The sequence below is a fragment of the Octopus sinensis genome, unplaced genomic scaffold (assembly GCF_006345805.1).
Source record: "Octopus sinensis unplaced genomic scaffold, ASM634580v1 Contig09705, whole genome shotgun sequence".
Lineage (NCBI taxonomy): Eukaryota > Metazoa > Mollusca > Cephalopoda > Octopoda > Octopodidae > Octopus > Octopus sinensis.
In genome coordinates, this window is record NW_021831867.1 from 47 (window position 1) to 63,146 (window position 63,100).

A 63,100-nucleotide genomic window follows, 5' to 3' on the forward strand; every position below is an offset into this window, starting at 1 on the left:
CAATGTTCATATTGTCTATAGTGAACAAAAGGAATCGAAATAACAATAAACAATATTAAAGTATAATTACAAAGATTATTAGAGATTTTATATGTAATCGGTGATTTTTTGAGAATGATTAGTTTGAAATTTCTTAAAATTTTTTGTATTTCGTATACTTTTCTCTTTGTTCATAATCATTCTCAAGAAACATAAATTCAAGCGCCTTCGCATATTCACTAGCTCATATAGTGTCGGAACATAAATTTTTTCATCTTCCTCTTCAACTTGGTCTTGCTGTTTTAGTTTTCTCGCAAAGTTTTGTATAAAGTTTTCGTCGTCATTTGATCATTTTCATGAATCAAAAAATTTTCATCATCTATTTCTTCTATTTCTGTCAGGTTCTGTATTAACGCATTTTCAAATGCTTTCTTGAAACAATTGTAATTGTTAATTACCGACACTTCTAACCAAGCTTGATTTATGAATATCAAGCAATTCAATAGAGTGAATTTCTTCAACTTTTCCGTAACTTTTTCGTGATCTACATTGTCATCATTAGTATAAAATTCAATCAAGTGTGCACATAGGAGTTGTCTATACCTGTCTTTGAATGATTTTATTATTCCTTGATCAAGGGGTTGTAACTTCGATGTTGTATTTGGAGGGAAAAAGAGTTCGATGTTACTGAACTCTAAATCACGTGAGTGTACAGTTGCATATCAAGTAGAATTAGAATTTTTCTTTTTGCAAAATCATTTTTTGTTCAATTCTATGAGCCATTCTGAGAAATAACCATATGTCTTTCATGCTTTTTTATTTGATTTGTATTCCACTTGTAAATTATTAATTAAATTTCTTCTTCTTTTAAAGCAGCGTGGATTTTTGGCTTTTCCAATAACAAATGGATCAAGTTTTTCTCCCATCATACTAACGCAAAACATAACAGTTACTCTTTCTTTTATCGGTTATTAGACAGATTTTTGTATCGTAGTCGAACTACAAAAAACTCGTGCATTAAACTCGTGCATTAGTGCAAGTTGTAGGAAACCAGTCCGAGGGCTGGAAGTGGCTGGAAAAGTGGAAGAACGGCCAAGAAAAGTGTCAGTCCCAGAAAAGTAGGATCGTAAGCCCAGGGAAGGAAGAGAGTGCCAGTAATGTATTCTCCCAATGTGAGAGATAAAACAAAGAGAGAACTGAGCCAAGATTGAAAACTAATCTCCCAAGTGACATCCCTCCACTGCCCCCGCAGACATAAAGGGAGGAGAAGACGAACATGACCAACAAAAAGGCAGAAAAACTATCACAGCCGTGGTCGAGGAGTTCCCCCATGGCACTGCTGATCCCCAACTTCCTGGCCTGCATTCCGTCAGTTCCGTCGAGGGTGTGTGAGAGAAATGTGCAGAAAGAAGTGACAAGCCACGCCTAGCCAGGAATGGGAAGGAAGACGACAAGTAGGTTGAACCACAAAAATTATGGTCGTATTGGTCAATGGCAAAATAGACTATGATGAGGACAGACAAATGAGGAGGGTTAGGACATTCGGGGATAGCCAGACCGGGCAGTAGGACTCGGCAATCCAACGCCAGAATGGCTTGGTTATGTATTTAGACACAGGACTGTTGTCTACAGCATTGTATTTGTATGCTTTTATTCTCTCCGCTTCGTTGCTATCAAGATACGATGTAAAAAAACGACATTTATACAACAACCACGGCACACTTTGAATATTAAAAGTTTATTTAAAAATTGAGAAAATACCGACAGTGGGATTCGAACCCACGAGGACATTGTCCAATGCATCTAAGTGCACCGCCTTAACCGCTCGGCCATATCGGTGTTTTTATAGTTTTATTACTTTTAAACTAATACATATTACGTTATTTGTATTTATTATTATAGCACTTTCACGAAAGCCATAATGTTTATAGCCCCGCATGTGCAACACTCAATGTAACGATATTTAAGGTTAGTTTTTTCCATTTTCCTCTGTCGTATGCGAGTGATCTTAATTCCTCCAGGTCGTCCCCCGTCTTTAGGTTTTTCCTCACTCGATTTAGGTCTTTGTTTAAGGCAGTTGGAAGTGTCGATCTAGGTCGTCCGCGGAAGGGTATGTCGCATCTGTCGAAGTAGTCTTCCATCGCTTTGTTAGCTGGTGCGTCCGGGTTCATTCTTAGTACATGCCCGAATAGCCTCCACCGGGCATCTACCACATCCCCGCTGATGCAGGAGCACATACACTTGTAGATACCATTGGTTGATATTCGACGTGGCCACTCCATTCCGAGTAAGCTTCTTAGTTGCCTTCTATGGAATGAGTCCAGTTTCAGTAGATCGTTGAAGGAACATCCCCATGTCCCAGCGTTGTACAGCAGGATCGGTTTCACAAACGCGTTGTAGAGCCTGCATCTGATGCCAACTCCAAGTCCTTTGGCTCTTAGCCATCCTTTCTTCAGTTTCGCCAATGCCGAATTCGCCAGTGTTTTCCTCCTTAGTACATCTTCAGCGTCTCCCAGTAGGGATCCAAGCTTATTAGTGTGTCTCCATCTTTCATGGGTAGTATCATCTTCTCTTTGGATTTCCGTAATCTCAGTTTTGTTCACATTTACGCTGAGGACCCATTCCCAAGCTCCCAAGCTCCATAGGTGTTGGAGTGCGGTCACGTCCCGTGATACGAAATCCACATCATCGGCATAGGATGTTTCTTTCTATGTCTCCCGTATAGCATTTACGGAGGTCGCGGAGTGCAGATTCAAGGTAGATGGTGAATAGTAGGGGGGAGAGAGAGTCACCCTGGAGTGTCCCAGTCGTTGTTTTGAAACTGCGGGAAGTTGCTCCTTCTGTCCTCACGAATAGTCTTGTGTTCGCAAGTAGTAGTCTGATTATTCTAACCGATGATTCATCCAGTATTTGCTCAAGCACATTCATCAGTTTCTGTATGTTATTGAGTCAAAGGCTCTGGAGAGATCTATTCCCAGCACGGTCGTTGTGCTCTTGAATCTTTGGTGCGTTGCGCAGCGCCATCTGTGGCTCCATACAATGTCTGCCGTAGACCTCCCATCTCGGAACCCACTTTGACTCGGTGATAGTATTGATCCGCCACACCCTTTATCCGCCTTAGTGCGACGTCTGCCAGCACCTTGCGTATCGAATTCAGGAGTATTATCGGGAGGAGATTTTCTACGGGTCCTTTTGGTTTGTTGGATTTGTATGGGTATTAGTAATCCATTCCAAGTCCCAGATCGGTATTAGTTTCGAAAATTTCATTTAGGGTTTTTGCAATTGTGTCGCTGAGTTTTTTTGGCCCATATTTTAGGAGCTCGGGGCTTATGTTGTCCGGCCCAGCACTCTTGTTGTTCCTCAGTTTATTTATCGCTAGTTCCACTCTTCCGCTGTGATTGGGATTTTTAACGCTTTTGCATCTCCCTGGAAACAGGGAAAGTCCGTGTTTTCTATTCAGCAAGGTTTCGAAGTTTCGTGCGATCAGCTCTGCTTTTTCTTTTGGATTACCCACGAATTTTCCATCTTTGTCTTTAATGTGGAGGATGTTTTGTCCTTTCTTAGTAGTCCGCAGTAGTCGTAGGGCCGCATACATCCTTGAGTTGTCTTTTAGGCATTCCACATCTTTTAGTAGGGATGTAATGATTTCTCGTGAGTATTTTCGGTTCATCTTTTGGATTTTGCACTTTAGTTCCCTTGTTGGATGTTAAGCTCCTTTTTCTTAATCTCGTCTGCCGTGTTTGCGGCTTTTAGCCGTACCTCTCTGCGATGCTTTGCCATGTCTGGCACGTTCGGGTGGTGATCCAGTTTTAGGGCACAATGATTTCGGACTCCAAGGCATATACTGGCCGCCTTGGAGATTGCCCGCTTTGTTTGGTCCCACCGGGTTCGTAATGAAGTTCTGGTGTGGTTTTCTCCATAAGAGTCTCAATTGCTTGTGATAATTGTCTTTACAAGTGGGCTCCAGCCACAATTCTCTGCTGGAAGTGTATTTTGGCCTTTGTCTCGCCTTCTTCGCGTTTGTATATTTAGCTTCGTAATTTTTAATAGGTTTTTATCTCTTTTTTATTAGTACTTTTTAATTTATCTCAAATCAATTTTCTTTCTCTTTCTAGATTGCCAATCTCTTAATAAGCATACTTATCCATCTCATAGGCCTGGCCTCTTTTGTTGTCGTTCTCATCTATCAAAGATTCTTCCGTTGCTCTATTTGTAAGCCGAGCCTTTCGGCGTTGCTCCGGCGGCATCATTCCAGCTTATGTCCCCATCCATACTCTCTAATGTTTTCCTGACAACCATCGACTGAATGTAAGCTCGTTTGGGTCCCTGAGACTGATTTAGTCGCAGTGATGTTTCTAGAATTTACTCACAACATTTTAATGTTAGTAGAAATGGTGCTATAGTTACGCTGTGGATTACTCACAGTTCACAGATAGTAATCCATAAACCCTGCTTCCATACTATTGTAAAAAGGCAAGGCATTAAACAAATATGGGACACATAAATGCACTCAGTGGTTGCATGAGGTATAAAAAGGAAAAGCCTTGTCTGTCGATGTGGGTCACCTTCTCGCGGTGGCAGATAATAGTTCTATACTACGATAAGACTCACAACTACTCCCCTATCGAAGCCGTTGCTCCCAAAGGCCTCTTTGCTTATCAAACTCGCCCTTCTCCTTTCCGGAAACATTGAACCAAATCCTGTCCCCAGCAAGAAGACCCTATTACGTATCTTGCAGATCAACATCAATGGGATTGCTCCGAAGACTGCTGAACTTTATTCCTTTCCTGGAGAAGCACGACATTCCTTTGTGCAAGAAACGAAGCTCTCGACCAAAAATCACTTTCCTGGATACTCATACGTCCGGCTGTGTACTCCAATTCTGGCCCCTGTTACTTCTTTGAAGGTCATTTACGACCTAAATACTTTCCTCAAGGAATTATACAAAATTTCTCGCAAAGTTACAGCCACGAAGTAAACGCCCTTATAAAGACTCGTAACAAACTGAAACGGGAAAATGGATAGAACTGATGAATCTAAACAAACAAATCACTGCTGCCATACATCGCCCTCGAAATTATCGGTTATTTTCTTCCGACAATCAAACCTTCACCCGAAGTTATCTCTCTTTGGTTCTGACCTCCCACTATGCAAAAACCTACTATCCTCGGACTTACTTTTGATCCAACTATGTCCTTCACATGTCTCTAACATTTCTGTCAAGGCAAACAGACGCAAAAACAAAGCAATAAGTGGTCACATTACAATAAGTTATGCGAGTCCAAGCTGGGCGCCCTGCTTATCCATAAACTCGACAATGGCACTTCAATCAGTACAAAACAAGGCACAATATGTGGGTGTCTAAAATCAACCCCAATTGATAACCTCCACTGTGAAACAAACCTTTTGAAGATCATCTAATATGAGAGGAGTGCCATGCGCACAATATTTTATAAGCGTGATTGTGTTTATTCTCAGCCACTGACTGAACAGAGTAGATTTTTAAACTCATTGATTTCTTAATTACATTCTCCCTGCATGTACACATCTGCCTTGGTGAGTAGTCATTATTATTTGTAGATGATCAATGAACAGTTGGTGTATATGTAGCCATCATCTTGGTCATCCATCATAACTTTGGGTACTTTCACTGAGTGGATTCATTACAAATGCAAAGATTTGGAGTGACAAGAAATCACCCTGAGTATGTTTCTTTCCATTTTGATTTTCCAATCACGTTCTGGTTGGGGATTGGCTTAATTTCCAATTTGCGACAAGGTCGGAGTGAGGGAGGCCGAGTTTGCAAGAAAGTCGTGATCAACCGAATGGAACGCTTTATCACATCAATCCAGATAAAAAACAAATTATTTCCGCTTTATTTGTGAATGGACTGATTAATTATTGCTCGTTCGACACCCTGGCACATTATCGGGTGATTATTGGCAAACACATAACGACACTCATGACTCGATTCAGGAAGGAAACATGACTTTGTTGTTTTGGATGATTAGGAGGAATAAAGTATAATTAAATGTAAAAAATAGAATAGAGTAGAAAAGTAAAAAATAAATAGTCGATTAGTTTTAGTGGTGTGGATAAGATGGGCGACGAGAAAAGGTAGTAGATGAATGATAGAACTAGTAAACTTAATTAATTAGAAAATTATTTGTTGGTGGGTTAGCCTCAGAGACAAATAATGGTAATGGGTGTTAGAAATAGAAGAATCGATGAAGGCGTACTTTGGTCGGTTCGGTGAAGTGGAGGAGTGCATAGTGATGACGAACGTGGAGACAGGGCAGTCGCGTGGATTTGGATTTGTGACATTCGAGTCTGCTTTGTCAGTGCAGAAAGTGATGGGTACATTGACGCACGTGGTGGATGGGAGGCAAGTGGACCCGAAGATGTGCAATCCGCGAGGGAAAGTAATAAGTTGGTGGAGTAGTGAAGGGTGGAGGAGATGGGTCGGACGGGAAGATCTTCATAGGGGGACTGCCTGCGAACTGCACAGAGGAGACGATAAAGGCCTTTTTTTCGTACTACGGAAATGTGAGTGGTTGAATGACATGTGAGGTGACGGACACTATTTTGATGATGGACCAGAACAGAGAACGCCACCGAGGGTTCGGATTCGTCACGTTCGATTCACAAGAGCCCGTCAACCGTCTGTGCATGGAGAGATACGTCGTCATTAGTGGCAAGAGAGTTGGCCCATCTTGTCAACGTAGGTCGAGTGCAAACTGGCTCAGCCACTCACTGGTCGTCGCACCACCCCTCGCTGGCCACGCCCATATCACATGCCTCTCTACCACTTTGGAGGGCTCACTGACTGGACTATGCAGGACTACTGGGACCAACAGTACCACTACGCACAACAGCAGTGGGCTGCACAACAAATGGGCTACCCTCCTCCCGACCAACCTAACTAGTCCATTCTTTATTTGGCTTCTTGTTTGTTTTATTGTGGCCACCCTGTTCTAGTTGTCATGATAACCATCCTACTTTACAATGTTCACTAATACTTTCCAAAGCGGCATGTTGTCCATTTTGTACAGCATTGGCAGTAAGCCACTCCAAATATGGGACAAACAGGCACATCTCCTCTATCACCACCACAGGTCAAGAACGGACACATCAAGAGAATCACCGACAACGACATCCAGTCACTCGTCCTCGAGATTGCCGGCACTAATGTCAGGTCCGCTCATTCCCCCCACTCCTTAGCACCACCTACATCACCTCACCACTATGGACGTCACTCTCGGCATCAAACTCCCCTTTCTTGTCATGATCATCAAAAACCTCAAAAAGTACTTCACCTTCGAAGTCCAAGTCCTCGACGACAAAAACGTCAAACGACGATTCCGTGCCAGCAACTACCAAAGCACCACCCGAGTTAAGCCCTTCATCTGCACCATGCCCATGCGACTCGACGACGGGTGGAACCAAATACAGTTCAACCTGTCGGACTTCACCAGACGTGCCTACGGGACTAATTACATCGAGACTTTGAGGGTCCAGGTCACTCCCTCTCCCCATTTTAGATCCATGCAAACTGCCGCATTCGACGAGTCTTTTTCTCCGAGAGGCTCTACTCCGAGGACGAACTCCCCGCAGAGTTCAAGTTGTATCTCCCCGTCCAGAACAAGGCTCGTTCTTAACACACTAATTCACTATTAACGCTAATATGTTCGGGTTATGATTGCTCATATCCTTTCCTTCAGACAAGTCCTGTTACATTAACTGAACTGCCATTATTCTATCCAGCATATTCGGGAGATCAATCAGTCCAAGATTTTGAATTTGACTGATTTTGTATCAAAAGTTCAAATGATAAATGGTAGTTTATAGAACGAATGCATTGTAGAGGCACAAACGAAGCGCAATCGTTACCGGCCTGTTAGCCACCCAATCCGTTTTTAGCCTGTTCAACGCGGCCGTCGATAGTACTTTCCTTCGGGTAATGTCCTCACTATCTCCGAGGAGTGTGCCCAGTTTTCTGGAATGTCTCCATTCATCATCTAGTCTTGAACTCATGCGTGCGACTTCCGTGATTTCCGTTTTGGTTGTGTTCACAGTGAGGAACCATTTTCCAAGCTCTGCTGGGGCAACATCAAGTAACCGCCTCAAGGCTGCTGTGTCGTGTGATACAAAATCCACATCGTCAGCGTATACAATTTCGGTGATTTGTCCGTTATAAAAGAGCCTGAGATCACGCCTCCAGGTATATCACGAACAGCAAAGGGGAAAGGGAGTCTCCCTGAGGGGTACCCACTGTCGTCGAAAAATTCCTGGATGACGTACTCCCAATTTGTACTTTTAATTCCGTGTTCGACAATAGGACTTCTATCATCCTGACGCAATCCCCGTCGAGGAATCCCCGCAAAACACTAATAAGTTTTCCTCGGCGAATTGTGTCGAAGGCTCTCGACATGTCGATCCCTAGAATTGTAGTCGCACTCTCGAATCTTTGGCAAGTAGCGCAACGCCATCTGTGTCCCCAGACCACATCAGCAGTAGATCTACCCGTCCTGAACCCACTGTGGTTCAAAGACAGGAATTCGTTCGCAGGCTCTTGTATACGGTCTAGAACCACGAGAGCAAGGACCTTTCTCAGCGTATTGAGTAGAATGACTGGTCGCAGGTTATCCACAGAGCCCATCTTCTTATTTGGTTTTTGAATCGGGACCAGAATTCCTTTGCCCAAAGGAAGAAGATCATTAGTTGTAAACATTTTGTTTAGTACTTTGGCCATGATTTCCATCAGTGTTTTAGGACCTTATTTCAGTAACTCAGCACTTATACCATCCGGTCCCGGAGAGCGATTACTTTTCAGTCTATTCGTTGCTTTCATAACTTCTTCCACCGTGATTTCATTTATCAGGTTTGCCGGATTACTAATGATTAGGTCCACCTTTTCCCCGTCAACATTAAAAAGTCGCTCAAAATGAGTAGCAATAAGTTCTGCTTGTTCCGCAGCACCAAAATCATATTTCCGTTGTTGTCCTCGATCTTTAGTTTAATCTTTTGCTTCCTCCTCTTAAGCAACCTCATTGCTAAGAACATCTGTGCACAATCCTTTAGATTCTCCACTTCTTTTAGCCTGGCATCCAAAACGTTTGCAATGTGTTCGCTGTTTAACTTTTTGATCATTTTCTGTATCCTGGTGCGTTCCGATTGTAAGAAAGTTTTCTGACCATATCCGTTGTGTTCTCTAGCGAGAGTCGGAGAGCCTTCTGTTTTGCAGCCATTGCAGGGACATCGGGATGGCATTGGTCTTTACAGCGTACATTGTACATTGTTCTATACAACTCCTCCTGTTGGGGGATCTCTGCTTCCGAAATTAAAAACCTTAACTCCTTCCACCGAAGACAACTGCGTATATTATGTGGGGTACAATGGCCGACCCGGATCAACAACGGGGCACTTTACCGTAAATGCTCAGCGCAACCTGTGATTCTGGATGTGATGGAAGCCCGATGGAGACTGTTCGGACATGTCCTACGGATGGACCAGACGTCACCCGCAAATTTGGCTATGGAAGAATATTTTGCCGCTAGTGGAAAGAAATTTTGGGGACGCCCGCGCATTGCTCTACCGGAGGTGCTGGATGCTGACCTCAAATCAATCAACCGCAAGCTTAAAAATGGGATGATCTGGACGCAATGAGAAACTTAGCATGCAACAGGGGAGGTTGGACAAGGTATCAAGAAAATCGTTTCGTGGAAATATAACTATTATGTTTAAACTGGCGAATCAAACTAAACTGGCGAGTAGGTAGACATCTCTGACTTAAAGGCGCTTCACTTTTCAGTAACTAATGTGCATGTCGAATGGTATCAAAAAAACTTTTACTGATACCATTAATCCCATCTCGCTACATATCCTTGTTGAATTCTGAATGTAACTCATTTTTGACAATGTAAACTAAATATTTATTGATTATTATAAAGAAGGAATCTGAATGTGACTGGTTTCTAAAATTTTGGATTGCCAAGGCAATAAATTTGAAAGATGCCTTCATCTCTCGTGAATTCGTGTGCGAATCGATTAGCGTTTGCAATGTCAGAGTCTTATCAAAAGAAAATTCCTAGATTTTAACTCAAACACATTTTTAATGTAGAGAAAAAAACAGTAAAATTCAGTAAGGGAAATATCATGGTATGGTGTGCCATATGGATTCAGTAATTTGGTTGGGAAAAGAAAAGATGGATGGAGCTTTGTATGTTAACATACAAACGAATAATCTTATCTCATTTCTGAACAAAATCGAAATTAATTCCCAACAAGACAATGATCCGAAACATACTTCGGCAATACAAGGCGCTTTTTTCAAATAAATAATATCTAATAAATAATATCGAATTACTAGTCTAATTCATGCTTGTTCAGTTTTTATTTTTCTGACTGATCGACTGGTTGGCCACCCCTGGTTCACCGCCACTTTTTTGCACTGTTTTTTGATTTAGGGAAACTATAAAAAGTAATTAAATTTGAAGATCACCAACCCAAAACGATTTGCTAGATAAATGTTCCCTTAATCCAATTGTTGACCAGTTCGAGATTGATAGAAAACTCGAGGTTGATCTAACATATGAATCAATTTATTTTGCGAAATACATGAATAGATAAAAGGGAATAAAATTGGATATTCATTATATAAATCACATGTGTTTATGCATGTGGAATTGTTTTTGTTTCGAGAATCACACTTAAAATTTGTCTATATCACTAATACATTGTTATAGTAGTTCTTCGCCATGTAGAAAGGCATGTATGTATCTCTTCAATTGAACTAACTGATTATTTTAAAATTAAACAGTGTCTGGCAGAAGTATTTCGACGATGTAGTCCGTGGAACAGTTGTCTGCATATAAAAGCCACTTATTCTCGAACATTCTCCACCCTGTCAAGTAGCCCCAGGTGATTTCAAGGGGAGTCACCAGGTGTTTTCAGAGTAACTATGATGAATACAGCAAGACAATACTTTCAGTACTCATTTCAATACTGTTGAATATTCCATTTACTTCGATGACTTTTGTGGAGATTATCCCCTGACTTTGGTCTGGGTCGGGTCGAAAATAAGGAAATACGAGTCTAAAAATGTGCTTTGATAAATATGATTCTACTTTTAACCGCAGATATAAGATCATCAAGTGTTGCCCCAACTTTCCTCATTCTCCGGAAGAGCAGGATTTCTTCAAGCTTTATAAACCCGAAGTCGTCAGAAAGAAGTGCAAGATAGCCGTCAGCCATCATATTTGTGCTAATTTATGATCAAAGTTTAGTTACTCTGAGAGATAATATTCAAGTTGGTATTGAATTAAATAGGACCGGTCTTTGTTTGCAAGAAAGCGGAGTTTATGTTCATAATGAATATTGTATGGCTCCATTCTCGACAATTTCAAATGCATAGTTTGCGTTAATCTAGATTATATATCCCGTATTGAATACGTGAAATTTGCATGGTAGTAAGTCAAATTAAGTGTGCTTTAGTTCTGGATACTACTTTTATTCCCTAATCATTATAATTAGTGTTTTCTCATGCTCAGTTATTGGGGAGAAACTTACTTTTTTGAGAGTGGTATTCTTCAATCTATTTAATTTTGAATTATTCCAAATAATCGAATATGGATTACTTGTTATGTTTAATTGTATATATTAAATGTTGTGTAATTTAGATTTGAAAGTGTATTAATAATCATTTACATCTCTCAATTTAAATTATATTTATTGTTTTATTCAAATTATTTACATTGTCTGAGAATACAGTGGATACAATCCAAACAAATCAATTCTAGATAAGTACCACTCAATTGTCTACTTAATCTATTAAATTTCTTCCCCCAAAATGTATATTATTTAATTCTACTGAGACATGACACAAATGACAGCGACCGAGATATTCACAAATAAGGCATGTGATTTTTGTTGACATTAAATATCAGGGTGTTTGTTTTAGTGACAGATTTTAAGTATTGTGTTTATTTGAATGCCGGTATAAAACCGCATTGACACATACAATGGTTCGTTTAAACTCATTTGTAAATCAGCAGCTGAAAAAAGGTCAGAAAAGTTATTTTTTCTACGATGATTTGTAATTGAGATTTATTTCAGCTAAGTATGCTTTTTCAATATTCCTGTTCTTTTATAAAATTGAATTACCAGTTTCAAATGTTGGCTATAATCCTTTGGGAAAAATCGAAATACAATGTAAAAAATTCACATTCTCAAATGAATGCTGCCTATAAGCCATAAAATGCGTTTTCCTCTCAGGATAATTCCCTGAGTATAGTTTTCGCATAGTCATTTCACGCAAACAAACAATTTTTCTAGTTATTTGGTCAACTTGTAATTTCATCAATTTCTTTTCCATAAGAAAATTGTTCAATACCTTATGAAAGGTAAAATTAAAAATTATTAAATAAAGGGTAAATAAATATTAGGAAATTAAAATCGGAATCTGTTTACGGCTGGGCATAGAGATTTGGCAGCCCGATCATTGCAGATGTAGACAACTCATCGACAGGATCCCGCTTAACGCCGCTGAATTCCCCTCAATGTTAGAACCGGTAGGACTTGACCGTGGGGACGGAAAACGCCCTAATGGGTCGACTTTATTCCCGTTCAGGGAGAGAATGGCATTCGTGTGGAATGTTACCAGACTCATTTTCCTCATCACCGTTGATGGACTCCGCTTCTCGTTCTGGATCTGCATCTGCCCTTGCCGAATTTAGAAAAACTGCAAAATATGGCTGTTTGATTGCTGCTTCATCTCTCTGACTTTCGAGACCAGTGGGATAATTGGACCCCAAGCTTCAAACTCCTCTCAGAGATTGGTTTAATCATCTCGAGGAGGAGTCACAACAGTGGTGAAACGAGCTGGTTTTTCAGCGGACATCGTTCTCGATATTACGTTGAAATTGTCTGTCCATCGCTCGGCGACCCATCTAATTTGGTTAACTTCTTAATTTCTCCCCTGATATAGATTTTAATAAATTTGCTTCTTTTGCTTATTAAATTTAACATTGTAATTTCTGTTCTGATTATTTTGTACTTCAGCTGTTTTTTTGCCAGTTTCATCACTTAAAAAATGTGAAAGGATACATGTTTGTCAAATTTTCGGTTGAGTACTTTTATTTGTATGTCATTATTGTTTTAATCCAGAAGTTGTTTTTATTGTTATAAATTATAAAGTATACAATTCATAGTCGAATAATCACTGGCTAGATTAGATATGTCGACTACGACCTCAGTTGTTTGCCTGAATGTCAGTCCTTAGAAATGTTGTATAGGATTTGTGTACGAGGGGAAAAATCAAAATTAATATCGAAAGTACAGATAAAAAACATTAGTGAACAATTAAAAGCCAATAATATTTGGAAAAAAAAATAATGCCCGTGATAGCTCAGTGGTAGAGCGGAGGACTGTAGATCCTTAGGTCCCCGGTTCGAATCCGGGTCGCGGGAATTTTATTTTACATCATCGATATAATTAAATTTACATTTTTGTTTGTTCTTTTTATTTAACCCAAGAATGTGTTAAAAGATTAATCAATGAAAAGGCATACGGCCTGACGGATCGCCAAACTGTTCCCCTGGATAACGGCGATCAAGAACCGTTGGAAAAGCCAGTCCACCTTCCGAGGATCGTGAGTGCGCATTGAGATTTTGACCTTGAGCTTGAGAGAAATTTTTCCGTCTTTGGATCAAGAGCACCCGACGTCTCCACCGCTATCGACAACACGAAAAACTCATCCGAAATGCAGAATATTTGGTTAGCTTTAAATCTTCAACCTGCTTAGCAGCAGATTTAGCCTCTAGAGCACACAAAGTTAAATGTGAAGCAGAAAAAGTGTCCCAGCAAGTTGCATCCCATACGAAGACTTTTCCGCCCTCAAAAGGAAAAGGGTCATCCCAACAGAACGTTCCCGTCACCGCGGTCAAGACCCGGTGGTTCGAGGACCAAAGGAAATCCCGCCGAATCAAGGGCCCTCCGTATGATGTCATTCAAAGCAGAGTGTTTTGGAAACCATCCGGCACTCCTCCTGCACGATAAAGGATGCAAACCGAAAGGCTCAACAGGGCAGCCACAACGATACACGTGCGGGACACATTGCCTTAGCTCGAGGCGCAGAGAGATTCCAATTTTTACCGATTCATCGTCGAGGAGAGCGTTTGGGAATGCTCGAGCAGCAGATTGAAAGTTTGCTTGCATCCTATTCGATCCCAGTTTCGTTGAGACATTTGATCTTCCGGAAAGTCAAGACCTTGTTTCCTCCAGACTTTGCTGAAATGAACCACATTTGTGTCCAAGGAAAATCAGAAAAGGAGCGTAGAATTTCCATGACAAGTGTGTGAATCACCAGCAGTTAAAAAAACATAAACTCTCAGCCACGGCGGCGAATCACGTACAAGTATTGCAATGGATGTTGGGGCAATCAATAAGCGACTGAATGAAGGAAGTAGCCACCACGAGACATCAGTGGAACTTGTCAAACACACGAAAGCTGTATCCTGGCCTATGAATCTGGCAGAAGAGGCGGATCGACAGCAAAGAAGAGATAATGAAGTGGGATGTGTTCAGCTTGTGAAATATTGAGTGAATATAAGAATGGGGGCCAACGGATATATTGTCCAGGATGAGTTTGGCAATGAAAATGGAGTGTTTGTTGTGGAGTACTCCTTTGGTGTCGCCACGGACTGTTCCGCCATTTCTATTGTCTTGTGAGCAGTGTTCCCTCTAAGCTGCACGCGTGCGCGGCCGCGCAGCAGTTTGCACCTTGCTGCGCAGCGAAATTTTTTTCTGCGCAGTAGAAAGTATAATATTAAAAATTGCTATTTTTTTTAATTTTTTTATGAATTTATATATTCTTATTTTCATTTCAAAACGAAAACGTGTCTATAATATTGATATGAGACTTAAGAAAAATTCTCCTTCTTTTAAGCAGGTTGAAGATGAAATGATCCGATTGCAAAATATTGCTTAAAACAACTTCAAAATCCTCTTATTCATGTTGCTTTAACTGTCTTAAATGAAATTTTGGCTGAATTAGCAGATTTGTGCACAGTTTTCCAAGAAGCGTATATCGACCATAGAAGCTGTACAGTTTGCCAGAGCAAAAATTTCGAAGCTGAAATCTCAATATTGGATGGAATGAAATTTACTGGAGTGACAGTGTGAAGATGTGTTATCAACAACTGGTTATGGAGATACAAATACAGATGAAATCCTATGCTTTATCGAGCATGTTTATCTGCATTTACAAGAAAGATTTCCAGCTGACGAATTAAGAGAATGGTAGCATTTGACACTCAAGCAATTCAAAATCAGACAACTTTGAATTTGGAAAAGAGGAGAGATAATTAAATTAGCGAAAAAATATGAAAATTACTCTCTTCAGAAGTCCCACTCATAAAACTGCAGTCGGAATATACAGATCTCAAGTTTATTTTAAAAGAAAAAAATGCACTCTGGTGCTTTGAAAACATTTGAAGATGTAATTTATAGCGGAGAAAAAATTTTCAGCCACTGCAACATTTGTGGATATTTGTGGCACATTTCAAGCGTCGAGTGCTGATGCTGAACGTGGATTTAGTTTGATGAACTGTATCAAAACTAAACTACGTAATAGACTTGAGATTGACCATTTGGAGATGATCATGCAAATTAAGTTCTATTTAACAAGTGGGAATACAGTGGATCTTGATCGAGTATACAAATTTTGGATACAAAATAAAAACAGAAGAATATCCAATTGACTAGACCTATTTTTTAACCATTGTTTTTTAATTGTAAAATTTTCCCCCCCCAAAATTTTTTGCATACGTCACTTATAACGCTGCACAATGCAATGTGCCCAGCGCGCATAGCTACCACTCGCTTAGAGGGAACACTGCTTGTGAGGCATCTCCTTCACTTCACAGTGAAAAACCGCCAAGTTGAAGAAAGGCCCTAGTCGGTTGAGGTTGTCGGGCTGCAGAGAGAACAGAGACAATTAATGTGCTTACGAATAGGCCTCTAAGATTTGTATCACCTCCTCTACACATGTAAAATGGGAGATTTTCTTGGTGGGGTCGACTATTTCCGTCTTGTAGCAGAGATGGTCGTCGACTGTTTTGTAGTACAGTCCGACCTCGATTTGGAACAGACCTTGGGCTGGAATACCTCAGTTTTTGGAACAACCTCAGTTTTTGGAACACTTTGTAGGATCTCTGCCTAGATTCTAGGTTCCAAATCGAGGTTTTCATTTAAAATGACTTTTGGTTAACGGTGGTCTTTGGAATAAATTTTGATTTGATTTATTCTAGGCCAGGGGTGTCAAACTCATTTCGCTTTGAGGGCCGCATTTATAATATTTCTCATTAAGGGAAGATTAGTTCTGATATTTATTATGATGAATAACCAAAATAAGAGAAACTAAAATTTAGTTTTAGTTAATAATTTAGTTACTAAATTATTCAATTATCGCTTTTTAATTTTGGTGAGAGTTGCTTCCAGAGGATTGACAACTTTTTAAGTTTTTAAACTTTCCAGGAAGATATGAAAAGAAAGCAGGTATTCTAACCTCCAAATATTTAGCTTTAAATATAGAATCTGAGTGGATTAGTTCCATTTGTAAACTTTCATCTGCATTAGAAACATTAAAAGAGAATGGTGATGCGAATAGTAAAAATTGTTGTTCAAAAGACGAAAAATCATTAAATCTTTCTTGAAATTCCTTTAACAACGATTCCATTTTTAATATCTTTGAGCACAAATATTGCTGATGAATAATACAATAAAAATGAGCAAATGATGACCCGGGATAGACCTCATCAAGCGAGTCCCCTCTTGGTCTTCCAGGCTTCAGTATCGGCCTTATTAAGGCCTGTTTCCATAAAGCCGGAATTACGTTGTTGTTAATAGAATGGTTGAAGATTGCTGTTAGAAATCTGACACCTTCGACGCCGAATCTTCCACCTCCTTTACCGAGAGGAGGAGCGGTTCAGCCCGTTTTTTTAGGCTTCTGTTGGAGGGGAGTGAGTCGGATTTCCTGTGATCTTTATGTGCATTTTTCGCATAGAAATTCATGAGGTTGTTCACGTCTTTTTTATCAAAATCTTCGAAAGGTTCGGGAGCGTCCCCCCTGACCACGTGCCGAATGCCTTTCCACACTTCACCCGTTGAACGATTGCGGTTCACGGTAGAAAGAATTCGATTCCATTTCAAATAGGTGTGTCTGAGTTCATTGGACTTCAGTTCCTTGTTTAAGTGTCAGAAGACATCGGTTTGACCTTTTGAGGCGATTTCTCTCCTTGGCCAGACCGGATATCCTTCGACTACAAGCAGCGAGAGGTGGACGTTTAGGAATAGCCATTGCTCTTGCTTCCAGAATGATCTTCGAGAAGAAGCCAATGGCTTTGCCGAGAAAGCTAAAGTTGCAAAGATTGCAATTTTTTAGTCTCGTGTTCAATCTTCGTGTTACATATAAAACAATGTATTTTTCCATCAACCATTGTGCAAAAATAGAGAAGTTCCCATTTATCTTGAAACACCCTCCGTTCATCTTTCAAGGAGCGTTTCTATTTTATTCCAGAAGAAGCACGTGACATTAACAAACACGATTTAAAAATACAATTAAAAATTTTAATTAAATGTAAAAAAATAAAAAATAATTTTTTGCATTTTATAGCCATTAAATCAGACCTACTTATGTTTGGTAAAGTACGCTGAGGGCCGCATGTTTGACACCCCTGGTATAGAACAAGTTGTAGACGAATTGTTGGAAAATACGGAAAGCAGCGATAATGAAGAAATTTTTTACAGTGGTATGCAAAATAAACAGACTACGGTCAAAGAAGTAGTAACAAAAGTGAATGAATTGGAAGAATCAGTTTTAGACATAGCTCCAATTTTGTTAAATGATTTTTACTGTTTCAGACAAAATTTGTTCAAATCAAAATCAAATCCAAATTTATTCCAAAGACCACCGTTAACCAAAAAAAACTAACTAGGTGATCCTGACGAATTTGATCATTGCTCTCAGCTTCGCTCTGTGCTGCTCTCTTGAGCCCACACAAGATTGTTGAGGGCGGATCGTTCCTTTATACCATTGATGCCCTTTTGTATTCTTCTCAATGAGAGTTTCGAAAGAGATTGGTGGTTTGATAGCTTCACCTGTATACCACCTTTCGGTAAGTGTGAAAGCTTCTTTCTGGGTTGCGGAGATTTTACGGATGTTTGTATTCGAAATCAGTGGCCCCCATGAGGCACAAACATATGAGATACATGGTTCGATATACTGTGAGTAGAGTGTTTTAAGTATAGGGTGATTTCCCATTTTCCATAGACCAGTTAGGCATTTCAGGAGGTTGATTTTCTTTTCACATTTGTTCAGCACATTTGTGACATGTTTAGAGAAGTTCATGTGCGTGTCATAAGTTAATCCCAATATCTTTTGCCATTTGCTGAAAGGTAATACTCTTTCCTCCACAACAACTTCGATTGAAGTTTTCGATAGTCTTTTGGCTGAGGAGTAGAGAGTTGTGACAGATTTTTCTGTGTTGATCGACATCCGGTTTACGTTAAACCACTCAACTAGGTGATCCAGGTTTTGTTGTAATCTTCCTTTTGCTGTTTGGATGTTCTGGTCCCGTGATGCCAATACAATGTCATCTGCATAGGCCAGAAGCAGATCGCCATTAGGCGTCGGAATATCGGCCGTAAACAATTTGAATAGGAGAGGTGATAATGGTGAGCCCTGGGGTACACCATTTGGGAATAGACGGGAAATGGAACGAATGTTTCCAAAGCATACTTTTCCTCTTCGACCGCTGAGGAAGTTAGTCAACCAGAGCTTGAGGTCTTCAGGGATGTTTGATTGGTAGATTTTCCATGCTAGGTTTTTTCTAGGCACAGCGTCGAAGGCTTTGTGGATATCCAGCGAACAAAGTACAGTTTTCTGATGTCTTGGCTTGCACGAAATGCCAGAACGGATAAAGTTAGTCAAGGAGCTAAGGAAGCTTGCAGTGGAACAATCTTTTTTGAATCCATGCTGTTAATGATTCTGTGAGGATGAGTTTTTCCAGAGTTTTTGACGTGGAACATAATAGGGAAATTGGCCTGAAGGAGGCCGGGTCTTGTTTTGGTTTTCCACTCTTCAAAATTGGGCGGATGTTCGCCAATTTCCAAATCGTTGGGATTGAGTTGTAGTTAATCGACCAATTGTAGATTTTGTGAGAACACTGATTCCCTCATTCCCTATGTTTTTCAGGAGAATTATAGGAATGCCGTCGGGACCATGTGAATATGTTACTTTTGTTTGGTGTAGGGATTCCAATACTTCTTTTTCAGTGAAATGAGTTGAATGTTTACTTTTTAGCTTCCTTAGCGGCGGTTTGGAAGGGGCAGTCTTCATACGATCCTTGTAAGAGATTTTCGCGTAGTATTTTATTAAGGCATTTAGGTCTTTTTGGCTGAATTCGTCGTCTCCAGGTGTTTCCTCATTAGCCTTCGAGATGTTCCGAATAGATTTCCAGATCTCGGATGTCGACCGATTACGGTTTAGGGACGTAAGTACTTTCCTCCATTTCGCTCTTTGAGTTTTGAATTTACTAGCTTTTATTTCGTCGTTCAACAGTTTCAAACAGATTTTTGCATCGGGGTTCGGATCCCTACTTTTTTAAGACGATTTCTTTCCTTGACAAGAGACTTCCTTCCATAGTTACATGTGTTTAGTAGTTTGAAGAAAAATTATGGTTATGGAAAAAGGATCGATGACTATTTTTCAATAAATAATAATATTTAAGACTTTTTTGCATTAATTAAATTATTAAATTTATATATATATGGTTGTTGTGTTGTTGTGCATGTCCGTTTTTATCAATAAGAAGAAAACGAATCCCATGGGCCTTTCTGCAGAATCAAATAATAAAAACAGTATAGTGGATGCAGGAGTGTTGTCTCTGGGGCTGGATAACGGCACAAGAACTAATATTAACAATAATCCTACAGTTGGAAGTCGTGCTGCACCAACTAACTTTCATTCCCTGTCCGCCATTATTAAGGATGTCAAGTGTGTCTCTGAGACTGAATGGGTGTCACAGGTGTTCTATGCTATCAAAGAAAGATTTGGAAGGATGCCTAGAGGTGGCTGGGATCTCATTCTGAAAGAGTTCAATGAAAAATACTTAAAGTGCTCAAGTCTATATCAACTAAAAAAATGGTCAAACCACTAAATGGGAATCAAAATGTAGGGAAAAGAGGCGATTGTAGTGAAGGAAAATCTAACATGAATATTGAAATTTCTAACTTCAAGAATTGCCTAGAAGAACTCAAAGTCCAACTCGAAAGAATCAAATCTATTCCTAGAGAGTCTCGAAAACCTACCCCAAAAATCCAAAAAAATAAAGTGAAAACTAATATTCTGTCTGGATTGAATTCTACAATTTATCGTATTACAGAAGATAATCCTCCACAAAATATGGATCAGATTACAGACATATTATATGCTGCACAGTGTGCTTATTTGGCATTAACTATAAGACCAAAAACAAAAAGCACATGGTTGGAAAACACAGAAAACAAAATTTCGAAATTAGCAGCTGAAATTAAATTAGTGAATTCCTTTTCGAGACAAGCATTACCTCAATCTGAAAAGAAAAATGTAATGGATATTCTTTGCCGCTACGGATATAAGAAATCTAAGAAGGGAGAGCTAATGAGAATTGAGGCTTTAATGAATGATCTAATCAGAATTAAAGATAAACAAATATCCATTTATAACTCGAGGAAAGAGTTCCGAAAAGACAATGCGTGCTTCGAATTAAACCGCAGAAGGTTTTACCGAAACTTATCGTCGAATAATGAAGTAACCTTATATGGCTTTGATGATAATGAGTGTTTGTTATTCTGGGAGGACGTCTGGAGAAAGAGAAATATGGATCACGTTTCGTATAATTGTGTGGATGTGAGGTCTACCGGTGGTGAAGCTATAGAACCTCAATTCACAAATGAGTTGGTTAAAGATATGCTCAAATATGTGCCTGATTGGAAGGCGTGCGGATGCGATGGAACATATAACTTTTTCATCAAGAAAATGGAATCATTACATGAATTCTTGTGTAATGAAGTAATCCGGATAATCAAGGGTGAGTACATGCCCGAGAGTTGGTTTTACACGGGATTAACTTACTTGATTCTGAAAAAGGATGATTGTGAGAATCCAAAGGATTTACGTCCTATAACGTGTATGCCAACTTTGTACAAGCTTGTAACGAAGTGTGTGAATGCTAAACTCTTTGACTTTGTGGATGGATTTGGGCTGATTTCAGACAATCAACTCGAAACCAGAAAGCAATGTCAGGGTGCGAAAGAGCAAGCATTTATTAATCAATGCTTGAACAAGGAATATGGAAACAGTCTGTACTCTGCTTGGGTGGATGTAAAGAAAGCCTTTGACTCGGTTGATCACCAATTTTTATTTCACATAATGGACAGCTCTGGAATTCCACTCTGGATTATTAACTTTGTGAAAAGTATAGTCAAGAAGTGGAAAGTAAATCTACACCTTGATGAAGAAAAATTGGTTCAATAAAGCTAACTCGAGGAATTTTACAAGAGATTCATTATCCCCATTGCTATTTGTTATGGTAATGGATCCCCTAAGCAGGATCCTGAACTCTAAATTTCCCAAATTGCAAATTAATCAGGAGGATCTAAATATGCTGACATATTCTACCAATCACCTATTTTTTATTGACGATCTAAAGATATTTGCTCTCAAAGAAGACACTGTTATTAAAATGGTGGAAGCTGTTAAAGAATTTTTCGACATTGTTGGCCTGGAGATGAACTCTGAAAAATCGGCCTCTAATGTCAAATCTTTATCATGCTGTGAGACTTTGGAAGGAATCAATGGATATCGCTATTTGGGAGTATTTGAAGATGGAGGAAGTAATGTCCTCAAGAATAAAGTTATGGATTCAATAATGGAGAATGTAAAAAAAATAACTATGTTGTCAAAAACAAAATTGAATTCGGTGAATTTATTCTATGCCATAAATGAATATGCATTGTCCCTATATAATTATTATATTGGGCTAATTAATATCGAGCCATATGAATTTGATGACATTGATAAACAAATACGTCGACTGCTCATGACACTCAAGTTACATTTCCAGCCTGCAAATAAAGAAAGGCTGTATTTAGACCGCAAAACTTTTGGAAGAGGACTTGCCTCCATCTCGTTCAAGAGCGAATTAATACTCATGCAATTTCTTAAAAGCTTGGAAAGACAGTCGGCTGTGTGTTTGCGAAGGTCGGGGATTCTGCGAGTTATTAAAACAAAGAAATGGCATTTGACTACAATCGCAGGATTTCTTACCTCTAAATACGCTATTGCTGACACAGAAAGCATAGATATTAATTTTCTCCAAGACATTCAGAAAAAATATTTGCTAAACAAAATAAAGTCCAAGTACTACACTCTGTTATGTTCAAATGCTTGAATGAATCAAATGTCGATCTTTCTACTTCCTCAGAATGGTTAGCCAAAGGAAATAATGGCCCCCGAAGTGAAGCATTATACTGCCTTCTGCAAGATAGAAATTTGTTTTTTGCAAACACGAGGCCGTTATGCAATCATTGTAAAAAAAGTAAACAAACTGTTGATCATCTGGCCACACAGTGTGGTAAAATGCTCAATAGCGATTACCTCCGAAGACATGACGAGGTGGTTAAATGTGTCCATCTTCATATTTGTCGAATGTATGGAATCAAAAAGAACAGGAAATTAAAGACTCATTCAGTTCAGTCGATATTGTCAACTCAAAATGTAGAAATTAAAGTTGACACGTCAATTATAACAGAAAATAAAGTCAACTTCAATAAACGGATATCTTTGTTTATGACAAGATTAAAAAGGAAATAACCTTAATCGAGGTGGGCATAACATCTCAGGACCGCTTAAAACAAGTGGAAGTTGAGAAACTTCAAAATATGATTTCCTTGCAAATGAACTGTCACTACTCTACGAATGCCAAGTTAAAATTATTCCTGTGGTTCTGACCTGGGATGGTGTTGTCACAAGATGCTTCAAAAATTATATGGATAAACTATATATTGAAAAATCTACAATGACATACATCCAATCGATTGTGCTCAAAAGGACGCTAGAGAGCATGATAATTGAACACAAGCATGGAATGAAGATAACTGGCGAGGAATATACCTCTGCGACCGATCAACTAGTAGAAATGGCATGCCGCCAGGAATTCATTCAAAGATAAAAGACGCACAACAACCGACGCAGAGATAGAGAATGAAGAGGAACAAGCAGCAGACTCTTCTCCTAAAAGGAGAAGAGAGACTATCAATCAGGATTGAAAGTCCTAATTAATTAAATATTTTAATCTTAATTAAATTTTGGTTTCGTAAATAAACGTCTTAATTAAATTTATATTGATATTAATTTTTTGACAAAACCTCAGTTTTTGGAACACTTAGTGTTCCAATTCAAGGTCGGACTGTATTACACCCTAATCTCGGGTGAGTGAGATTGGTGGGGCAGTCCAACACTTGCTCACAGTACTGCAAACTTCTTCCCTCTCCTTCTCAATCATTCTATATATCAGACATCTCGTCAATCGATTTCAGCAGTCGGTGCGACGTAGGTGGCATCCAATCCGTGTTTTGTAGGTAATTGAAACCAGGCATTTCTCCTCTTGCTCAATTCTCTACAATTCCTTTGTTAATAATCTTGACTGCTTCCGAAACAGAAACCACTGCGACACCGAACTTGCCTAAAATTTTTCTATATGCTATCCGTGGATTAGCACTGCTTGGATGGACGTAAATAATACACAATCTCCCTCTGCTTAATAAATGTGGCATTCCAGTAAAAATATATGATTTAAACGACAATCATGAAAAAATAGTGTTCTATCTTTTTGTGAATAGGGACGGAGTAGGTTTAAAAGTATTACAAAGTGTTCTATCTCCTATATCGAAAGATTATTTGTTCAAGGCCAGACGAGAACATACATTCTGGCACTTGTAATGAAAAATAGAAAGCATCGTTCTGGAGCATAGGAATGGGAATTATATGCCTAATAAAGAAGTCATCACGGCAGTTGTTTGCAATGACAAACTAATAATGCGAAAACCCCAGATGAAACAAATTGACAAATTATAAATGACTCTGAGCATGAAAGTAAATGTGGAAATAATGAGTTATGGAGTCCCCTCAAGATGAGAAAAATTTCCAAAAACTAGGATCAATAATTACTTAATTTCTTATTATTTTCGGTTTTGGATTTAGTTAATAAAGTTTTTAATTTATTTGTTGTCTAACCAATGAGTTATTCGCAATAAAATATTAGCTTTAATTAGAATGCTTTCACTTGTCCTACTTTTTGTTGACTTAGTGGTCCAAAGTGACTGTGACTTAACAAAACGGTTTTTGAAAAATTGCTTATTTGAATCAGAGTTTTGCAAAACTGTGAATTCAATGGAGCAAATGCTGCAGGAAATGACAAAATAACTACAATTTCTAGCAACGTTACATTTCCAAATGGAGAAATATTCTCGAATTTAACGAACTTGGTGCAATTGTAATCAACATTTTTTTAACACTAGTTACTGTCGTGGAGACTCGCTAAAGAGAATACTAAACAACTCATTTGACGGGTTGATTCACCTACGTATTGTGTACATTCAAATATTTTGAATCATTAGAGAACTGCATTACTGTAGTAGCCTTCGTTACGTGAACGTAGATGCCTTTGCAAGTCTATTCGGATTACCCTTTCTGTACAAATCTTATTCTAACATTAAAGTTACATGCCATTATATACCATTTTCCAGAGGCCAAAAATCAGTCGTCCCCTCTACATGAAGTATTTTAACTTACTGACTTTGTAGTATTATTGACGGCCAGAAAATGTGCATATTCACAAATGGGTCCCAACCCATAATGTATACTTATATATTCAAATATAAGGATTACGACAGTGACAGATGAGCTAAATATCAAATTAACTGATAAAAGTGTAGAAATGGATCCATTTACAAGTCCAGACGCAACACTAATCACTGAGGAAGCCTACGGTGTGTTATTTTACTCACAATAGATTGCAACCAGTGTTCCCTCTAAGCGAGTGGTAGCTATGCGCGCTGGGCACATTGCATTGTGCAGCGTTATAAAGTGACGTGTGCAAAAAATTTTTGGGGGGGGGAAAATTTTACAATTAAAAACCAATGGTTAAAAAATAGGTCTAGTCAATTGGATATTCTCTTCTGTTTTATTTTGTATCCAAAATTTGTATACTCGATCAAGATCCACTGTATTCCCACTTGTTAAATAGAATTTGATTCGCATGATCATCTCCAAATGGTCAATCTCTACTGCGCAGAAAAAAATTTCGCTGCGCAGCAAGGTGCAAACTGCTGCGCGGCCGCGCACGCGCGCAGCTTAGAGGGAACACTGATTGCAACCTCTGCCGATATCCCGGATCAAGCAATCTTCTATGCTGGAAGGATTGCTTTTGACCTACATTTCGGATGTTACTAATTGACTAACCTAATTATTTGCTTTAATATTCCTTGTTCCTCTTTTGCGACACCACTTGCCAAAAATTCTTTTTAGATGCTATTCATGGATTAGCACAGCTTGGATGGATGTGAAATAAAAACACAATCTTCCCCTGCTTAATAAGTGTGGCATTCCTGTAAAAATGTAATTTAATGCGCTCTACGCCCTGCTTTCCCGAACAAGAATACTTATTTCGCCTCGATAATCTGGTTTCCAAAGCCCTTGTGCAGTTTTAATGATATTTACTTGTGATAAAATTCAAATCTGATGATATTCTGCGTGCTAATTTGCCCATCCGTTATGGGGGCATCGGTATTCGCTCTTGCCGTGATTTATCCCTTCCGTGTTACCTATCATCGTTGTCCGCCTCCACTAATTTCGTCAACTCTGTTCTTTTTCCCTCTTCTGAACAGTGCGAGTTGTTGGAATATGCGGCTGGTGTCAGCGTGTTGGTTTCTCGGGGGCTTAAAGTCCCGGACATTCCGTCGGCTCAAAGGAACTGGGACAACATATATTGTTCGCATGTAATTGAAGATATCCGTAAATATTTTTACAATCCTGATTAAATATATTATTGTCATCATGCCTCGGAATATATTGAATTATTTAGTTAAGAATCCAGATCGTCAGTGATTTCTCTTCTTTGCTTGGAAGAAGAGTTTGGCCCAAACTTCCCTTAATTTTCCATTTTTGCGTAGTTGTTCAGCTGAGTGTCCTCGCAACATGCTAGCTTAGCAAGTTGATTGGCAGCCGATGCGTACTCTTCATTAGCTACCCTCATTCCGTGTCTGTGTTCAATGAGCTACTCTACAGCGTCCTCTTCAGCACAACCGATTAGATGTATGTACAAGTTCCATCTTCAATGGATAACTTATTATGAATTTTAAAGAACTTTGAGACAACTCCACTCCATGTAAGACAATCGGAATAACCTTTAAAAAAGAATACACGACTTGATGATAAAAGTTGTAAAAAATAGTGATCATTATAAATCCGATTATTCATCTCTCTTACACGTGCTCATCGAATCTTTTATTTGGGAAAAAAGGTTCACCAAGGGGATCCACTCTCCTATTTGCCCTCGCAGTGGACCATATTGCCCGCTCAATTTGTGGTATCTTGATGATATCCCCTTTGGTGGTTCGTTTAAATCACAATGTCGTCGATATTATTTGGTCTATCCCTCAAAATGGGAGTTCACTCTGCTTTCCCCAACCATTCCCTATTTGATCAGGCCTCCTTTCTGGCTGTCGGTCTCAGATCTGGTTGTCCTTGGTTCGCCACTCTCCGATGGAACACTCCTATCACAAATAAAAAACGTGAGCTTGTTGCCTCTATGATTCGGTGGTATTGCTCGGGCATGTTCGGTTTTGGAGACCACTCTTCCCTGTCGGTTAAACGAAACATTTCAATATAAACAACGTCGTCAAACGGGGCTTTAATGGCCTCCCTTCGGTTGGAGCCTACTGGTCTTGATTGAGGAGACGGCAAACGTCCGCATGGAATGACGGCCTTCTCATTCAACAAGGGAATGTGCCCCGTATGGAAAGTAAACTATGTCCTGCCTTCGCTCTCGCCAGGCCGAGGATATCAAACGGTGTAGGCGTCGCTTACTTACTCCGTTCATCCTAATATGACTCCTCCTAAGCAGTGACAATAATTAATGTTATAAATTAGGACTGTTCAGGAATGCCACATTTCCTGCCAAATGTGACCTGAGTGCAATAATCAGGCGACCACTCGAATGGAAACAACCCTTCCTCTGACAAATACAGTCAACACGTCATACCCATAAAAAAGCCGGCCGAACACTGCTGGGTTGCCACCCTAGCATTGCTGTCATACACAAGCGAGGTTGTGCACTTTACATCCTTCTAATTCACATAATACAAACTACCCCATTTACAAATTCCACACGAGAAGGTTTTTCAGTATTTTCAAACTAAATTTTGATTAATAAAAATACTTTAATGTTGGGGGAAACATTCTTTGGTTGAATCGACGTGGTGATCTCCAACTCAATGTCAGACAAATCGGAAACATCAAAGGATAACTCATCTCTACACAACATCAAATCATTACACCCAACATTTCCCGTTTTCTGAGTCTATAAGCCTCAGGAACAACATATTCTCCCTCCTCTCTCCTATTTGATGGGGTAAATACGAGTCCATCGAGCTTAAATATATCCACGCAGTCACCTTAGTGTCGTCATCTCCTCTTTTTTGTCTGATTTGAGTATTTTTTGACATTTGTTTGGTAGGCGGGGGTCTCTGAGAGGTCACATGAACTACTTTCGAAGGCACGTGCTCTGATTGAGGTCCACTTGTGGGCTTGGATTTCTTTTTTCCGTATTCTTGCCATTGTGTCTGATCAGGTAAGAGGAACTTGGCCTACAGTGCCCTCTCTGATGGAGGATATGGCTTTGGAGACCATTTGTTGGTTGTCCTTGAGGGAGGTTATTGCTGTCGTTTCTGAGCATCCAGTTTGATTCATTATTTGTTTAACTTGTTCGGAGAAAGCAGAGCTGTCCATTTGTCAGTTAAAGTCTATTTTGATTGTAATAAATAACTACAGCACAAATCAATATTACACGTTATTGATAATGTATTTATTTGTAAATTAAAAATATATTTTAATAATAATTAAATATATTTGAACTAAAATTACTGGCTGTTGATCTAAAAATAGTCTAATGTACACTAAAGCACATAAAAACGGTAATTATTTTAATGCTGGCAACAAATCAGAAATCTCCAAAATTAGCTTAGAAAGGTCGCAGCGCGTCTTCGCTGGACTGACCCTTAAGTCAGCGACATTATTTCTTTTTTTAAAAAAACTTATTTATCGACAAAAAAGAGTATAATGATATTTTAATAACTAATGCCTCACGAGACGTTCGGCCGGCCTCGCGAATAGCAAAGCCATTCCCACGAATCACGGCGATCGACAGACCATCCAAGAGCCAGGATGACTCTCCTGAATCGTGTCTTACTCTTCACATTCGTCGGCCGAGAGAGCGAAGAAAGCGGAGTGTCTTAAGGCCGAAGATCTCCGAAGACTCCAAACGATTAGAGTTAAATAAACTAATTCTTAAAAAAGTCTCCCAATATGTATTGACTCGTCCTTAGCTTTAACAAAATAAATAATTCATTATTTTAAACTCTGGCATATAACACGGCCAGGCAGTTCAATCGGAAAAAATCATCTTTTACAAAGAGTTTCGCTCCCGGCAATGTTGGACGGGCAGAGAGTGTCCACACAGGTTGCGTCCCAGGGGTTTCCCCTCTTCAAATGGGAAAATTGTGATCCCATCAGGACGTTTTCCATCTCCTCGGTCAAGCTCGGCCGGTTCAAGTACGGCTGGGTATCCTGCAGACTCCAGGGCTCGCTTGAAAATTGACGCCAGTATGAGAAAAGGAAATAAACTAGGCAGATTTGGGTGGAGGGACAGTGAAAAACGTCACACCAAGAACACACTTCATTTGATAAATCACGCTGGCAAAATAATAAAAATGTGCAAATGTCATTCCTCCTACAAAAACCCTCAAAAAACAGTCCTCCACGACCAAAATAATGTCAGAGGAATAAAATAATCAAATGTGGTGATCCCCAAAAGTCCAATCAGTGGCAGCAAAAAAGGATTGGTGACGGGAGCCAATAAACTGCAAATTTGTGCCACAATAAGCCGCAACACAATATTTGAAGACACCACTCCATAAAGCCATAAAACACATTTTGGCTGAGAAAGCATCATTTGAGACGGAAAAATGAAAAATCCAGTAAAAATCAAATTGAAGCCCAAAATAGGCCAGAGAGGCCGAAACGAGTCCTTAAACGAGCCCGTCCTCCCTTTCCCCAGAACATACGCTGAATGAACGTTATATAAACAAGCAGGGACAGATATACACCAGATAGTGATCTGATAAATTATCTCCGCCAATTCGTAGTAGTGCAAGTTGTAGGAAACCAGTCCGAGGGCTGGAAGTGGCTGGAAAAGTGGAAGAACGGCCAAGAAAAGTGTCAGTCCCAGAAAAGTAGGATCGTAAGCCCAGGGAAGGAAGAGAGTGCCAGTAATGTATTTCTCCCAATGTGAGAGATAAAACAAAGAGAGAATTGAGCCAAGATTGAAAACTAATCTCCCAAGTGACATCCCTCCACTGCCCCCGCAGACATAAAGGGAGGAGAAGACGAACATGACCAACAAAAAGGCAGAAAAACTATCACAGCCGTGGTCGAGGAGTTCCCCCATGGCACTGCTGATCTCCAACTTCCTGGCCTGCATTCCGTCAGTTCCGTCGAGGGTGTGTGAGAGAAATGTGCAGAGGGAAGTGACAAGCCACGCCTAGCCAGGAATGGGAAGGAAGACGACAAGTAGGTTGAACCACAAAAATTATGGTCGTATTGGTCAATGGCAAAATAGACTATGATGAGGACAGACAAACTGAGGAGGGTTAGGACATTCGGGGATAGCCAGACCGGGCAGTAGGACTCGGCAATCCAACGCCAGAATGGCTTGGTTATGTATTTAGACACAGGACTGTTGTCTACAGCATTGTATTTGTATGCTTTTATTCTCTCCGCTTCGTTGCTATCAAGATACGATGTTAAAAACGACATTTATACAACAACCACGGCACACTTTAAATATTAAAAGTTTATTTAAAAATTGAGAAAATACCGACAGTGGGATTCGAACCCACGAGGACATTGTCCAATGCATCTTAAGTGCACCGCCTTAACCGCTCGGCCATATCGGTGTTTATTTCATTTTATTACTTTTAAAAACTAACTTCATATTTACGCTATTTGTATATTTAGCTTCGTAATTTTTAATAAATTTTTATCTCTTTTTTATTTGTACTTTTTAATTTATCTCAAATCAATTTTTTTTCTCTTTTTAGATTGCCAATCTCTAAATAAGCATACTTATCCATCTCATAGGCCTGGCCTCTTTTGTTGTCGTTATCAAAGATTCTTCCGTTGCTCTATTTGTAAGGCGAGTCTTTCGGCGTTGCTTCGGCGGCATCATTCCAGCTTATGTCCTCATCCATACTCTCTAATGTTTTCCTGACAACCATCGACTGAATGTAAGCTCGTTTGGGTCCCTGAGACTGATTTAGTCGCAGTGATGTTTCTAGAATTTACTCACAACATTTTCATGTTAGTACAAATGGTGCTATAGTTACGCTGTGGATTACTCACAGTTCACAGATAGTAATCCATAAACCCTGCTTCCATACTATTGTAAAAAGGCAGGACATTAAACAAATATGGGACACATAAATGCACTCAGTGGTTGCATGAGGCATAAAAAGGAAAACCCTTGTCTGTCGATGTGGGCCACCTTCTTGCGGTGGAAGATGATAGTTCTATACTACGAAAAGACTTACAACTACTCCCCTATCGAAGCCGTTGCTCCCAAAGGCCTCTTTGCTTATCAAACTCGCCCTTCTCCTTTCCGGAGACATTGAACCAAATCCTGGCCCCAGCAAGAAGACCCTATTACGTATCTTGCAGATCAACATCAATGGGATTGCTCCGAAGACTGCTGAACTTTATTCCTTTCCTGGAGAAGCACGACATTCCTTTGGTGCAAGAAACGAAGCTCTCGACCAAAAATCACTTTCCCTGGATACTCATACATCCGGCTGTGTACTCCAATTCTGGCCCCTGTTATCTCTTGGAAGATCATTTACGACCTAAATTCTGACCACAACCCGATTATTATTGAGAATGCCCTAAAATCAAACATCGACATTCAACGGCGTTGTTATACGAATTACAAAAGAGATTCCTGGGACGACTACTGTCTCGCTCTAGAAAAATCATTGAATGATTTCGACATTATCAACTTTCGTCTGACTGACGCAGCAGTCAATTATGCACTTCCCACTTCCAAAAAATTCATTCCTCAAGGAATTATACAAAAATCTCCCAAAGTTACAGCCAAGGAGTAAACGCCCAAAGACCCGTAACAAACTGAAACGGGAAAATGGATAGAACTGATGAATCTAAACAAACAAATCACTGCTGCCATAAATCGCCCTCGAAATTATCGGTTATTTTCTTCCGACAATCAAACCTTCACCCGAAGTTATCTCTCTTTGGTTCTGACCTCCCACTATGCAAAAACCCTACTATCCTCGGACTTACTTTTGATCCAACTATGTCTTTCACATGTCTCTAACATTTCTGTCAAGGCAAACAGACGCAAAAACAAAGCAATAAGTGGTCACATTACAATAAGTTATGCGAGTCCAAGCTGGGCGCCCTGCCTATCCATAAACTCGACAATGGCACTTCAATCAGTAAAAAACAAGGCACAATATGTGGGTGTCTAAAATCAACCCCAATTGATAACCTCCACTGTGAAACAAACCTTTTGATGATCATCTAAATATGAGAGGAGTGCCATGCGCACAATATTTTTATAAGCGTGATTGTGTTTATTCTCAGCCACTGACTGAACAGAGTAGATTTTTAAACTCATTGATTTCTTAATTACATTCTCCCTGCATGTACACATCTGCCTTGGTGAGTAGTCATTATTATTTGTAGATGATCAATGAACAGTTGGTGTATATGTAGCCATCATCTTGGTCATCCATCATAACTTTTGGGTACTTTCACTGAGTGGATTCATTACAAATGCAAAGATTTGGAGTGACAAGAAATCACCCTGAGTATGTTTCTTTCCATTTTGATTTTCCAATCACGTTCTGGTTGGGGATTGGCTTAATTCTCCAATTTGCGACAAGGTTCGGAGTGAGGGGGCCGAGTTTGCAAGAAAGTCGTGATCAACCGAATGGAACGCTTTATCACATCAATCCAGATAGAAAACAAATTATTTCCGCTTTATTTGTGAATGCACTGATTAATTATTGCTCGTTCGGGTTGATTATTGGCAAACACATAAACGACACTCATGACTCGATTCAGGAAGGAAACATGACTTTGTTGTTTTGGATGATTAGGAGGAATAAAGTATAATTAAATGTAAAAAATAGAATATAGTAGAAAAGTAAAAAATAAATAGTCGATTAGTTTTAGTGGTGTGGATAAGATGGGCGACGAGAAAAGGTAGTAGATGAATGATAGAACTAGTAAACTTAATTAATTAGAAAATTATTTGTTGGTGGGTTAGCCTCAGAGACAAATAATGGTAATGTGGGTGTTAGAAATAGAAGAATCGATGAAGGCGTACTTTGGTCGGTTCGGTGAAGTGGAGGAGTGCATAGTGATGACGAACGTGGAGACAGGGCAGTCGCGTGGATTTGGATTTGTGACATTCGAGTCTGCTTTGTCAGTGCAGAAAGTGATGGGTACATTGACGCACGTGGTGGATGGGAGGCAAGTGGACCCGAAGATGTGCAATCCGCGAGGGAAAGTAATAAGTTGGTGGAGTAGTGAAGGGTGGAGGAGATGGGTCGGACGGGAAGATCTTCATAGGGGGACTGCCTGCGAACTGCACAGAGGAGACGATAAAGGCCTTTTTTTCGTACTACGGAAATGTGAGTGGTTGAATGACATGTGAGGTGACGGACACTATTTTGATGATGGACCAGAACAGAGAACGCCACCGAGGGTTCGGATTCGTCACGTTCGATTCACAAGAGCCCGTCAACCGTCTGTGCATGGAGAGATACGTCGTCATTAGTGGCAAGAGAGTTGGCCCATCTTGTCAACGTAGGTCGAGTGCAAACTGGCTCAGCCACTCACTGGTCGTCGCACCACCCCTCGCTGGCCACGCCCATATCACATGCCTCTCTACCACTTTGGAGGACTCACTGACTGGACTATGCAGGACTACTGGGACCAACAATACCACTACGCACAACAGCAGTGGGCTGCACAACAAATGGGCTACCCTCCTCCCGACCAACCTAACTAGTCCATTCTTTATTTGGCTTTCTTGTTTGTTTTATTGTGGCCACCCTGTTCTAGTTGTCATGATAACCATCCTACTTTACAATGTTCACTAATACTTTCCAAAGCGGCATGTTGTCCATTTTGTACAGCATTGGCAGTAAGCCACTCCAAATATGGGACAAACAGGCACATCTCCTCTATCACTACCACAGGTCAAGAACGGACACATCAAGAGAATCACCGACAACGACATCCAGTCACTCGTCCTCGAGATTGCCGGCACTAATGTCAGGTCCGCTCATTCCCCCCACTCCTTAGCACCACCTACATCACCTGTCCTATGGACTTGTCCACTCTCGGCATCAAACTCCCCTTTCTTGTCATGATCATCAAAAACCTCAAAAAATACTTCACCTTCGAAGTCCAAGTCCTCGACGACAAAAACGTCAAACGACGATTCCGTGCCAGCAACTACCAAAGCACCACCCGAGTTAAGCCCTTCATCTGCACCATGCCCATGCGACTCGACGACGGGTGGAACCAAATACAGTTCAACCTGTCGGACTTCACCAGACGTGCCTACGGGACTAATTATATCGAGACTTTGAGGGTCCAGGTCACTCCCTCTCCCCATTCTAGATCCATGCAAACTGCCGCATTCGACGAGTCTTTTTCTCCGAGAGGCTCTACTCCGAGGACGAACTCCCCGCAGAGTTCAAGTTGTATCTCCCCGTCCAGAACAAGGCTCGTTCTTAACACACTAATTCACTATTAACGCTAATATGTTCGGGTTATGATTGCTCATATCCTTTCCTTCAGACAAGTCCTGTCACATTAACTGAACTGCCATTATTCTATCCAGCATATTTGGGAGATCAATCAGTCCAAGATGTAGGTAGACATCTCTGACTTAAAGGCGCTTCACTTTTCAGTAACTAATGTGCGATGTCAAATGGTATCAAAAAAACTTTCACTGATACCATAATCCTATGTCGCTACATATCCTTGTTGAATTCTGAATGTAACTCATTTTTGACAATGTAAACTAAATATTTATTGATTATTATAAAGAAGGAATCTGAATGTGACTGGTTTCTAAAATTTTGGATTGCCAAGGCAATACATTCGAAAGATGCCTTCATCTCTCGTGAATTCGTGTGCGAATCGATTAGCGTTTGCAATGTCAGAGTCTTATCAAAAGAAAATTCCTAGATTTTAACTCAAACACATTTTTAATGTAGAGAGAAAAACAGTAAAATTCAGTAAGGGAAATATCATGGTATGGTGTGCCATATGGATTCAGTAATTTGGTTGGGATAAAAGAAAAGATGGATGGAGCTTTGTATGTTAACATACAAACGAATAATCTTATCTCATTTCTGAGCAAAATCGAAATTAAATTCCCAACAAGACAATGATCCGAAACATACTTCGGCAATAACAAGGCGCTTTTTTCAAATAAATAATATCTAATAAATAATATCGAATTACTAGTCTAATTCATGCTTGTTCAGTTTTTATTTTTCTGACTGATCGACTGGTTGGCCACCCCTGGTTCACCGCCACTTTTTTGCACTGTTTTTTGATTGAGGGAAACTATAAAAAGTATTTAAATTTGAAGACCACTAACTCAAAACGATTTGCTAGATTAATGTTCCCTCTACCCAATTGTTGACCAGTTCGAGGTTGATAGAAGACCCGAGGTTGATCTAACATATCAATTTATTTTGTTAAATACATGAATAGATAAAGGGGAATAAAATTGGATATTCATTATATGAATCATACGCCCTTATGGATGTGAAATTGTTTTCATTTTTAGATTCACTCTTAAAATATGTAAATATCACTGATACAGTGCTATAGTAGTTATTCGCCATGTTTAGAGGCATGTATGTATATCTCCAATTAAACTAACTTATTATTTTAAAATTAAACAGTGTCTGGCGGGAGTATTTCGACGATGTAGTCCGTGGAACAGTTGTCAGCATATAAAAGCCACTTATCCTCGAACATTCTCCACCCAGTCAAGTAGCCCCGGGTAATTCCAAAGGGAGTCAGCAGGTGTTTCCAGAGTAACTATAATGAGTACTCAAGACAATACTTCTTCACTAGTCATTTCAATACCGTTGAATAGTCCTTTCACTTCGATAACTCGTGTGGTGATTATCCCCCTGACTTTGGTCTGGGTCGGGTCGAAAATAAGGAAATACGAGTCTAAAAATGTGCTTTGATAAATATGATTCTACTTTTAACCGCAGATATAAGATCATCAAGTGTTGCCCCAACTTTCCTCATTCTCCGGAAGAGCAGGATTTCTTCAAGCTTTATAAACCCGAAGTCGTCAGAAAGAAGTGCAAGATAGCCGTCAGCCATCATATTTGTGCTAATTTATGATCAAAGTTTAGTTACTCTGAGAGATAATATTCAAGTTGGTATTGAATTAAATAGGACCGGTCTTTGTTTGCAAGAAAGCGGAGTTTATGTTCATAATGAATATTGTATGGCTCCATTCTCGACAATTTCAAATGCATAGTTTGCGTTAATCTAGATTATATATCCCGTATTGAATACGTGAAATTTGCATGGTAGTAAGTCAAATTAAGTGTGCTTTAGTTCTGGATACTACTTTTATTCCCTAATCATTATAATTAGTGTTTTCTCATGCTCAGTTATTGGGGAGAAACTTACTTTTTTGAGAGTGGTATTCTTCAATCTATTTAATTTTGAATTATTCCAAATAATCGAATATGGATTACTTGTTATGTTTAATTGTATATATTAAATGTTGTGTAATTTAGATTTGAAAGTGTATTAATAATCATTTACATCTCTCAATTTAAATTATATTTATTGTTTTATTCAAATTATTTACATTGTCTGAGAATACAGTGGATACAATCCAAACAAATCAATTCTAGATAAGTACCACTCAATTGTCTACTTAATCTATTAAATTTCTTCCCCCAAAATGTATATTATTTAATTCTACTGAGACATGACACAAATGACAGCGACCGAGATATTCACAAATAAGGCATGTGATTTTTGTTGACATTAAATATCAGGGTGTTTGTTTTAGTGACAGATTTTAAGTATTGTTGTTTATTTGAATGCCGGTATAAAACCGCATTGACACATACAATGGTTCGTTTAAACTCATTTGTAAATCAGCAGCTGAAAAAAGGTCAGAAAAGTTATTTTTTCTACGATGATTTGTAATTGAGATTTATTTCAGCTAAGTATGCTTTTTCAATATTCCTGTTCTTTTATAAAATTGAATTACCAGTTTCAAATGTTGGCTATAATCCTTTGGGAAAAATCGAAATACAATGTAAAAAATTCACATTCTCAAATGAATGCTGCCTATAAGCCATAAAATGCGTTTTCCTCTCAGGATAATTCCCTGAGTATAGTTTTCGCATAGTCATTTCACGCAAACAAACAATTTTTCTAGTTATTTGGTCAACTTGTAATTTCATCAATTTCTTTTCCATAAGAAAATTGTTCAATACCTTATGAAAGGTAAAATTAAAAATTATTAAATAAAGGGTAAATAAATATTAGGAAATTAAAATCGGAATCTGTTTACGGCTGGGCATAGAGATTTGGCAGCCCGATCATTGCAGATGTAGACAACTCATCGACAGGATCCCGCTTAACGCCGCTGAATTCCCCTCAATGTTAGAACCGGTAGGACTTGACCGTGGGGACGGAAAACGCCCTAATGGGTCGACTTTATTCCCGTTCAGGGAGAGAATGGCATTCGTGTGGAATGTTACCAGACTCATTTTCCTCATCACCGTTGATGGACTCCGCTTCTCGTTCTGGATCTGCATCTGCCCTTGCCGAATTTAGAAAAACTGCAAAATATGGCTGTTTGATTGCTGCTTCATCTCTCTGACTTTCGAGACCAGTGGGATAATTGGACCCCAAGCTTCAAACTCCTCTCAGAGATTGGTTTAATCATCTCGAGGAGGAGTCACAACAGTGGTGAAACGAGCTGGTTTTTCAGCGGACATCGTTCTCGATATTACGTTGAAATTGTCTGTCCATCCGCTCGGCGACCCATCTAATCCAGTTAACTTCTTAATTTCGCCCCTGATATAGAATTTAAATAAGTTTGCTTCTTTTGTTTATTAAATTTAACATTGTAATTTCTGTTCTGATTATTTTTTACTTCAGCTGTTTTTTTGCCAGTTTCATCACTTAAAAAATGTGAAAGGATACATGTTTGTCAAATTTTCGGTTGAGTACTTTTATTTGTATGTCATTATTGTTTTAATCGAGAAGTTGTTTTTATTGTTACAAATTATAAAGTATACAATCCATAGTCGAATAATCACTGGCCAGATTAGATATGTCGACTACGACCTCAGTTGTTTGCCTGAATGTCAGTTCTTAGAAATGTTGTATAGGATTTGTGTACGAGGGGAAAAATCAAAATTAATATCGAAAGTAAAGTATGTACAGATAATAAAACATTAGTGAACAATTAAAAGCCAATAATATTTGGAAAAAAAAATAAATGCCCGTGATAGCTCAGTGGTAGAGCGGAGGACTGTAGATCCTTAGGTCCCCGGTTCGAATCCGGGTCGCGGGAATTTTATTTTACATCATCGGTATAATTAAATTTACATTTTGTTTGTTCTTTTTATTTAACCCAAGAATGTGTTAAAAGATTAATCAATGAAAAGGCCTACGGCCTGACGGATCGCCAAACTGTTCCCCTGGATAACGGCGATCAAGAACCGTTGGAAAAGCCAGTCCACCTTCCGAGGATCGTGAGTGCGCATTGAGATTTTGACCTTGAGAGAAATTTTTCCGTCTTTGGATCAAGAGCACCCGACGTCTCCACCGCTATCGACAACACGAAAAACTCATCCGAAATGGCAGAATATTTGGTTAGCTTTAAATCTTCAACCTGCTTAGCAGCAGATTTAGCCTCTAGAGCACACGAAGTTAAATGTGAAGCAGAAAAAGTGTCCCAGCAGGTTGCATCCCATACGAAGACTTTTCCGCCCTCAAAAGGGAAAAGGGTCATCCCAACAGAACGTTCCCGTCACCGCGGTCAAGACCCGGTGGTTCGAGGACCGAAGGGAATCCCGCCGAATCAAGGGCCCTCCGTATGATGTCATTCAAAGCAGAGTGTTTTGGAAACCATCCGGCACTCCTCCTGCACGATAAAGGATGCAAACCGAAAGGCTCAACAGGGCAGCCACAACGATACACGTGCGGGACACATTGCCTTAGCTCGAGGCGCAGAGAGATTCAAATTTTTACCGATTCATCGTCGAGGAGAGCGTTCGGGAATGCTCGAGCTGCAGATTGAAAATTTGCTTGCATCCTATTCGATCCCAGTTTCGTTGACATTTGATCTTCCGGAAAGTCAAGACCTTGTTTCCTCCAGACTTTGCTGAAATGAACCACATTTGTGTCCAAAGAAAAATTCAGAAAAGGTGCGTAGAATTTCCATGACAAGTGTGTGAATCACCAGCAGTTAAAAAAACATAAACTCTCAGCCACGGCGGCGAATCACGTAACAAGTATTGCAATGGATGTTGGGGCAATCAATAAGCGACTGAATGAAGGAAGTAGCCACCACGAGACATCAGTGGAACTTGTCAAACACACGAAAGCTGTATCCTGGCCCATGAATCTGGCAGAAAGAGGCGGATCGACAGCAAAGAAGAGATCATGAAGTTGAAATGTGTGTCAGCTTGTGGAATATTGAGTGAATATAAGAATGGGGGGCCAACGGATATATTGTCCAGGATGAGTTTGGCAATGAAAATGGAGTGTTTGTTGTGGAGTACTCCTTTGGTGTCGCCACGGACTGTTCCGCCATTTCTATTGTCTTGTGAGCCATCTCCTTCACTTCGCAGTGAAAAACTGCCAAGTTGAAGAAAGGCCCTAGTCGGTTGAGGTTGTCGGGCTGCAGAGAGAACAGAGACAATTAATGTGCTTACGAATAGGCCTCTAAGATTTGTATCACCTCCTCTACACATGTAAAATGGGAGATTTTCTTGGTGGGGTCGACTATTTCCGTCTTGTAGCAGAGATGGTCGTCGACTGTTTTGTAGTACAGTCCGACCTCGATTTGGAACAGACCTTGGGGCTGGAATACTTCAGTTTTTGGAACAACCTCAGTTTTTGGAACACTTTGTAGGATCTCTGCCTAGATTCTAGGTTCCAAATCGAGGTTTTCATTTAAAATGACTTTTGGTTAACGGTGGTCTTTGGAATAAATTTTGATTTGATTTATTCTAGGCCAGGGGTGTCAAACTCATTTCGCTTTGAGGGCCGCATTTATAATAATTTCTCATTAAGGGAAGATTAGTTCTGATATTTATTATGATGAATAACCAAAATAAGAGAAACTAAAATTTAGTTTTAGTTAATAATTTAGTTACTAAATTATTCAATTATCGCTTTTTAATTTTGGTGAGAGTTGCTTCCAGAGGATTGACAACTTTTTAAGTTTTTAAACTTTCCAGGAAGATATGAAAAGAAAGCAGGTATTCTAACCTCCAAATATTTAGCTTTAAGTATAGAATCTGAGTGGATTAGTTCCATTTGTAAACTTTCATCTGCATTAGAAACATTAAAAGAGAATGGTGATGCGAATAGTAAAAATTGTTGTTCAAAAGACGAAAAATCATTAAATCTTTCTTGAAATTCCTTTAACACCGATTCCATTTTTAATATCTTTGAGCACAAATATTGCTGATAAATAATACAATGAAAATGAGCAAATGATGACCCGGGATAGACCTCATCAAGCGAGTCCCCTCTTGGTCTTCCAGGCTTCAGTATCGGCCTTATTAAGGCCTGTTTCCATAAAGCCGGAATCACGTTGTTGTTAATAGAATGGTTGAAGATTGCTGTTAGAAATCTGACACCTTCGACGCCGAGGTTTTTTAATAGGATCACCGGGATTTTGTCCGAGCCGTCAGAGTAAAAAGGTTTTGTTGAGTGCAAGGTATCTTCCACCTCCTTTACCGAGAGGAGGAGCGGTTCAGCCCGTTTTTTTAGGCTTCTGTTGGAGGGGAGTGAGTCGGATTTCCTGTGATCTTTATGTGCATTTTTCGCATAGAAATTCATGAGGTTGTTCACGTCTTTTTTATCAAAATCTTCGAAAGGTTCGGGAGCGTCCCCCCTGACCACGTGCCGAATGGCTTTCCACACTTCACCCGTTGAACGATTGCGGTTCACGGTAGAAAGAATTCGATTCCATTTCAAATAGGTGTGTCTGAGTTCATTGGACTTCAGTTCCTTGTTTAAGTGTCAGAAGACATCCGGTTTGACCTTTTGAGGCGATTTCTCTCCTTGGCCAGACCGGATATCCTTCGACTACAAGCAGCGAGAGGTGGACGTTTAGGAATAGCCATTGCTCTTGCTTCCAGAATGATCTTCGAGAAGAAGCCAATGGCTTTGCCGAGAAAGCTAAAGTTGCAAAGATTGCAATTTTTTAGTCTCGTGTTCAATGTTCGTGTTACATATAAAACAATGTATTTTTCCATCAACCATTGTGCAAAAATAGAGAAGTTCCCATTTATCTTGAAACACCCTCCGTTCATCTTTCAAGGAGCGTTTCTATTTTATTCCAGAAGAAGCACGTGACATTAACAAACACGATTTAAAAATACAATTAAAATTTTAATTAAATGTAAAAAAATAAAAAATAATTTTTTGCATTTTATAGCCATTAAATCAGACCGCACTTATGTTTGGTAAAGTACGCTGAGGGTCGCACCTATGTCTTTCGAGGGCCATATGCGGCCCGCGGGCCGCATGTTTGACACCCCTGTTATAGAACAAGTTGTAGACGAAGTGTTGGAAAATACGGAAAACAGCGATAATGAAGAAATTTTTTACAGTGGTATGCAAAATAAACAGACTACGGTCAAAGAAGTAGTAACAAAAGTGAATGAATTGGAAGAATCAGTTCTAGACATAGCTCCAATTTTGTTAAATGATTTTTACTGTTTCAGACAAAATTTGTTCAAATCAAAATCAAATCCAAATTTATTCCAAAGACCACCGTTAACCAAAAAAAAATTAACTATACCATTTACAAGTCAATTTTGCTGCTGAGAACATCATTTTTGCAATCTGGAAATTAAATTTGCAGCCAAGAATGTCAATTTTGCATGTAAGAAATCCGGTTTGCGGTTAGGAAAATCATTTTTGCAAATAGTAAATGAATTTTGCGGCTGGGAAAATCGATTTTCCAATCAAGAAATTAAATTTGCGGTCATGAAAACCAATTTTGCAAGTGAGAAATTCTATTTTGCAAGAAATTTTTATTACAAAAAAGAATTGTCAGTTAAATCTTCACATCGAATAACTGAGGGGTAATATCTCTCCACATGATTCGAGAATTCCATTAACTTTTGTGGAGTTAATACTTCTTTTGCCTCAATTACAATCCTTTCCAAGATTCTCATTCTGAATTCGGTTATTGACAGTCCCTCTGCAGTTTTTTTATAATTTATAATTATATCCATATTTTCACGAATTCTTTTTTTTACATCAGCTTTGAATGAACTCCAAGCAAGTTCTATTGGGTTGATTAAATTAAAATATGGCGCTAGTCTTAATAATTCACTTTTTTCTCCTGAATTTATTACAGACTCAAGTTGACTGTGAATAGGAGCATTATCAATTACGAATGTTGGATGTGTAGCTCTTGATTCATCACATTCATTAATAAGTTGCTTAAACCATGTTTTACAGGACTCCCCTGTATATGAGCCTCTTCTGCACTTAAAATTATATATTTGTGACGATGACATTGCAGCTATACAATGTAAATTTGATCCTCTGCTACTAGATGCAAGAACAATAGACCGACATCCAATTTTTGAACGTCCTTCTTTACAACGACAAAATAAATTAAAATTTGACTCATCTATCTAAATTATAGTTCTTCCTTTAGATCTCGCATTCAAAAGACGTGTTAAATACTCCATTCTTTTTATTTTCCTCTGTATTCATGTTAATTGTGATTGGCTGAATTGATTTCAATGAAATTAATTGTCCATCAAGCCAATTTTTTACTGTATTTAAACAAACAGTAACATTGAATTGAGTTGAATTTTTTCAGTACACTTGACCAGTGAGATCTGTCAATCACATTCAATCCAACTTAATAGAGCAGATATAATTTCTTCACTTTTTTTACTCCAAATCTTTCCTCCTTTAGGAAGTAATTCAATTTTTTTATTTTTAATCCAATAATATGCGGTTCTTTCTTTCACTCCCAAAGACCTGCATAAAGAGCGCCAATCTCCATCTCTATCGTGTGTGTCTATGATCAATTTCCGTTTTTCCATTGAATATTTTTCGTAATGTCCTCTTCCTTGTCTGTTTATGCAAATGTCTTCTGTACCATTTTCTTGTGAATTTTCGGAGGCTTCTCGATTTTGTGCCATTTTTAATTTAATTTTAAACGTAAAAATACTTGATATATATTGTTTAAACGCATTAATGTTTCGTCAAGGTTATACAAAATGAATTTGCAAAATTAAATTTCCTACTTGCTAAATTAATATTCCTACTAGCAAAATTGATTTTCCTAGCCGCAAATTAAATTTCCCACTTGCAAAACCGATTTTCATGACCGCAAATTAATTTTCTTGATTGCAAAATTGACTTTCTTAACCGCAAAAATCATTTCTTACTTGCAGAAATGAGTTTACTGACCGCAAATTAAATTTCGTACATGCAAAATAGAGTTGTAAATGGTATAGGTGATCCTGACGAATTTTATTTATTGCTCTCAGCTTCGCTCTGTGCTGCTCTCTTGAGCCCACACAAGATCGTTGAGGGCGGATCGTTCCTTTATACCATTGATGCCCTTTTGTATTCTTCTCAATGAGAGTTTCGAAAGAGATTGGTGGTTTGATAGCTTCACCTGTATACCACCTTTCGGTAAGTGTGAAAGCTTCTTTCTGGGTTGCGGAGATTTTACGGATGTTTGTATTCGAAATCAGTGGCCCCCATGAGGCACAAACATATGAGATACATGGTTCGATATACTGTGAGTAGAGTGTTTTAAGTATAGGGTGATTTCCTATTTTCAATAGACCAGTTAGGCATTTCAGGAGGTTGATTTTCTTTTCACATTTGTTCAGCACATTTGTGACATGTTTAGAGAAGTTCATGTGCGTGTCATAAGTTAATCCCAATATCTTTTGCTGAAAGGTAATACTCTTCCCTCCACAACAACTTTGATTGAAGTTTTCGATAGTCTTTTGGCTGAGGAGTAGAGAGTTGTGACAGATTTTTCTGTGTTGATCGACATCCGGTTTACGTTAAACCACTCAACTAGGTGATCCAGGTTTTGTTGTAATCTTCCTTTTGCTGTTTGGATGTTCTGGTCCCGTGATGCCAATACAATGTCATCTGCATAGGCCAGAAGCAGATCGCCATTAGGCGTCGGAATATCGGCCGTAAACAATTTGAATAGGAGAGGTGATAATGGTGAGCCCTGGGGTACACCATTTGGGAATAGACGGGAAATGGAACGAATGTTTCCAAAGCATACTTTTCCTCTTCGACCGCTGAGGAAGTTAGTCAACCAGAGCTTGAGGTCTTCAGGGATGTTTGATTGGTAGATTTTCCATGCTAGGTTTTTTCTAGGCACAGCGTCGAAGGCTTTGTGGATATCCAGCGAACAAAGTACAGTTTTCTGATGTCTTGGCTTGCACGAAATGCCAGAACGGATAAAGTTAGTCAAGGAGCTAAGGAAGCTTGCAGTGGAACAATCTTTTTTGAATCCATGCTGTTAATGATTCTCGTGAGGATGAGTTTTTCCAGAGTTTTTGACATGGAACATAATAGGGAAATTGGCCTGAAGGAGGCCGGGTCTTGTTTTGGTTTTCCACTCTTCAAAATTGGGCGGATGTTCGCCAATTTCCAAATCGTTGGGATTGAGTTGTAGTTAATCGACCAATTGTAGATTTTGTGAGAACACTGATTCCCTCATTCCCTATGTTTTTCAGGAGAATTATAGGAATGCCGTCGGGACCATGTGAATATGTTACTTTTGTTTGGTGTAGGGATTCCAATACTTCTTTTTCAGTGAAATGAGTTGAATGTTTACTTTTCAGCTTCCTTAGCGGCGGTTTGGAAAGGTCAGTCTTCATACGATCCTTGTAAGAGATTTTCGCGTAGTATTTTATTAAGGCATTTAGGTCTTTTTGGCTGAATTCGTCATCTCCAGGTGTTTCCTCATTAGCCTTCGAGATGTTCCGAATAGATTTCCAGATCTCGGATGTCGACCGATTACGGTTTAGGGACGTAAGTACTTTCCTTTATTTCGCTCTTTGAGTTTTGAATTCACTAGCTTTTATTTTGTCGTTCAACAGTTTCAAACAGATTTTTGCATCGGGGTTCGGATCCCTACTTTTTTAAGACGATTTCTTTCCTTGACAAGAGACTTCCTTCCATAGTTACATGTGTTTAGTAGTTTGAAGAAAAATTATGGTTATGGAAAAAGGATCGATGACTATTTTTTAATAAATAATAATATTTAAGACTTTTTTGCATTAATTAAATTATTAAATTTATATATATATGGTTGTTGTGGTGTTGTGCATGTCCGTTTTTATCAATAAGAAGAAAACGAATCCCATGGGCCTTTCTGCAGAATCAAATAATAAAAACAGTATAGTGGATGCAGGAGTGTTGTCTCTGTGGCTGGATAACGGCACAAGAACTAATATTAACAATAATCCTACAGTTGGAAGTCGTGCTGCACCAACTAACTTTCATTCCCTGTCCGCCATTATTAAGGATGTCAAGTGTGTCTCTGAGACTGAATGGGTGTCTCAGGTGTTCTATGCTATCAAAGAAAGATTTGGAAGGATGCCTAGAGGTGGCTGGGATCTCATTCTGAAAGAGTTCAATGAAAAATACTTAAAGTGCTCAAGTCTATGACAACTAAAAAAATGGTCAAACCACTAAATGGGAATCAAAATGTAGGGAAAAGAGGCGATTGTAGTGAAGGAAAATCTAACATGAATATTGAAATTTCTAACTTCAAGAATTGTCTAGAAGAACTCAAAGTCCAACTCGAAAGAATCAAATCTATTCCTAGAGAGTCTCGAAAACCTACCCCAAAAATCCAAAAAAATAAAGTGAAAACTAATATTCTGTCGGGATTGAATTCTGCAATTTATCGTATTACAGAAGATAATCCTCCACAAAATATGGATCAGATTACAGACATATTATATGCTGCACAGTGTGCTTATTTGGCCTTAACTATAAGGCCAAAACAAAAAGCACATGGTTGGAAAACACAGAAAACAAAATTTCGAAATTAGCAGCTGAAATTAAATTAGTGAATTCCTTTTCGAGACAAGCATTACCTCAATCTGAAAAGAAAAATGTAATGGATATTCTTTGCCGCTACGGATATAAGAAATCTAAGAAGGGAGAGCTAATGAGAATTGAGGCTTTAATGATGATCTAATCAGAATTAAAGATAAACAAATATCCATTTATAACTCGAGGAAAGAGTTCCGAAAAGACAATGCGTGCTTCGAATTAAACCGCAGAAGGTTTTACCGAAACTTATCGTCGAATAATGAAGTAACCTTATATGGCTTTGATGATAATGAGTGTTTGTTATTCTGGGAGGACGTCTGGAGAAAGAGAAATATGGATCACGTTTCGTATAATTGTGTGGATGTGAGGTCTACCGGTGGTGAAGCTATAGAACCTCAATTCACAAATGAGTTGGTTAAAGATATGCTCAAATATGTGCCTGATTGGAAGGCGTGCGGATGCGATGGAACATATAACTTTTTCATCAAGAAAATGGAATCATTACATGAATTCTTGTGTAATGAAGTAATCCGGATAATCAAGGGTGAGTACATGCCCGAGAGTTGGTTTTACACGGGATTAACTTACTTGATTCCAAAAAGGATGATTGTGAGAATCCAAAGGATTTACGTCCTATAACGTGTATGCCAACTTTGTACAAGCTTGTAACGAAGTGTGTGAATGCTAAACTCTTTGACTTTGTGGATGGATTTGGGCTGATTTCAGACAATCAACTCGAAACCAGAAAGCAATGTCAGGGTGCGAAAGAGCAAGCATTTATTAATCAATGCTTGAACAAGGAATATGGAAACAGTCTGTACTCTGCTTGGGTGGATGTAAAGAAAGCCTTTGACTCGGTTGATCACCAATTTTTATTTCACATAATGGACAGCTCTGGAATTCCACTCTGGATTATTAACTTTGTGAAAAGTATAGTCAAGAAGTGGAAAGTAAATCTACACCTTGATGGAAGAAAAATTGGTTCAATAAAGCTAACTCGAGGAATTTTACAAGGAGATTCATTATCCCCATTGCTATTTGTTATGGTAATGGATCCCCTAAGCAGGATCCTGAACTCTAAATTTCCCAAATTGCAAATTAATCAGGAGGATCTAAATATGCTGACATATTCTACCAATCACCTATTTTTTATTGACGATCTAAAGATATTTGCTCTCAAAGAAGACACTGTTATTAAAATGGTGGAAGCTGTTAAAGAATTTTTCGACATTGTTGGCCTGGAGATGAACTCTGAAAAATCGGCCTCTAATGTCAAATCTTTATCATGCTGTGAGACTTTGGAAGGAATCAATGGATATCGCTATTTGGGAGTATTTGAAGATGGAGGAAGTAATGTCCTCAAGAATAAAGTTATGGATTCAATAATGGAGAATGTAAAAAAATAACTATGTTGTCAAAAACAAAATTGAATTCGGTGAATTTATTCTATGCCATAAATGAATATGCATTGTCCCTATATAATTATTATATTGGGCTAATTAATATCGAGCCATATGAATTTGATGACATTGATAAACAAATACGTCGACTGCTCATGACACTCAAGTTACATTCCAGCCTGCAAATAAAGAAAGGCTGTATTTAGACCGCAAAACTTTTGGAAGAGGACTTGCCTCCATCTCGTTCAAGAGCGAATTAATACTCATGCAATTTCTTAAAAGCTTGGAAAGACAGTCGGCTGTGTGTTTGCGAAGGTCGGGGATTCTGCGAGTTATTAAAACAAAGAAATGGCATTTGACTACAATCGCAGGATTTCTTACCTCTAAATACGCTATTGCTGACACAGAAAGCATAGATATTAATTTTCTCCAAGACATTCAGAAAAAATATTTGCTAAACAAAATAAAGTCCAAGTACTACACTCTGTTATGTTCAAATGCTTGAATGAATCAAATGTCGATCTTTCTACTTCCTCAGAATGGTTAGCCAAAGGAAATAATGGCCCCCGAAGTGAAGCATTATACTGCCTTCTGCAAGATAGAAATTTGTTTTTTGCAAACACGAGGCCGTTATGCAATCATTGTAAAAAAAGTAAACAAACTGTTGATCATCTGGCCACACAGTGTGGTAAAATGCTCAATAGCGATTACCTCCGAAGACATGACGAGGTGGTTAAATGTGTCCATCTTCATATTTGTCGAATGTATGGAATCAAAAAGAACAGGAAATTAAAGACTCATTCAGTTCAGTCGATATTGTCAACTCAAAATGTAGAAATTAAAGTTGACACGTCAATTATAACAGAAAATAAAGTCAACTTCAATAAACCGGATATCTTTGTTTATGACAAGATTAAAAAGGAAATAACCTTAATCGAGGTGGGCATAACATCTCAGGACCGCTTAAAACAAGTGGAAGTTGAGAAACTTCAAAATATGATTTCCTTGCAAATGAACTGTCACTACTCTACGAATGCCAAGTTAAAATTATTCCTGTGGTTCTGACCTGGGATGGTGTTGTCACAAGATGCTTCAAAAATTATATGGATAAACTATATATTGAAAAATCTACAATGACATACATCCAATCGATTGTGCTCAAAAGGACGCTAGAGAGCATGATAATTGAACACAAGCATGGAATGAAGATAACTGGCGAGGAATATACCTCTGCGACCGATCAACTAGTAGAAATGGCATGCCGCCAGGAATTCATTCAAAGATAAAAGACGCACAACAACCGACGCAGAGATAGAGAATGAAGAGGAACAAGCAGCAGACTCTTCTCCTAAAAGGAGAAGAGAGACTATCAATCAGGATTGAAAGTCCTAATTAATTAAATATTTTAATCTTAATTAATTTTGGTTTCGTAAATAAACGTCTTAATTAAATTTATATTGATATTAATTTTTTGACAAAACCTCAGTTTTTGGAACACTTAGTGTTCCAATTCAAGGTCGGACTGTATTACACCCTAATCTCGGGTGAGTGAGATTGGTGGGGCAGTCCAACACTTGCTCACAGTACTGCAAACTTCTTCCCTCTCCTTCTCAATCATTCTATATTATCAGACATCTCGTCAATCGATTTCAGCAGTCGGTGCGACGTAGGTGGCATCCAATCCGTGTTTTGTAGGTAATTGAAACCAGGCATTTCTCCTCTTGCTCAATTCTCTACAATTCCTTTGTTAATCATCTTGACTGCTTCCGAAACAGAAACCACTGCGACACCGCTTGCCTAAAATTTTTTCTTATATGCTATCCGTGGATTAGCACTGCATGGATGGACGTAAATAATACACAATCTCTCTCTGCTTTAATAAATGTGGCATTCCAGTAAAAATATATGATTTAAACGACAGTAATGAAAAAAATAGTGTTCTATCTTTTTGTGAATAGGGACGGAGTAGGTTTAAAAGTATTACAAAGTGTTCAATCTCCTATATCGAAAGATTATTTATTCAAGGCCCGACAAGAACATACATTCTGGCATTTGTAATGAAAAAGACACTAGAAAGCATCGTTCTGGAGCATAGGAATGGGAATTAATATGCCTAATAAAGAAGTCATTACGGCAGTTGTTTGCAATGACAAACTAATAATGCGAAAACCCCAGATGAAACAAATTGACAAGTTATAAATGACTCTGAGCATGAAAGTAAATGTGGAAATAATGAGTTATGGAGTCCCCTCAAGATGAGAAAAATTTCCAAAAACTAGGATCAATAATTACTTAATTTCTTATTATTTTCGGTTTTGGATTTAGTTAATAAAGTTTTTAATTTATTTGTTGTCTAACCAATGAGTTATTCGCAATAAAATATTAGCCTTAATTAGAATGCTTTCACTTGTCCTACTTTTGGTTGACTTAGTGGTCCAAAGAGACTGTGATTTAACACAACAGTTTTTGAAAAATTTCTTATTTGAATCAGAGTTTTGCAAAACTGTGAATTCAATGGAGCAAATGCTGCAGAACATAACACAATAATTGCAATTTCTAGCAACGTTCTATTTCCAAATGGAGAAATATTCTCGAATTTAACGTACTTGGAGCAATTGTAATCAACATTTTATTAACACTAGTCACTGTCGTGGAGACTCGCTAAAGAGAATACTAAACAACTCATTTGACGGGTTGATTCACCTACGCCATATGTACATTCAAATATTTTGAATCATTAGAGAACTGCAATCCTGTAGTGACCTTCGTTACGTGAACGTAGATGCCTTTGCAAGTCTAGTCGGATCATTAAGCCTGTACAAATCTTATTCTAACATTAAAGTGACATGCCATTAAATACCATTTTCCTGAGGCCAAAAATCAGTCTTCCCCTCTACATGAGGTATTTTAACTTACTGACTTTGTAGTATTATTGACGGCCAGAAAATGTGCATATTCACAAATGGGTCCCAACCCATAATGTATACTTATATATTCAAATATAAGGATTACAACAGTGACAAATCAGCTAGATATCAAATTAACTGATAAAAGTGTAGAAATGGATCCATTTGCAACAACAGACGCAACACTAATAATCACTGAGGAAGCCTATGGTGTGTTAGTTTACTCACAATAGATTGCAACCTCTGCCGATATCCCGCATCAAGCAATCTTCTATGCTGGAAGGATTGCTTTTGACCTACATTTCGGATGTTACTAATTGACTAACCTAATTATTTGCTTTAATATTTCCTTGTTCCTCTTTTGCGACACCACTTGCCAAAAATTCTTTTTTAGATGCTATTAATGGATTAGCACAGCTTAGATAGATGTGAAATAAAACACAATCTTCCCCTGCTTAATAAGTCTGGCATTCCTGTAAAAATGTAATTTACACAACAATCATGCAAACAATTTAGTGTTCATATCCCTCATGAATAAACTAGTCGATAATGACGTGACAGAAGAAGAATTTGTCAACTTGGACTTTTAACTACCCACTGAAAATCTCAATGAATAGGAATCATTCCCCGTTGGCCAATACAAACAGTCTCAGCTTCTGAAGATAATGACGATGACTCAGATAAGCAAACAGGCCAGAAAATATAGAGAAATTACTACGCACAAATGTTCAAAAAATGCTAAATCTACCACTTTGTTTGCATTCAAGACCCTGCATTACTCGATCCCGTCGACAGACTGATCTATCCAAAAATAAAACGATTGCTAAATCGAGGCTAAAAACGAGCCAATCCTTATTGACAAATTTTTATTAATATCACTTTGTCGTTATAAGTAAATTTGATGTGCAATATACCGGTCTCCTCTCTATAGGAATCGGTTTAGAGTGATTTGATTGTATATAATAAAATTATTTGTCACCCTTCGTCCCCTTTGTCGTATATTTATTTTGAAGGAATAATAATTAAGTAATAATGAAATGACATAAAAATAAAGGAATTGTTGTTTGGTTGTGTGGTATGCCCAATAAGTGATCTCTGTTTAGTAGGATGGCGGAGTCGGGAAACAAGTCAGAAATGGACATAAACGAGGAAACTCGAAAGGCAATGGAGGAGTCGAACGAGATCCAGAATCTGTTGGAACAACTGCAGAGCAAATTCGAGAGCATGTCCGAGGATATAATGGCCAAAAGTATTGTCGTGGCTGACTCGCAGTCGACCAAATGGGCGGACGGATTGACGAAATGGAGAATTCCATCAACGAAATGATCGAGCAGACTCAGTCCGAGATTGATGCCTCCAACTAATTTTCTTTTTTTGATAATAAATTTGGTTGTTAGTTAATTTTGGTTGTGTGTGATTGTCCTGTGCGACAATAAGTACTTCTCTGGAAGGGATTAGACTGCCTTTGTGATTATAATTTGAATTCCCTGGAAGAGTACGCCTTCTATGAGTTACTCCACAAACACATAAAAGACAATTCAACCTAAACCCAGTCCTCAATGTGGCCGGCGAAATAATTCCTGTCATAAAAAACCCGAAAATCCTTGGAGTCGTATTCGATCAATGCCTATCTTTCACGCAACACGTGGAGCTCATTTTCACCAAAGCCAAACGAAAACTGAATGCACTACGTGCCTTATCTGGGCAAACTTAAGGCCAAGCCAAAGAATGCCTCACTTTGGTTTACAAACAATTTGTCAGAACATCTATGAACTATGCTAGTCCAGCATGGTCATGGAACTTGTCTCATTCAAACCTCCAAAAACTCTAAAGAATCCAAAACTCAGGGCTACGCACAATAACTGGCTGCCTTGCATCCACTCCCATCGATCATCTTCATTGGGAGTCCTGTATTCTTCCGGTCGATGACCATTTGACGATGAGAGGACTCCAATTCCTACAGGAAATACAAGACTCTTCTGATCCAAGTCACAAAATCTCTATTCCAGAAAACAAAAGACACATCATTTTTACTCTGGCCGATCAATGTAGATGTCTATCAAAAATACTCTCAACCAACAATGGGAAAACTGCGAATAAACTAATCCATGACTACATCTCCACTCGTGCTATCAGGATGCTCAAAAACAACAAACTTCTTAACAGCCATCCATTGGCACACTCACAATTTACTTGTTTGCGGGGTTCCATTATTCTTGATGTGGTAGACACAGCCTTCCACTGGTTGAGAAAGAAGTGGTATTCAAAATTGGTCCCAAATAGTAAAACGGTTATTGATACAAAAACGAATAGAAATATTATAGGAATAAAAATGTGAACATTAAGAACTGCGGTAAAGTGATATAATGGAGACAGTCAACCACATTTCGACCTGCCTGAAACAACTATTGACAACCAGTTCCCAGTTGTACGAGAGGGGGTGTTACTCGGCGGATAGAATACGACACAGCCTGACACACCATTTGACAGCACTGCAGGAGGTGATGTCATCAAGAGAGGAAGGGAAGGTGACACAACTGCTGAGGCGGATGGACTACCTGCGTCCCAAGAACACATCATTCTGCCTCCTTGTTGACTACAAAGTGAAGTCGTGCCTTATTGGTAGAGTCAACTCAAGGAGGGAGATCGAGTGCAGTTTATGGAGATGGATGGACTCGACGACTACTTGGTTGCCTCCCTAATGTCATTGCAGGTGGAGACTGCGAAGGGGGACAGAATCTCCATTCCGTGGCTGTTTGTCCAAGACGAGAGTCTAAGCGAGTGAGTGCTTAAGGCAACATGCTTAATCGATCGAGACTGATTTGTTTATAATTATTCGCAGAATCAAACGAGAACTGATGGAGTTTTACGAAAAGATAACCTTCAGGAAGAACAGCAATGAGGGCACTCATAACATGACCACTGGATATGTCCAAATCACCTCCACCAACACACAGTACGCCTCCAAGTCATACATCTGGACAAAGTGAGGGTCCTCCTTATTCCAGTCCACATTCAGTCCTGTCCATTTCCGAGAGGCCCGAAAGGATGTTCCGAGAGAGATTGGTCGTGGAGGTGAGACTGGATGCACTCCCTGCCCCAATCGACCTCACGTGTGCTATAGACAGAGGGCATTTGGCCATTCTTGGACAAGACCTGTTTGCGGTCAAACAACCAAATGACTCGTATTCCCTCACCACCACCACCGAATTGGTTTCCCAGAGGAGACTCCGCTTGGTCGTCCTCCCACCAAACACACAACCCCCACAACCAAACTTTGGTCTTGTCTTCTCAACCCTTTCGGAGAATTGTTCCCAAATGTCCTGGGAGACACTGAATCCCCAAATCACTCCACTGGAAGGACACAGTCCCCCGCCCTTGGAGGACTGCGATGACTATCAAGTGAGAGGGGACTTGTTTGTATTTGTGGACCATCGACAACACGGACGGGTTTGCTCAGTGCAGGAAGCTTTCGGGGAAGAAAGACTGTCATTGGAGCACGTCCACTCTCTTGTGAAGACATTCTTCGACAACAGCCTGTCGCCCCCCGTCTACCACGCACATTGGAAGTGCCTCTGCTCACTCCCACTGCCTGCCTGTCAGAATGACTTTGTGCTGAGGGATGTGTGTTCCCCCCACCTCCTCATCACACAATGCCTCACTCTCGCATTGACCAGACCATTGTGGGACTATCCTCTGTCCAGGTCAATCACGCTGAAGGAAGCACTCCTCACGTTTCTGATAAACATGACCTGGTTTTCCTTCCGCTGTGGGATAAAGGAAACATTCGAGTCATTCTATAAAGTATACACCTGTCCCCGTGGGTGGTGGAACAAACGAACTCTCCGATTGTTCTTTGATTTGGTTACTCCCACGTTCTTCCCACCCTCCCCCCTCTGTCCCCACACAACATACTGTCTGAGGAATCAACAAATGGGCACGTTGACTGCATTCGCCCAGGGACTCACCAACAAGTCTCCTCAACAAGTCATTCATGAACTCAGTCTGTCCCTCCCAACAAGACCTGCCTTTGCTAAGGGCAGTGTCGGGGAAATTACTAAATTTAATATATTCGGGCAGGACTTTGTACTCTCAGAGTCCCTCATTTCGCGGAATGTGGTCTCCTTTATGGTGAGACAGGAATGTGAATTGTTGTATGACTTCAATTCGGGGGTGGCATACTTTCTGGGCAGCCAACTGATCGTGCAGTATTTGACTGAGTTGTTAGTCAAGTTGGCCGACGAGTGGGGCATCCAATCATGGGACTGCAAAGTAATCATTTGAGTGATTGGACAAAGAGGGAGACCGAGTCACTCATTCGAGACATGGACATGTACCGGCGGGCAGTCATTACATATAGTCCTCACCCCCCTCCTTCCAATTTAATTCACACTCTCCAAAAGGTCGGCCAACTCATTCAAATTAGACATTGGACTACTTCCACGCTGGGAAGGAAGCCTTGGACTACACAGACTGGTCGTGCGAGGTGTTCAGAGGACTGGTTGAGGATTGTGAGGCACTCCTGTCGTCCATCGAGAAAGAGGCGGGCAACGTGTCTTCAGTCAAGGATTTGGAGAATAAAATGAAAAATGGAAAGCGAGAGTTCATTTTGAAAGTGGAGCAAGTTCAAAATAAATATCGGGTAAAGTATATATTATTAATTTAAAATTGTCTCTTTGGCAATAACCCATCCTTAGGACACAATCACGTCCAGTTGGCCCAACAACAAAATCGCGGAAAACTGCATGAGTCACATTTATCTTCCCTCAACGACCAGTTCAGCCAAGTCGATTCTCCACCGCTTCGAAGAATTGGCGGATTGTTTAGAACAAATTACCCGCCGGGCAGACACACTATGTCGAGAAAAGGAAGGCGAGTTGGAACGGATAAAAAACAAGTTCATTCTCTTCCGGACTGATCTGTCTGCTCTGTCTTCGAGGATTGACAGCCAATCAGACGACGTGGTCACAGAAATCGCAGAAATAGGCAAACAAGTGAGGGAGGAGTGGCAAGTGGCAGAAAGACTAAAAAATGAGATCGAGGACATGATTAAAGTAGTTTAAGAACTGCTGATTGTGACAGTCCGATCCTTCTCTCGGAGATTTGCTGAATAATGCGCTCGCCGTGTTGGCCAATGCAGTCGCCTTGAAGGGCGTGGTGGCAGACTTGTCGAGTCTGGCAGGAAAGCACTCAACCAAGTATTGACTGTGTTGGTGACTGTCCCAGACTGGAGCCACTCGAAAGAATTATCAAGGAAACTGCCGACTTGTTTCAGACTGGTTTAAACGAATCATTGGAAGAACAACTGAGACGACTGTCCTCTGCGCGGGACCGTGTGGATAAAGTGAGGATTGGGTGACCATTCAGGCTGTGGTGGATCTGTCGGACTGCATTGGATGTGGGGAGTTATTGGAGCGTTGGAAAGTCGTGCGAGAAAATGTGTTAGTGCGAGTAGTCAATAAAGTATGAAACAAGTACGACAAATAGGTCCAATCGGGCATGAGCAATCTGCTGGCGTGGATGGACAAGACCGACTCCCAACTAGAACAGAACGAGGGGACTATGATGACTGTATATTCCACTCTGACCACGACAGACTATCGAGGCTGCAATGTCGGACAAAATGAGGGAGGTGACACAACTCTTGAGAATATTCACAACCCTCGCATCCTTTCGAGTCACCGAGAACGGGGGATTACTTTTATTGAGAAATAAATTGGCCACCCGAAGCCTCGCTGTCCTCCAGTCCATGACTAAAAAGTATTAACATTGCACTAAATGTAGGTTTGGTGACTTTAGGGAGGCAGTGAATATTATCAATCGAATTAATCCAGTCCTTCAGGAGTTGAGGGACACTGAGGGAGAGGACATTCTACAAGTATTCCCCAATTTGAACTGCCCAGTCTCACTACATTCTGAGAAACATTTCCCTCAGTCAGTTATATATCGCCCGAATTGGCAAACTGAGCACACACAGTGAATGCGCTCATGTTCTTCAACGACAACTCGACCACATCAGGCAGGCCAAAGACACAAGTCAATTCGACTGTTGTGGAGATGTACACGTTACTATTCAGAAAATACACGATTTGTGCAAAGAGGCAGTCGAGAGTGACATTCCAATCGACCCCGACCTGTTGAGACATGAACAGAATATAAACAATGTAAGTCCACGCCCACACTGTCACAGAACTTGCTGGCAGTCCTCACACAACTCACTCATTCAGACATTCTTAATTTGACTGACAAAGCACAACACAGGGCACGAATACTCGCCCACGTGTATAAAGAGACCGCCCACGTGTGGGACATTATTTCCGCATTTTTTGAATTTGTCAAGTCCAGTATTTGCACCTTCAATGAGCACATGACACAATCCGTGGAGAGTGTCCCCCAACAGGCAGTCCCCTCTAACATATGCACAGATTATATTTTCCCAATTCGAGTCCCAAAGAAGGGGGATGGAGCAAGTGATGAGAGTTCTCAACTCGGTGGAGGAGTATTTGGGAGAGTCGGCATTGAGGATTGTTCGGAGAGTGGAAATGAGGTATCAAGTAGCCCTCCAGGAATTCGAACGGAGTCACGCGACTTTGTCTCGACACTGTCAAGTGATTGAGTCGAGGACTGAGGCAATGAGGGAAATGGAATCAGTTTTCATCATTCCCCTCATTTCTGCAGACTTTGGAAAGGAAAATGAGAGAATTGAAGTGTGCCTTGGCAAATGAGCAGTCCAAAGTGGACTACCAGGACTTGCTTGATGACTCGATCGCCATATCAGCCATGTTACTAAACTATGAACGACTACTGGACTCGGTGAGTCCTTTCCAATGCGACTCGCGGTTTGAAGAAATGGTCTTTTCGTGGGCGGACATTTGTCAAGAATTGAGCAAACTGAGAGTGATGAGTATTCCCGATTGTGTAGAGCAATGTGGAATACACTCGAGTACTCCTCAGTCGGGAATGTGTGTGGCAGTCTGACACTGATTTGGAACGTCTGTACAATGTGTATTACTCTCTCCAAGTTGAATATTATTCTGACCAGTAGGCCGAGTTGGAAGAACTGGCCCAACACAGAGCATTGCAAAGCACAGTAAGGGAGATTGATGCACGGTCCTCTCAGCTCTCAGTGTACTCCAACAGGGTGGAGTCCAATATTATGAGAGTATATTCTCCCATCAATGTCCTCAGATCAACCACGTGTTGTCCTATAGGAGACACTTGGAATGGGTGGAGAACAGTCTTTGTGCGTGCATACACATTCAACCACTTTCGACGGATGAGGACACACTGAGGACTCAGATTGAAGGATTCGAGGTATGAGCAGGTCTAATGGTAGAGGGAATGTGAGAAATTGAACGAGGACGATTACCGGAGATGTGTGGCGGTAGCAAAAGAGGTGGTAAAGGATGGAGGGGATGGTGGTTTGGTGGATGAAATAGAGAGGGGATGGGGGAGGGCGATGGAATATTGTGAATACATTCGAGTAGTGAGTGTGGGTGAAGAATAGAATCGAGTGGAGTGGCACAAGAGTGGAGTGAGGGAGGATGGAGGAGAGATATTCCGAGGAGAGTGTTTGGAGGAGACGTGGTTGTGTGAAGTGGAGGAGTATCTGTTGTCGAACGGGAATGTGTTTGGGGACATGAAGACAGTGGGAATGTTGTTAGAACAGCACAAAGTATGGGTGTGTGAGTAAAAGGGAGGAGATGGGACGGGAGTTGGCAAGTAGAGTGGGGAGTGAGTGGGGGCGAGTGGGTGAACTGATGGCCGAGAGGGGGAGGAACCTTGGGCGAGCAGTGGAATTGGTGTGAGTGGTGTGTAATGTGGAGGCAGAGGACATGGAGAAGGGAGTGGAATACGCCCGAAAGGTGATCAAAGTGGCAGAACAAGTGCTGAGAGTGCGTCCGTCCTGCGAGGACAAGAACCAACTGCTGTCGGCCATTGACAAGCACGAAGTAAGAGGGGACAGTTCATTGCAGACTTTCCTGGAGTGTTTGGCGGAAGATGAGAAGAGAATAGACCGACTGAAGGAGACCATCGACACAATAATGAGTCGAGTCCACCCAAACGCAGTCCGCTTCGTCCGCTACGACTACACCATCAGTTGTGCCAGTTGGGAACAGGTCGTCCAACCACCACATTCCCAGATTGTCAAGAAGGCACAACTGAGAACTGAGCACTTGAATGGTCTCTTTCTCCGGGCCAAACAGGACGCCCTCCACGCTGACCAAACATTGCAGTGGTTGACCGACGCCAGACATTTCCTGGCTGACAAGATGAGATATCCGTTGCCCGAGGACATTACCATGCTCACTCAACTCATGCAAGACCACCAAGTCCAGTCATTCTCTATTTCAGGAATTCGAGCACAGTCTGAGGGACAAATACGACCAACTATCCACTCCACAATTATCCCACCTGTGGAAGGCCCTCAACACCACCTCCGCCCAATACTCACAAACTCTCCAACACTCCATCGACCAGTACGGCAGAGTATTCTATTCCCTCACACCAGTTCGAACATGTCGACTTTGCCCGCTGGCGAACCAACTACTTGTCCTGGATTAAGGCCAACAAACTCAGAATAACCGACTTTTTCCGCAAAAACCAACAGGAAGGCCGCATCACCAGGGAACGTTTTGTCACCGGACTCGTCAAGGCAGGTCACACCACTCCATCACTCACCAGGCCTCGACAGTCCACGTCCTCAACTCAATGCCGTCTTCTCCCTCTTCGCTGGGCCACACTCGGACGACATGGACTACACTCTCCTAATCGACGCACTCACTCAGAAGGTCCCCACTCAGACAAACACCCCTCCCTCCCTAGAACGGGCTATCCAACACGAGTTGACCAACTGCACGTGTCACAGACCACTCAGAGTTAATTATATTTCCGATGGACGATATCAAGTATTCTTCCCCACGACCTGTAGATTGGGTCGTCCATCAGGTATGTCCACATCACACACACTGGAGTCTTTGTCCGAGTAGGCGGGGGGTGGCAATCCCTCTCTCAATTCATCCGGGCGGTCGACCCCTGTCGTGCCACTCACTTCACACGGCCTACGAGTAGTCCTCACTCCAGTTCTCCAAATGGCCTACCCACACTACTCCGCTATAAGGACACGACCAGTGATGGACATTCCTTTCCTCAGTACTCTTCCCTGGACTTCCAGGACACGACGACCGACCTCAGTCCATTCTCCCGCAGATACAACTTATAAAACTTTTCTTTAATTCTGTGGTCATTTTGGTTAAGGCTTAGTCCAGTACATTCAATTGTAGGCATAAATCTACAAATATTCCCAAATTACTTTTTTTTGACAAGTTTTTATTTAATACTAAAACATATTTTGTTTGAAATAGATAATTTAAATTTATATCCTTCCTGCATGGGTATGTTGTGGGTTATATCGATTACTAAATTGAATATTTTGATAAATATAGACAACCATTTTATTGGACTCAGCAGATCATCCGACGACGAAGAAGACGAATCATTCGACTGGCTGGTTGTTAATCGTAATAACCCAAGGCCGACCCCGAGACCAACAAAAAGTCAGCCGAGAAGACGAAAGAACCCCGAAACAATCGGGCGAAGAAAGTATCAAATCGAATCGAAATGGCGGTGTTGGAGGAGACGGGGAGGGAAGCAGAGGAGAGAATACGAGCGGAGGAAATGGCGTCGGAAATGTGGTTGATGGAGGATCTGATTGGTGGAATGAGTGTGTCGGGTGCGTTGTCGTCCAGACTGAAGTGTCTGCCGTTGAAAGAAGTGGTGGAGAGTGCGGTGGCGTACATCGACGAGGGCAAAGTAGAGTGAGTGAGTGATGGCAGGGCAACCCGCTGTACTGCACGTTCGTGGAGACGTTCGTGGTGTCCCTCTGCCAAACAAGTAGATTGGTGTGTTGAGTGTAGTCAAGAGGGAGGACACGCTCACTAAAATAATCACCAACTTGACTGCCCTCACCAACACTCCCAACACAGTCGAACAGGTCACACAACAGAAAAAGAAGAAGAAAAAGGCCAAACCAAAACTCAACCTCCGCGACGAGATTCCCTTCCATGACGAATTGCCACACGACTCCCCCGACGATTTTATGTAGTGTATTTGTCATTACTTGTACTCTTATTAATACTCAATTGAATCATCCAGTGCATTTCAAAGCTGCAAGATTATATTGCAGATATCGACTAGGATTAATAACACAGTGAGCGAACACTTTTGGTCATCCTTGAGAGGTCATTTTATTGTCTATGAAGAACGGGTATTCTCGGAGTCACACAAGTATGGCCTCAATCGTAGAATACCTTGGCAATTTGTTTTTTTGTCCTGTTTAGACTGCAGGGAGTACTTTCCTCTGATAACACCTACTTCATTTAACGTACGCTGGAGGTTAAAAATCGCCCTATTGATATCCCTGGAGTTAAATGCTACCAACTGTTGAGTTTGAGGGTAAGAAAAGCACACTGTGAATGAATGGAGTGAATTATTAAAAGTGAAAATCGAGTTGTGAATTGCTGGTGATTTTATGGAGGAGACCCATTTCCCACAATCTGAGCTGTTTGTTGGCGAGGAAGCGGGCATTCATGATCTGCTGCTCCTCAAAGTTGAGATTGTCCAATTTGTTGGTCCTCGTTTGTTCGGGAGAGGAGGAACTCATAATAATGGAGAACCTGGAAATGAATGCCTGGAAATAATATTGGGGGGCACATTAATAAGGAATATTCGCACATTTTCATAATCGGGCAAATGGAAGGATCTGAGATGAAGACCCACGTGGTAGTAGAATCGACTAATTAGATTGACGACGGTGGCATCGGCGGCGAGAATGTGTCTGTGGAGGTGTCTGTAGTGATATGGGAGGTCGGCGGGCTGGACGATCTGGTTGGAGGAATTGGCGAGAGTGATGACCATCCAAATGGGCAATTCGTGGAGTGTTGAGGCCACGTCTTTGATGGGTCGTAGTATTCTGCAGGGAATGGACTCCTGGGTGGCCAGAATGTCACTTATGTTGAAATAGTTCGTGTCCAACAACGAATACATGTTCAATTAATATTATTACTAAAATAAGGACATTGACGAGGGCGATTGATTATAAGCCAATGCCGAGGCAGTGGACGACATGAGCATTTCTCTGAATGGCATAATCAAGTTCAAAATATATGTAATGGGGTACAAGAACACAGGCAAGACTACACTCATCTCCAATTATTTGTGGGGAAAGAAACTCATCACCTACGAACCCACCATCGGCGACGTCTACGAAGCTCAACTCAATCACACGGCCACCTTCCAAATCGTCGACACGTGTGGCACCTTCTGCAGTCCCGCTATGCTCAAAATCGCCATAATCGAGGCGGACATAATCATCCTCGTCTATAAATACAAGGACAAGTACTCCTTCCAAAAAGTGAAGGACATTTTCAACCAAATCCTCTTTTTGAGGAACAAGTCCATGCCCCTCACTGCCTTCGTCGACAATCACTCCGACAGTACAGTCTACGAGGTCACCACCCACTCACAATTCTTTTCCCATGTCTACCACCTGTCCGTCATTAATGACTGCTCTGTCAAAAACTTTTTTCAGGCACTCCTTATGCAATACTTCCAAGTTAAGACCGGCAGTCCTACCCTCTATGATGTCCGCAAGGCCTCACAACCCTCACACACCCTTGCCAGACATTTGTTCTGTCGTGCAAAGTCACACAACGTCCTCCATTTGTTCAAGAAAATGTTCAAAATTAAGCCCGACAATTAACTTTAATTACTTTCACTAACAATTCACTCCTTTTGTCCACTTTCGACTGCAGGGAGTGCCTTTAAACTGAAGGACTACTCTCCTCTGATGACACCTACGTCATTTAACGTATGCTTTATTGCGAATGGGATATGCAATCATAGCCTTATTGAGTTATTTTCATTACATTTAGAGATGAAAATAATATACATTGAATAAATCGTAATAAACCAATAAAATATGTCATTTAGGGAAACCTTCGTTGTGGGATGAACTACGATTCGGATGACAATGGCAATGGGGGAAATGGAGAGAGGGGAACAGCCCCCACAGGTAATAGTGACAACTACTTTTAATATTATAGGAAATGAGAAGGCCTACTTTGGTAATCCCTCCAAATCGATCTCCTCCCGCATAACAGTCGGCGTGAGGACAATTACTGGCACTAAATACGAAATCACAATTTCCTATTTCAAATCAGTTTTCGACCTAAAAGAGAAAATTTATAAATTCGAAAGTAATCGGGCATTAAATATGAGATATCCCCACGGATTCCCAAGTTCTGCTTTTTAAGGGCAAAAAACTGAACGATTCAAATTCCCTGCTCGAATTAGGAATCCTCCACGGCTCCAACCTCGTTTTGGTGGTCGAAATGCAGTCCGGTCCATTCGGCCACTCAATTGGTTGGCTTGTTCGCTCACTTTAAACAGTCGAAAATGTCTTTGAAATTGAAAAGTTCACTTTGACTAAGGAAAACAGCAAATTCGACAAATTAATCGACCAAATGCTCAAAACTGAACAAAGTCCGACCAAAATTTATTTGTTGTCGAAAAGAACCGAATTGAGTGAGTTGTCTTCTTGGTTATCCCCCGGGAAGAATAGTCCGAAAGTGAGGAGTGTCTGGCAATGTTTGTAGATGTCTCCTGCCAACAAATGCCGGAATCGTCGTTGTTTTGTGTGTCGGAGGAAAGTGGGGATGTTGGGGGAGTACACCTGCAGGTCGGTGGGAGTGTCTATTTAGGTGTGGGAGACAGTTTTGTAGTATCCACCGATATGCGGAAGCACACGACTGTCCCTACGACTACAAGACCCCCGGGAAGCGAGACATTGCCCGTCGCAACCCACAAATCACGGGACTTAAATTACCCCCCATTTGACTAACACATTCACATATTCCCCACTAGTAGTCCTACTGCATATTCTATTATACTTTCAGAGCGCTTATCTTCTTTCCATCGTTTGAACTATTAGTTGATTAACCCCGACTTCACTAACTTAAGTTGGTATCGAC

At 40.2% G+C, this 63,100-nt stretch overlaps 2 protein-coding genes and 3 non-coding genes across 5 annotated transcripts; 4 read left to right on the forward strand and 1 right to left on the reverse strand.

Annotated features, from left to right (window-relative positions):
- Positions 1 to 13,373: 13,373 nt before the first annotated feature.
- Positions 13,374 to 13,445, forward strand: Trnay-gua. The gene has a single exon. It is a non-coding gene; the product is annotated as a tRNA-Tyr (tRNA).
- Positions 13,446 to 30,230: 16,785 nt separating this feature from the next.
- Positions 30,231 to 30,312, reverse strand: Trnal-uaa. Its single transcript has one exon. It is a non-coding gene; the product is annotated as a tRNA-Leu (tRNA).
- Positions 30,313 to 37,955: 7,643 nt separating this feature from the next.
- Positions 37,956 to 38,027, forward strand: Trnay-gua. The gene has a single exon. It is a non-coding gene; the product is annotated as a tRNA-Tyr (tRNA).
- A 15,319-nt stretch (positions 38,028 to 53,346) lies between these two features.
- On the forward strand, positions 53,347 to 55,117 carry LOC115228170. Its single transcript, XM_029798816.2, has 2 exons — positions 53,347 to 54,711; positions 54,767 to 55,117. Exon 1 carries the CDS (start codon positions 53,388 to 53,390, stop codon positions 54,351 to 54,353), a length of 966 nt encoding a protein of 321 aa, XP_029654676.2. The 5' UTR covers positions 53,347 to 53,387; the 3' UTR covers positions 54,354 to 54,711; positions 54,767 to 55,117.
- Positions 55,118 to 57,780: 2,663 nt separating this feature from the next.
- On the forward strand, positions 57,781 to 60,266 carry LOC118761152 (microtubule-actin cross-linking factor 1-like). The gene is made up of 3 exons (XM_036498864.1): positions 57,781 to 58,549; positions 58,582 to 58,725; positions 60,225 to 60,266. Exons 1-3 carry the CDS (start codon positions 57,905 to 57,907, stop codon positions 60,264 to 60,266), a joined length of 831 nt encoding a protein of 276 aa, XP_036354757.1. The 5' UTR covers positions 57,781 to 57,904.
- The last annotated feature ends 2,834 nt before the right edge of the window (positions 60,267 to 63,100 follow it).

What these genes read in the sequence shown, in the direction of transcription:
- LOC115228170 (XM_029798816.2), top strand. Translation starts at nt 53,388, where the DNA reads ATGTCCTGGGAGACACTGAATCCCCAAATCACTCCACTGGAAGGACAC.
- LOC118761152 (XM_036498864.1), top strand. Translation starts at nt 57,905, where the DNA reads ATGGAGAAGGGAGTGGAATACGCCCGAAAGGTGATCAAAGTGGCAGAA. An exon ending in CTCCAACACTCCATCGACCA is followed by an intron (nt 58,550 to 58,581) that starts GTACGGCAGAGT and finishes CCCTCACACCAG; the next exon opens with TTCGAACATGTCGACTTTGC. An exon ending in TTGTCACCGGACTCGTCAAG is followed by an intron (nt 58,726 to 60,224) that starts GCAGGTCACACC and finishes TGAATCATCCAG; the next exon opens with TGCATTTCAAAGCTGCAAGA.